This window comes from Sorghum bicolor, chromosome 8, assembly GCF_000003195.3.
Source record: "Sorghum bicolor cultivar BTx623 chromosome 8, Sorghum_bicolor_NCBIv3, whole genome shotgun sequence".
Classification (NCBI taxonomy): Eukaryota; Viridiplantae; Streptophyta; class Magnoliopsida; order Poales; family Poaceae; genus Sorghum; species Sorghum bicolor.
In genome coordinates this window covers 57,601,659-57,672,847 of record NC_012877.2, presented here as the reverse complement: position 1 = coordinate 57,672,847, position 71,189 = coordinate 57,601,659, and the positions used below count along the sequence as shown (strand labels likewise).

Sequence of the window (71,189 nt, the reverse complement as noted above, 5' to 3'; positions counted from 1 at the left end):
TTTGTTGTCAAATCATTTTCCGTGGTCCATTTAGCGGTTTCATTAGGTACATGAGGCCTGTCGACTGTCGTGCGTGCATGGGGGATGGGGCTACTGTCAGGAATTGCTTTCCTCACCTTTTTTGCTGTAGCACTGGTACTTTATTCAGGCAAAAATAAATGGCCCCTTCTTTTCTTAAACGAAACTGATTTATTAGTGGCTGAAAACTTGTCTCATTTTTCATTTCACTTTTACCTTGTTTATTCACCATACATGATTTTTTTTCACTTTCGCATTCTTACTTTCCTCATTTTTTTGTACTAATTCAGGGGTGATGCTAATGTTGAATTCACTCTTTGTAAACTGTTGTTCAGGTTTGTTACAACTGAGCTGGCAACGGATATTGTTATCACTGTAGGGGATGTCAAGTTCTATCTTCACAAGGTACAGGCTTAATCTTCCATAGTTCCATTTGAACATGTTTACAGTCTCTGTCCTAGAACAGCAAAACTAAGATTAAATTCTTCAGTCTGTAATTTATTTTCTTGCAATCTGTTGGAAGAAATAATTTACACATAGGTGTTCTTGACACATGCTTCATTAGAATCATTGATGGTTGATCCAAATACCGATGTTTCGCTGTGATAGAAACTGAACTTGTGACTGATCAGAGATTCTTGTTTCAAAATTCAAAACACACACAGTTCCCACTTCTGTCCAAGAGCTCCCGCCTGCAAACACTGGTGGCGTCAACAAGCGAGGAGAGCAACGACGAAGTGGACATCTCCGACATCCCCGGCGGGCCAGCGGCGTTCGAGATCTGCGCCAAGTTCTGCTACGGCATGGTGGTCACCCTCAACGCCTACAACGTGCTGGCCGCGCGGTGCGCGGCGGAGTACCTGGAGATGTTCGAGACGGTGGACAAGGGGAACCTCATCTACAAGATCGACGTGTTCCTGTCGGCGAGCATCTTCCGGACCTGGAAGGACTCCATCATCGTGCTGCAGTCCACCAAGTCACTTCACCAATGGACAGAGAACCTCAAGGTGGTCAACCACTGCGTCGACGCCATCGCCACCAGGGCGTCCATGGACCCGTCGGAGGTCGACTGGTCCTACACCTACAACCGGAGGAAGCTCCCGTCGGAGAACGGCGGTGGCGGCGGCGACGCGCACACCTGGAACGGCGTCAGGAAGCAGCAGGCGGTGCCGAGAGACTGGTGGGTGGAGGATCTCTGTGACCTGGAGGTGTGCCTGTACAGGAAGGTCATCTTGGCGATCAAGGCCAAGGGGAGGACGAGCAGCGACGTTGTCGGCGAGGCGCTGCGAGCCTACGCGTGCCGCCGGCTGCTCGCGTCCCTGGACCATGCCGTCAGCAACGGGCTCGACTGCACCAAGCACCGCGCAGCTCTTGACGTCGTCGCCGACCTGCTGCCGGCGGAGAAGGGGTCGGTGTCCTGTGGTCTCCTTCTGAAGCTCCTCAGAGCTTCGTGCCTGCTGGAGTCCGGCGAGGCCTACCGCGGCGAGCTGATCAGGAGGATCGGCGCGCAGCTGGACAGAGCTTCGGTCTCGGACCTTCTGATGCCTGCTGAATCCGGCGACGACGCCATGTACAATGTTGACATGGTGGCTGCGATTCTGGAGGAGTTCTTGCTGCAGCACAAAATTGATGGGAGTGATCAGGCGAAGATGCAGGAAGATGATGACACCATGGATGTAGCTGCTGACGACGTGATCAGTTCGTCGAAGCTGGCGGCTGTCGCAAAGCTGGTCGATGGATATCTCTTTGAGATCGCCAAGGACCCGTGCCTTCCTCTGAACAAGTTCATCGCCCTCGCTGAATCGATGCCTCCCATGTCTCGGCCGGTGCACGACGCGCTCTACCGCGCCATTGACGTTTACCTCAAGGTATGTGCAAATGCTGACGAATCTGACGACCATGGCGTCGACAAAAAGCTGACGAATCTCTGCTGTGCACACGCATGCATACAGGAGCACCCGGGCATGTCGAAGGGCGAGAAGAAGCGGCTGTGCGCGCTGATGGACTGCAGGAAGCTGACGGCGGACGCGAGCGCGCACGCCGTGCAGAACGAGCGGCTGCCCCTGCGCGTGGTGGTGCAGGTGCTCTTCTTCGAGCAGGTCCGGCAGTCGGCGGCGGCGGCGGCCTGCTCTGCCGCTGGCCCCGCGCGCTCGCTCGTCCTGCCCAGGGACGACGGCGCGTCGTACGGCGGAAGCTCGAGGTCGGCGACCACGACGGCGACGGAGGACGAGCAGTGGGGAGGCGGCGCCGCCGTGGGCGGCGCGCCTACGACGTCGGCATCCGGCGGTGACGCCAGCTCGCTCCGGTCGGTGAGCCAGCTGTCGGCCAACAAGAGCGGCGGGAGGAGTGGCAGCGGCGATCGGAAGAAGGCCAAGGGCGGTGCGGTGGCGCCGGCGCCGGCGAGGAGGGTGCTGGGAAAGCTGTGGTCCGGCAAGGCGAGCAGCGTGGAGAACAGCGGGTCGGACGACACGTCGGAGAGCCCCGCTGGCTCCCTCAACCTCGAGGAGACCAAGTCAACGCCGTCACGGATCACGAGGCATTCTGTGTCATAGTGGTGACGACTGTATATGATTTCTTTTTTGTTTGTTTTGTTGTTGTGATGGTTTCTTACAACCTTTGGATTGGATTTGCCGTATAGAAATGTTTTAGTGTAAGGCCTTGTTTAGTTTCTAAAAAAATTTGCAAAATTTTTCAGATTTTCCGTCACATCAAATCTTTAGACAAATGCATGGAGTATTAAATATAGATGAAAATAAAAACTAATTGCACAGTTTGGTCGAAATTGACGAGACAAATCTTTTGAGCCTCGTTAGTTCATGATTGGACAATATTTGTCAAATACAAACAAAAGTGGTACTATTTTTATTTTGTAAAATTTTTTAGAACTAAACAAGGCCTAATATATATTGTTCATTATATATAATCATAAAAAGGGGGTGTAATTTTCATAATTAGAGATACTAGCGAACATGTTTCTATGGGACGTTCAATCTGTTACATGGTACTCGTGCTAATGATAATGAGCTAGCTGTTTTTATTGAATTTAATTGGTTTGAACCAACCTTAATAAATTAAATAAATTCCACAATCCAATAAATGTTAGTGCAATCTCATATAGGAAATTAATATGAGATTGACTTAATTTAAATATGTGATTATTGTGTACGCATGTTTTGAGTTTAAGAAATACGGAAAACGAGATAGGTTTGTATAGCACTGCAACACAAACAAGACAGGGTACCTTGATTGAGTGTTGTGGCGCTAACAAAAGTTTGGCACCTTTGATTGAGCGATGGAAGTGAGGGACATATATATATATGGATAGAGGAGAGAGTGACCAACGAAAAAAAAAAGAAAAAGAATTTTTCACTTGCTCCACAGTTTTCCCAACGATGTGAGTAGCATATTTGATAGCTTCAACAGTGTCACAAGAGCTGGATCATAAAATATTTTATTCAATAAAAAGGAGAGAATTAATGATAAATTAGTTCTTTGTGGAGAGCTAAGCTTTATACTTTTCTATATAAAAAATGTTCAGTTACTTTATTTCTATTTCTTTAAAAATCCATCTGAGTTAGCAAGTCAAATCTATTATTCAGGGCAGTAAGGCACCATGCACCCTGAAGGCATGTACTGGCGCTGCGTTCCAAAATATATGCACACCTTACTTTCTGTGAAGTAAACTTGAGTAAAATTTAGGAAAAAATATATTAATATTTATGATATACCCTAATTATTATTAGATTGAACATAGAATATACTTTTATAATAATAAATTTATTTAAAGATATAAATATTGATACTTTTTTATTCATATTTATTTTTTTAAAAAAAAAGTTTAACTCCTCAATAAGTGAAATTTGAGGCAGAGGAGTAAGAATTTATGAAATACACTTAGCTCCTATAAGTATAGCCATCGACAACCACTAAAGAATCAGAAGATTGCAATGGTGCTAGCTACGTAGCTAATTTATGTGGAGGTGAAAGACAAAAGCAAATATTATTTTATATATTTTTATTTTTTCTATATACTATTGGATCTATATGTTCCTATCTTAGATTCTTAAATTATATAAAATAAATTAACTATTTGCTCATCGCTAATGACTATTTTTTGTCTACCTACATCAGAATATAGGTAGCTATGAGACGTCCTTAGGCCAGTCTCAGTGGAGGTTTCACCAGGATGTCATGCACATTTATTAGAGCGTCATGTCAACAAAATTACACTTTTTGCATGAAACGAAGAGGAGAGAGAAGGAAGTAGTTTCACCATGGTGAAACTCTACGGGCGTTGTTTTCCACGCGGTGAAATGGGATGAAATCCCCACTGAGGGCTAAATCGTTTCACCATCTTGCATGTGATCCAATCATTTTGTAGTAATTAAATGCTTTGCCCAGCCTAGGAAACGTCAAGATGAAACTCATGCATTGTGGAGGTTGTTTCATTATTCGTTTTATTGATGCCTTGTCAACGGATTTGTTTTGGAAACAGTGCATTGAAACAGCCCACTAAGACCGAGGACTGTGGGGGTATAAACCCCTATACCCTTACGTCTAGACTTGGGCCATGAGACTTGGCCCATTACGAGACAGGCTCAGAGCTTGATCCGACAGCTTGGAGTTTCGCGCAAGGGAACAAGCCATGAAGATCAAGCAGGATTCTAGTCGGTTAGAATAGGAATTGATATCGAACTATCTATGGCAATTGTAACCGACTAGGATTAGTTTCCAGATCTGTAACCTTGCCCTCCGGACTATATAAGGAGGGGCAAGGGACCCCCCTAGGACACCATTATTCTCTCAACACAAATCAATACAACCAGACGCAGGACGTAGGTATTACGCCAACTCGGCGGCCGAACCTGGATAAAAAGCTTGTCCGTGTCTTGCGTCACCATCAAGTTCGCAGTTTGCGCACCGTCTACCGATAAACTACTACCGTGGGTATACCCCAAGGTAGACTGCCGACCAGCTTTCGTCGACAGTGGCGCGCCAGGTAGGGCGTGTGCGTACAACTTCTCCGACGAACAAGATGGTCATAGTTCCAGCTTCCGCGGCCGTACCTGAAGGCCTCACGTTCACCGTCGGCCAGATCACGTGGACGACGCGCGGCGGTGGTCTCACGACCACGGTTTCAGAAGAAACCCAGATCCAATCTGGGATGACGTCGCCTCCGACCACTCGGATGACGGCACCGAGCGCCCGACCACCACTCCCACGCTACAAGGGGAAGGAGGTCGACTGCTCGGACCTTCTCCAAGCACTTGATCGCGCTGATTCCAAGCTACTCGAAGCTTCCCAACTAGTAGATGGGATCTCGCGGCAGCCTGATCAAGCCGCTCTAACGGATTTTTTCAAATCCCACCGGCCAACTCGTGTCGTTACACACGAACGGCTGAGAACGTCTATGACAATAACCTCAATTCCCTCAGGACGATTCGTCAAGCGTGAGGCTAACCCGGAGGAGGATTACCCATGCGGTCTGAACAACTCGGCCTCCCTCTACTCACGGCACGTCCAATCCCTTTTCAACAAGGCGGGTTGGCTGCCAAAACGGAACGGTCAACCAGCTCGTCATTACGTCAACATGGTGACGATCCGAGAGCTACGGGACGGCCAGGCCTCCAGCACAAACTCGAGCACTGGTTCCGTCCCCACCGAGGTCATAAACTCCGACGACGAGGACTACGACCTGGATTTGCCTTCACATCCTCCGGGCTTCTCTCGTTTCCCGGTCTTCCCACCACGGCGAGGAGACATCGTTTTCAACGTCAGTGCCGATGAGCCGGTCGTCGATGGAGAAACAGACGAGCAGAGGCAGCTCCGCGAGCAACGTAACGCCGATCGCGCCCGACGACGCGCGGACGAGGAACGTCAAATCTCGCTGCATAATCTCAGCGACGCTTTCGACATGGTCGGGGATCAGCCAGTTTACAAAATGCCAAGCGCCAACGTGGCTGTGGCCATGGCCAATTTAGATCGGCTCCCTGACACTCCTGATTGCCAGGGCATCCGAACCAGCGTTCGAGCACATCTGATCGCCGCAATGAGACAGACAGCCACTCTGCTCAAAAGAGTCCAAGCCGTCTCCTATACGGAGGCCACCTCCGACCAGACTCACCGCAGCCGGACCTCACCGCACCGTTCCACCGACGGTCATCGAAAAAATTCACGGCGTGACGACGGCGGTCGGGATGCTGGCGGTCGCCGCGAGCAGAACCATGGGCGTGGTCAGGAAGTAAACCAGCACAGGGATCTTCGATACAACATCCCTCCCAAAGACGCCCGAGACCGCATCAACAGGCGCGCCACGGAGAGAGCAGTCCACGAAAACCTGCATCGTATCGAATATGATGCAACTCACGGCCCCCCGGGCCTGAGGCAGTTCTCCTCACATCTCCGCCAGGTCGTGTGGCCCCGCAATTTCAAGCTCGAGAAACTCAAAAAGTACGACGGCAAGGAAAATCCGGAAAACTGGATCACTCTTTACGAGATCGCCGTCCGATCAGCAGCAGGAGACGAGCACGTCATGGCCAACTACTTCCCAGTAGTCCTCGACCAGGCTGGTCACCAGTGGCTTCTTGGCCTGCCCGAGGACTCCTTCGACTCTTGGGAAGAGCTGCGCCAGGCCTTCATCGACAATTTTATCGCCACATGCGAGCAGCCTGGAAACAAATACGACCTCGAAAGGATAAGGGACAGGAAAAACCAGCCTCTGCGCGATTACATCCGGCGATTCTCAGAAATGCGCCTTAAGATCCCGAAGATTTCCCACGACGAGGCCATATCTGCTTTCATCAAGGGGCTGCGCTTCCATGAAGAACTTAGGAACAAGCTGTTGCGTAAAAGGACAACAACGATGGCCGAGCTCCTCGCCACGGCTAAAAATTACGCCGACGCCGACGACGCAGAAAAACTCATTCGGGACGATGCGAGAGGTCCTGACCAGCCTCCCCGGCGAGATGATAGTCGCGGTCGTTTCGACAACAGGAACCACCGACGTCCCGACAACCGTGACCACAGGGAGGGTTGGGATAGGCGGCGCGACAACCGCGATGATTTCAGAGGAAAGCGCCCCCGTGACCATGACCACGAAGTAAATACGGTCAAACGCCCCAACGGACGGCGGGACTACCAAGAAGACTACAACAAAACGTTGAAGGGACCGTGCCAACTACATCCAAAGTCCAGCCATACCATGGAAGAGTGCCGCGTCCTCAAAAACATTTACACACGATGGGCCGCCCAAGACGACTCTGCCAAGAAGAATGGGAAGCAAGACGGACGCGACCACGAAGACGAGGACGAGGACCAAGATAGGGACCCACGACACCAGTATGTCAGTCCCACCGACGTGGTCCACTCCATCTTCGGGGGCAAGGTCTCCATCGAATCTAAGCGAGAAAGAAAGCTCCTAAAAAGAGCCTGCCTCAACATAGACAGCTCGGATGACCTGATCGCAGACCCAAAATTCCCCCCGTGGTCACACAGAGAGATCTCCTTCAGCAGGAAGGATCAGTGGGCCGCTATCCCAGAGCCAGGTCGTTTCCCTCTAATCTTGGACCCCTGCATCAATAGCATCAGATTCGAGCGGGTACTCGTGGACGGAGGAAGCTCCATTGACATCCTTTTCCGTAACAGCCTGCCCGCTCTCAAGCTATCTCCGGCACAGCTAAAACCCTACGACGCTCAGTTCTGGGGAGTCCTGCCCGGCCAGAGTTCACTGCCCCTCGGACAGATAACGTTGCCTGTCCAATTCGGCACATCCGACCACTTCCGAACAGAGTTCGTCAACTTTGTGGTCGCTGACTTTGATGGGACTTACCATGCTATACTGGGCCGACCGTCGCTAACAAAGTTCATGGCAGTCCCACATTACTCATACCTGGTCCTTAAAATGCCCACGGAGAAAGGCGTCCTAACCGTCAGGGGCAATGTCTACACTGCATACACTTGCGAGGAGGAGAGCTTCAAGATCACCGAAGCAATCGATCTCTCAATCCACATGGCAGAGACAGTAACCCAGGCTGCACAGCTACCTCCCGACCAGCTTCGACTACCCGAGCAGGAGACCGCCAGGAAGAACTCAAAGTCCAAGGAGCATAAGGAAGTATAGCTGGTTGAAGGCAGTCCCGAGAAGACGGCCCTCATCGAGGCCAACCTAGACCCTAAATAGGAAGACGCGCTCGTCAGGTTTATAAGGGACAACGTAAGCGTTTTCGCATGGAAACCTGCTGACATGCCCGGCGTCCCACGAAACCTGATCGAGCACTCCTTAAATGTCTCGAAGACCGCAAGACCCATCAAGCAAAAGTTGCGACGGTTCGCTCGTGACAAAAAGGAGGCTATTAGGACAGAAATAACACGGCTTCTAGCAGCTGGATTCATAAAAGAAGTGTACCATCCCGATTGGCTTGCCAATCCGGTTCTTGTACGCAAAAAGAATAATGAATGGAGAATGTGCGTTGATTACACTGATCTCAATAAACACTGTCCTAAAGATCCTTTTGGTCTCCCTCGCATCGACGAGGTGGTCGACTCAACGGCCGGATGCGAACTCCTTTCTTTTCTAGATTGCTACTCTGGTTATCACCAGATCTCGCTAAAGGAAGATGATCAGATCAAAACATCTTTCATCACCCCTTTCGGCGCATATTGCTATACGACCATGTCCTTCGGACTCAAAAACGCCGGGGCAACCTACCAAAGGGCCATCTAGCAATGCCTCCATGACGAGATTCGTGACGACCTCGTCGAGGCTTATGTAGACGACGTCGTCGTCAAAACAAGGGACGCCAGCACCCTAATCGACAACTTAGACCGAACCTTCAAAGCACTAAACAAGTATAAGTGGAAACTCAATCCCAAAAAGTGCATCTTTGGGGTCCCCTCCGGTCTACTACTCGGCAACGTCGTCAGTCGGGACGGCATACGGCCGAACCCTTCAAAAGTAAAAGCAGTACTTGACATGCGACCACCTAAGAATGTCAAGGATATTCAGAAGCTCACCAAATGTATGGCCGCTCTCAGCCGCTTCATCTCAAGACTAGGAGAAAAAGGCCTCCCCTTCTTCAAACTCCTGAAGGCGTCAGAAAAATTCTCCTGGACAGAAGAGGCTGACGTTGCGTTCACCCAGCTTAAGACCTTTCTCACTTCACCGCCTGTCCTTACAGCGCCTCAGCCCAATGAAGACCTACTACTTTACATTGCTGCAACTGACAGGGTTGTTTCGACGGCAATAGTGGTCGAGCGAGACGAGCCAGGCCACGTCTACAAGGTCCAGAGACCCGTTTACTTCATAAGCGAAGTCCTAAACGAGTCTAAGGCCAGATATCCGCAAATACAGAAGCTCATATACGCCATCCTAATAACATCAAGAAAGCTAAAGCACTATTTCGACGGCCATCGAGTCTTGGTAACCACCAGTTTTCCTCTTGGGGATATCCTGCGCAATAAAGACGCCAACGACAGAATTGTAAAATGGGCAATGGAATTATGCCCATTCTCCTTGGAGTTCCAGAGCCGCACCACAGTCAAGTCTCAGGCCCTGGTCGATTTCATCGCAGAATGGACGGATCTCAACGAGCCTCCTGTTCCCGACGTCTCCGACCACTGGTCGATGTTCTTCGACGGGTCCTTAAACATCAACGGCGCCGGTGCTGGGGTACTTTTCGTGTCGCCCAACAAGGACAAACTGCGTTACGTCCTTAGGATCCTTTTTTCGGCATCAAACAACGTCGCCGAGTACGAAGCATGCCTTCACGGCACACGATTAGCCGTTGAGTTGGGAGTCAAACGCCTTTATGTCTATGGCGACTCCGCTTTAGTTATCAACCAGCTCAACAAGGAATGGGACGCAACCCACGAGAAGATGGATCTCTACTGCAAAGAAATTCGCAAATGGGAAACCAACTTCTATGGCATAGAGTACATCCACGTGGTCCGGGATAAGAACCAGGCAGCAGATGCGTTGTCAAAATTAGGGTCATCTCGGGCCCAGATCCCGCGAGGTGTTTTCGTCCAGGACATCCATGAGCCAAGTGTGGGCAAAGATCCGCCCGAAAAGCAACCTATTGAGGCAATGCTCATAGACGACGTTACTCCGACAACCAGTAACCGCGATTGGCGCACCCCATTCATCCGGTATATATCGGACGGGACAGGCTTTCAAGATAAAACAGAGAACGAGCGCCTCATTTGACGATCAAAGAATTACATACTGGTGGAAGGCAAACTTATGCGAAAAAATGCAAGTTCTGAAGTGGTGCTCAAATGCATATCCCAAGATGATGGCATCAAGCTCCTAGACGACATACATGCTGGATCCTGCGGCAATCATGCTGCCTCGAGAACGCTGGTCGGGAAAGCCTTCCGAGCAGGTTTTTATTGGCCAACCGCGGTCAACGACGCAGAAAAACTAGTCCGGCACTGTGAGGGATGTCAGTTCTTCGCTAAACGGACCCACGTGCCTGCTCATGAGATTCAAACTATACCGTCGTCCTGGCCTTTCGCTTGCTGGGGGCTCGACATGATCGGGCCATTTAAACCGGCCCCTGGTAACTTCAAGTTCATCTTCATATTAATCGACAAGTTTTCAAAGTGGATTGAATACATGCCACTGGTCAAGGCAACCTCCGAGAAGGCCGTGGAGTTCCTCAATCAAATCATACACAGATTCGGGATCCCAAACAGTATAATGCTCGGTGGTCGGTTCAATGATTATCGACAATTAATGCGGCGGAGTTTTCGTACAAATTGATGCTTTCCTTTTCTCAAACCGCACAAAGGGCGGCTGTACAGTTGCCAGGCGCAACTTTTCATGCTGCCATCTGACATCCCGTCAGGAGGTCTCGTCACGTCAACCTTTATGTGGTAAAATTTTTCAAGACAAGCAGACAGAACATGGTAGAGTGTCAACAATCCAAGGACTGAACCGACCATCGAGCACTTGATGCTCGGGGACTGGTCGTCTAGTCTATCAACTCGGAACTTCAAGGAACGCACCGACCACCGAGCACTTGATGCTCGGGGACTGGTCGTTAAATTTGTTGGGACTGCACCGACCACCGAGCGCTTGATGCTCGGGGACTGGTCGCCTAGTCTATTAGTTCGGGAATCAGCGGGCTGTATCGATCTCCGAGCATTGTACGCTCGGGGACTAGTCGCGCCCTGCAAGGAAACACATATGTTGAGCACAGGAGCGCTACATATACCTGCTGAACAATGCACAGACCACCTACCTTGACTTCATCCACGAGACGCTTGGCCGCGCGCTCTACCCTGTCGGCCTCCTCCGTCTCCGCGAGCTCTTCGTGCCCGATGAAGTGGTCCCCGCGTTGGCGCCACACGTACACATGCTGGCGGCCATCACGGGGGCGACCTTCTATCTCCTCCACCTCGTCGTCGGAGGCCGCCTGGGTTTCGTCGTTCGCCGCACCGCCACCAGTCGTGGTCGCAGGCATCACCGGCCCCTGGACCAGGCCCGGGGAGCCTGCGGACGAAGAGGCCCCCGCCCGGGGTGGCGTTGGGACTCCCCTCTCTTCGGCAGGGGGAGGGGTCGGGGCTCTGTCTTCCCCTTCTGTGACGCTACTCGGAGGAGCGGTCCTTGCTGCCTCCCCATCCCTCAGCGGAGTGCTCGCCGCGACACTCGCCGGGGCAGACTCTTCCTCGGCGCCTGTAGCAGCAGCCATCGCCGCAGGCTGATGTGTGGTCTGCGGCGTGGCGTCCTCAGCGGCACAAGCAGGCTCGGCCACCCTCTGGTCGGCGGCGTGGTCGGGGTTGACGTCCGACGCCACGCTAAAGAACAAAGCAGCATTTTCAAAAAAAAACAAAAACAATCGCCAAAGTACGTAAGTTGAACACTCACAGGTCTGATCGACGATGGGCCACGGTGAACCTCCTCCTAGCCCTGCCGGTCGGCACCTGCGCCCCCGTTTCCATAACATGCGGCGCAGGAGGGTCGCTGGCCACCCGATCAGTAGTGGTCGGTGCACTATCCGGGCGGCTACGAGGCCTTCGGACCAGCGACGGTGCGGCCTCCTCCTCCTCCTCGTCGTCGTCGTCGGTGATCCGGACGAGCCGACGGCGCTTTGACGCTTGGCTGCTCTCTGCCGGCAGCGTCGGCGCAGGCGAAGGATCTGCTGCTAACGGCCTTTTCCCCGCCACTCTCTCCTCGGTGGTCGGGGCCGGACGGGCTTGCTCCTCTTCACTGCTGGTGTACCGATCACACCGAGCAGCGTCCTCCACCGGCGGATCCTCCCCTGCGGGATTCTCCATCCCAGGCGCCAGTGACACATACACTGTGCACCGGTCAACATCTCCGATCTGCAAAAGTAACAAAGACAAGTCAGCAGCTGACAATAATAACTGCTAAGGAGAAATAACTGGTAAGATACCTTAGGTGTTGGTCGCCCCAACTTGAAGGCTTGCACCCGATCACTGCCACGGACGAAGCCCCCGTCCGCGAAGTTGAACAGCTCGTTCAACAGCTGCTGCACCTCTGCCTTCTCCAAGACCTCAGACCGCATCCTGGTCGGGTCCAGGCTCTCGACATACTCGTATGCCGAATGCACCCTCTTCTGGCAGGGCATCACCCGACGACATACAAAGTTGCCGACCACGCCTAGCCCGTCCAATCGCGACCAGTCGATCAGCTTCATCAGGTCCGCCACTTGGCCGTCGAACTCTGGGCGGTTGGTCCAGCTTATCCTCTTCTCGGGTATGTACCCCACGTCGCAGAACGTGGAGCTGCCCGGTTCTTCCCTGATGTAGAACCACTTCTTGTACCATTCGTTTAGGGAAGTGTTCCATGGGCAGTGCAGATAACGGTTCTTCATCCCGTCGCGAAGGTTGAGGTATACTCCACCTGCAACCTTGGAGCCTCCAACCGCTCCCTTTTTTCTTAAACAAAAAAGATAGCGAAAGAGATCGAAGTGCGGCTCTATGCCAACATAGGACTCGCACAGATGGATAAAAGTGGAAATGAGAAGAATTGAGTTCGGGTGCAGATTGCAAATCCCGATCTCATAATACAAAAGAAGACCTTGAAGAAAAGGATGAACAGGCACCCCAAAACCCCTCTTAAGGAAATCCTCGAACACTACGATCTCACCGGCGCGGGGGTCGGGGTAGCTCTCCCCCTCAGGCGCTCTCCAGCCGCCGAGCTCCGGGCTGTGCAGCAGTCCCATATCGACGAGGTCACCGAGGGACTTTGCGGTGCTGCGGGATTTCTTCCATTCCTTGGCCATCAGCTCGGCCCTCTTCTTGGAGTCGCTCTTCGCCATTGGAGATGCGGGAGCGATTTCAAGCTAGGAGGGTGCAGGTGGTTGAAGAAGGCGAGAGCGGAAAGCTTGAAGGCAATGGCAGGGTAAGCAATGCGGGGTTAATGTTAGGATTTTATAAATCGCAACTCCACCCCTCCCACTTCCCGCATTCTGGGGAAGTGGGTGGGCCATACGGCGGACGCGGCGCTTCGGTTTTCAATGATTATCGACAATTAATGCGGCGTAGTTTTCGTACAAATTGATGGTTTCCTTTTCTCAAACCACGCAAAGGGCGGCTGTACAGTTGCCAGGCGCAACTTTTCATGCTGTCATCTGACATCCCGTCAGGAGGTCTCGTCACGTCAACCTTTATGTGGTAAAATTTTTCAAGACAAGCAGACAGAACATGGTAGAGTGTCAACAATCCAAGGACTGAACCGACCACCGAGCACTTGATGCTCGGGGACTGGTCGTCCAGTCTATCAACTCGGAACTTCAAGGAATGCACCGACCACCGAGCACTTGATGCTCGGGGACTGGTCGTTAAATTTATTGGGACTGCACCGACCACCGAGCGCTTGATGCTCGGGGACTGGTCGCCTAGTCTATTAGTTCGGGAATCAGCGGGCTGTATCGATCTCCGAGCATTGTACGCTCGGGGATTGGTCGACCAGCTCACCAATTTGAGAGTTTGGGGACTGCACCGACCACCGAGCACTATACGCTCGGGGACTGGTCGACCAGCCCACCAATTTGAGAATTCAGGGACTGTACCGACCACCGAGCGTTATAAGCTCGGGGACTGGTCGATTTGTCTATTCAATTGCAGATGAGCATGATATGATTGGGGACTGGTAAATTCAATTTTTTAGACCTTGCTACAAGGCTCATACTTCGCCTTCCAGCAAGCTCGGGGACTACATCGGTACGATGCATCTGGCGATGCATCTCAGTTTTAGAATTTCTATGATTTTCTTTTTAGACCCTGGCACCACGTACCTACTTCACCTACTACCAGGCTCGGAGACTAAGTGGGCACACTTCACCTTGCGGTGAATATGCTTGCTTTTTTAAAGACTATACTTTTCAGAAAAGTAAAGTGGGCACACTTCACGAGGAAGGAAATATTTTTTCTCAAGAGCACCATGCATTCTTCGAACAATTGGCTTCTTCGATGTCAATGTTGATCAAATATGTTTAGATTTGGTCAAAATACCGTCGCAACTGTCTGGGTGAATTTCATGCTGATTGAAGATGTCAAAAGTTCATTGGTCGAAGAAGCTCAAGATGGCGTGTTACTTCACAATACATGGTGCTCGGGGACTAGCTGTGGGGGTATAAACCCCTATACCCTTACGGCTAGACTTGGGCCAGGAGACTTGGCCCATTACGAGACAAGCTCAAAGCTTGATCCGACAGCTTGGAGTTTCGCGCAAGGGAACAAGCCGTGAAGATCAAGCAGGATTCTAGTCGGTTAGAATAGGAATTGATATCGAACTATCTATGGCAATTGTAACCGACTAGGATTAGTTTCCAGATCTGTAACCTTGCCCTCCGGACTATATAAGGAGGGGCAAGGGACCCCCCTAGGACACCATTATTCTCTCAACACAAATCAATACAACCAGACGCAGGACGTAGGTATTACGTCAACTCGGCGGCCGAACCTGGATAAAAAGCTTGTCCGTGTCTTGCGTCACCATCAAGTTCGCAGTTTGCGCACCGTCTACCGATAAACTACTACCGTGGGTATACCCCAAGGTAGACTGCCGACCAACTTTCGTCGACAAGGACAAGACTAGTGAACTATGTTTTATTTTTGTTTTAGGCCCTGTTTAGTTTCTCATCTAAAATTTTTTCATCCATCCTATTGAATCTTTGGACACATGCATAGAACATTAAATATATATAAAGTTTGGTTGAAAATCGTGAGACGTATCTTTTAAGCCTAGTTAGTCCATGATTAGCCATAAGTGCTACAGTAACCCACATGTGCTAATGACAGATTAATATAGTTAATAGATTTGTCTTGTAGTTTCTTAGATCAGCTATGTCATTTGTTTTTTTATTAGTTTCTAAAAACCCTCCCGACATCTTTTCGACACATCCGATGTGACATCTAAAAATTTTTTATCTCTAATCTAAACAGGGCCTTAGAGATGCCTGGCTATGGTCAATATATATGTGACAGGTTTAACTACAAGATAAAGTCAAACAGGAATCTAATGCTATGAATTTGAAACAACCTTGTTTTCCGTTTGGTGGGACCTGTTTGGTTTGACTTGCTCATCGTGCCACACAAATGCAGCACGCTATAAAAATTGATGTTGTTTGCTAGTTGACGGACATGTAGCATGTCAGACTTGTTTATGCGTCTTGTATATAGTACTAAAACAGTGCGGAATATTGGATATGTATTTGTGATATGTGAAATAATAGTATTTGTCTCTCGTTGTGCACGTACCACAATGCACATCCGATGGTCTAGGTCACAAGAACGGACAAGGACATGTGTCCCAAGGACAAAAAAAAAGAATACTTTTGGACCAAAGTATATATATGTTCATCCTAGGCCTCGTTTAGTTTCAAAATTTTTTGAAAAATCGACATTGTAGCATTTTCATTTGTATTTGATAAATATTGTCCAACCATGGACTAACTAGACTCAAAAAGTTCGTCTCGTCAATTCCGACCAAACTGTGCAATTAATTTTTATTTTCGTCTATATTTAATACTCAATGCATGTGTCTAAAGATTCGATGTGACAGGAAATATGAAAAAAATATGCAAATTTTTTTTTGGAACTAAACAAGGCCCTAATATGGCGAAACTTGAGTTATGATATAGCACAATGTGGAAAAGAACACCAAACACCTTGGTTTCTCAAGTTTGTCTATAATAAGAAATGTAATATCCTTCACTATGGTTTTACGATGCTGTTGTAGCTGACAATTCCTTCACTATGGTTTTATGACGCTTTTGTGGGACCACTATTCTGTATTGGTGAGAGCGGTGAGGAGAGAAGATTGTTGCTATTGCCATGGCCTTGACGCCTTGTAGACCGTGGTAAGTGCTGAATTGTTAGCTGACACTTACGTATACCCCTGTATTCTTTGTTGCCAGCGCCGCCTCTACCCCCACCCCTCACATCACTGTCAATTCTTAAAAATTGACACTACTGTAGAACCAAGAGTGATATGGAAAAGCCAAAAAAAAACATTGAAAAACAGGATTTTTTTTAAAAAAACTTGGAGAGCCCCCACTTGTCAGCCGCACCATTGTAAGTCAGAGTCAGGCCTTGTTTAGTTCCAAAAAATTTTGCAAAACAGGTACTGTAGCACTTTCGTTTGTTTGTGACAAATATTGTCCAATCATGGATTAACTAGGCTCAAAAGATTCATCTCATCAATTCCGACCAAACTATGCAATTAGTTTTTATTTTTATCTATATTTAATACTCCATGCATGCGTCTAAAGATTCGATGTGACGGGGAATCTGAAAAATTTTGCAAAATTTTTTGGGAAGTAAACAAGGCCTCACTTAATATGTTTCGTGCGAAAAACGCATGCATCGTGGCCACCAGCGCACGAATCCCTGACTTCATGCGCGTCTTTGGCCCCTTAACCACGCCACCTGCAAGTTACTTGTATCCAAATCAGATTTTTACTCTAGCCATTTTATATTCGTCCGATTTTAAAATAAGTATTTGAGACCCTAAACGAATTTAAATAAAAAAGTTATCAATTTTAAAGTTTTATAACTTTTTGACTTCCACAACTTTCATTTTGGTAGTTTCTCCATCTAAGGTCGGTTGCAAAATTTGAATTTTAAATTTGAGAAATTCAAATATAGTTTTCCATAATAAGATGATTTCAAATGAAAAAAATTATCCACTACAAAGTTTCATAACTTTTTAAGATCGACAATTTTTTATTTTTGCTTTTTATCCATGTGAGGTCTTTACAAATTCAAATTTAAATTTTTTAAAAATTTAAACATAGTTTTCCTTGACAAGATGATTTTAAATCGAAAAGTTATCAACTATAAAGTTTCATAACTTTCCGAGATCTATATTTTTTATTTTGGTTATTTGGTCATTTATTCATCCGACGTAGTGGTTATAACATTGTTCACAAATGTTGCTAATAATGTTACTACCACTTTATTGGATAAAGAAATAACCAAAATAAAAATTGTAGATCTTAAGTTCTACGACTTCTATATTCATAACTTTTTAGCTAAAATCATTTAGTGTTCCAAAATGATGTTTGAAATTATTATTTTTTGAAATTGAAAATTCAAATAGATAAAATACAGTCATATAAAAAAATAGATAAAACAATAGTTATAATAACACAGTAAATTGATAGAGCATGATTTTTTAGAAATTTTTAGGAAAAATCATCAAATTTAAAGTTAGTATGAGAGATAAAGACTAGTTACAAGTTTTAACAGAGATTAAAAAAGAAATCAGAGTTCTTCAATAATTTAAAATTTTAGTTTTAACCAGTATATTGAAGTAGTATATGATTTCGAAGAGAAAAGTTATCAACTAGGAAGTTGCATAACTTTTCGAGATCTACAACTTTTGCTTTGGGCATTTTTCCATTCGAGATCATTTGAAAAATTCAAATTTTAAATTTTAGAAATCAAACGTAATTTTTGTTAGGCAGTTGATTTCAAATAAATATATTTGGACATCTAAAAGATCTTAAATTAAAACAGTTTAAACTACAAAGTTGTAGATCTCATCGAGTACTACAACTTTGGCATAAAGTTTATCTTCATCAGACATCATATGAGAAACTTATGATGTTTTCTTATAGTATATCACTATCAGTTCAAGTCACAAATGATAATATCAGTGTTGGTTCTTGGCTAAAACCTGCATTGATTCTTGACTAAAACCGACAGTGATATGAACTGACAGTGAAGACCCAAATATGTGTCGGTTGATCCTATCACTACCGGTTTTAGCCCAAAAACAATAGTGATAGGCTATCATTGTTGGTTTTTTAAAAGTCGAAGTGATTGTCATATCTATAGTAGTGCACCACTCGCGGCCGCAAGCTCCCATCGCCTCACCATGGCACCCACCTCGTGTCACTGCTCCCTCGACCACGCTCTCCCCTAATCACAGGGCAACCAGTGATCACTCCGCCATGACGCCCCCACCATCAATCCCGCCTAACCGACGGTGTCTCCCACCGCCCCAGCGGACGACATCCCTTCTCCTCCCGAAACCCTAACCCCACCCCGGTCAAGTCTTCTCCTTCCTCTCTAGCGGGGTGGCGTATGGGTCGCGCGAGCGCGTGAGCGCATAACGCATGGCGTGTTTGAGTTTGTGAACGCCGTTATCCCTAAAATAAATCCCAAAAAATGCTGCTTGATGTTCCTCTGCATCATTGTCCTGTCCTTACCGAAGCTGTGGCAGTATTTTGTGACGATAATAACAGGTGAGTCAACCTGAAGTCAACCGTCTTGTGCGTGGCCACCCATTGCTTACCCACAAGATAATGGAGATGAGAGGATCACCATGCATGCACAGCCACTATATAAGATCTCCATGGGCACAAGAATAAGCTAGCTCAGATCAAAACAACACAATGGCGGCAACAACATTGGTGTTACTCGTGCTCTTGTGCCTCAGCGCTGCCCTAACCTGCAGCGGCGGCGGCGGCGGTGGCGGCACCAGCAACACAGGGATCCGCATGAAGCTCACCCATGTCGACGCCAAGGGGAACTACACCGCACCGGAGCGCGTGCGCCGTGCCATCGCCCTCAGCCGCCAGATTAACCTGGCCTCCACGCGTGCCGAAGGCGGCGGCGTGAGTGCGCCGGTGCACTGGGCGACCCGGCAGTACATCGCGGAGTACATGGTCGGCGACCCGCCGCAGCGCGCGGAGGCCCTCATCGACACCGGCAGCAGCCTCATCTGGACGCAGTGCACCGCGTGCCTCCGCAAGGTCTGCGTGCGGCAGGACCTGCCCTACTTCAACGCGTCCAGCTCCGGCAGCTTCGCGCCCGTGCCGTGCCAGGACAAGGCGTGCGCGGGCAACTACCTGCACTTCTGCGCCCTGGACGGCACCTGCACGTTCCGGGTCACCTACGGCGCCGGCGGCATCATCGGGTTCCTCGGCACCGACGCCTTCACCTTCCAGTCCGGCGGTGCCACGCTCGCCTTCGGGTGCGTGAGCTTCACGCGGTTCGCGGCGCCGGACGTGCTCCACGGCGCGTCGGGCCTCATAGGGCTCGGCCGCGGGCGCCTGTCGCTGGCATCCCAGACGGGCGCCAAGAGGTTCTCCTACTGCCTCACGCCCTACTTCCACAACAACGGCGCGTCGAGCCACCTGTTCGTCGGCGCCGCGGCGAGCCTGAGCGGCGGCGGCGGGGCCGTGATGTCCATGGCGTTCGTGGAGAGCCCCAAGGACTACCCCTACAGCACGTTCTACTACCTCCCGCTGGTGGGGATCACCGTGGGCGAGACCAAGCTGGCCATCCCGAGCACGGCGTTCGATCTCCAGGAAGTCGAGGAGGGGTTCTGGGAGGGCGGCGTCATCATCGACTCCGGCAGCCCCTTCACGTCGCTGGTCGAGGACGCGTACGAGCCGCTGATGGGGGAGCTTGCCCGGCAGCTGAACGGAAGCCTCGTGCCGCCGCCGGGGGAGGACGACGGTGGCATGGCGCTGTGCGTGGCACGCGGCGACCTGGACAGGGTGGTGCCGACGCTGGTGCTCCACTTCAGCGGCGGCGCGGACATGGCCCTGCCGCCCGAGAACTACTGGGCCCCGCTGGAGAAGTCGACGGCCTGCATGGCGATCGTCAGAGGGTACCTGCAGAGCATCATCGGCAACTTCCAGCAGCAGAACATGCACATCCTCTTTGACGTCGGCGGGGGACGGCTCTCCTTCCAGAACGCCGATTGCAGCACTATCTGATTACCAACTTTTATGGAGATGATGATTGATATGCACATACATAATTATTATTACTTACCTAGTACTAATTATGTCTATACAGTAAAAGCTATTGTATCTAAAACAACAAAACATAAAGTTTGAAACGGAAGGAGTACTTAATATATGTGAATGAACCAAGTTGTTGTCTTTTGGCCAATGTAAAAACAACTTAGCGTGGAAGTGGTGCACTAGGGCCTTGTTTAGTTCCAATTTTTTTCTTTGTAAAATAGATACTGTAGCATTTTCGTTTGTATTTGATAAATATTGTTCAATCATGGATTAACTAGGCTCAAAAAATTCATCTCGCAAGCAATTAGTTATTTTTTAATCTATATTTAATGTTCCATGCATGTGCCGCAAGATTCGGATGTGACGTGGAATCTGAAAAAATTTGCAAAACTTTTTAGGAACTAAACAAGACCTAGAGGGGTGATATGCACTTATAAAACCTTTAGACCCCCTACAGCGCCGCACATTCCTTTTTATGTGTTCGAGAGAAAAAAAAAATGCAGATGCAAATCCAGAATTTAAGATATATATTGAGTTAAGAACAATAATATATTGCTGTAGAGTTATAAACAATAGACAGTCCTGAATAGCTAAATGTTTTCAAACTAAACTAAATGACTTTAGTCGACCATGGTGTTACATGGAGGAAATTATATATTCTTTTGAATCAAAAGGAGTACATATCACTCTCTCATAAATTATTGTTTCTTTCTTAACAAAAATAATTTCAATCATTACTTTTCTGCATTTTGATTCCGATTGTAAGTTCCATGCAAATCTATGCTTGTGTGTTTTCATATTCCTGTGCTCTGAGAATCTTGATCCAATAGCCAGCGATAGATCTAGAAAAATAAAATGCTAGAAAGAATTCTTCTTCATTTTCCATGTGTCATGGTCAAATTCATCTTAACAAGAACTTTTTCTAGCATTTGAGATGTGCTAGAACTGTTGTGCTAGAAAAATTGATCACAAGAGATGATGTGTGTTTGAATAATCTGTTCTAGCACAACTGTTCTATATATTGAAATTGCATTTGAGAGATCTCCTATACCCAATTATAGGGCAAAAGGTATACGAAATCTGGCGAAGTTGCTTTAATGCAATTTCAGCAAACTACAGATTAGTATAGAGGATTTTTTTTAATCTAGTATATAGAGGAAATTTCTCCAAAAGAAACCTCAAAGTTCCAAGTGCTTTTTTACAGAGGTTTTTTTTTTCCAAGTCAATTCTTCGGCCCATGGGCCAAGCTCGCCAGACATAAAAAAAAAAGGACCCTCCTCGAGCCCAACTAGACTCGCAGTCGGCAGTCGCGTCCATGGCGATCTTGGCAGGCCTCGTCGCCGTCCTCTCCGCCCTCCTCGCCGCCGTCCTCCGGCGCCTCCTAATCCCGCGCCGCCGCCCCGCGGACGCCGCCGGGTTCTTCCACCCGTACACCAACGACGGAGGCGGCGGCGAGCGCGTGCTCTGGTGCGCGGTGCGCGCCGTGCAGGAGCTCCGCCCGGACCTCCCCTGCGCCGTCTACACCGGCGATGCCGACGCCGCGCCCGACGCCCTCGCCGCGCGCGCGCTCGACCGGTTCGGTGTCCGTCTCCTCCGCCCGCCGCAGGTACGGCGCCGCCTGATCGGTCGGGGTTTCATCCTTTGTAAATAAAAAGAGAGAGAGAAAAAAAAAATGGATCTCGGTGGTTCGAGCTGCTTGAAGTCCTGCAGAGTTGCTTCGATTCAGTTGAAGTGACTGATGTTAGTGCAGCTGATTAGTCGTGCCCTGTTGATTTCAGTTGAGCATTGCGCCGCTTTGGAAATCCTGTTCATATTAGGACCTGCTTACTTATACTGACTCTCAATTCTGAATAACACTATTTCGACTGCCTTGTCTAAATTTTTCTTGCATTATATTGCTGCATGGAATCTGCTGTCTAGCGATGGTAGAACATGCGATGCGAACTTTTTGCCTAGTTCCCTGTCTTCCTTGGAAGCTGTTGTTAGCTGTGTTAGGAGTTATGTTCATGTAATGCAATTACACTATTCTTGCTTCCTACTTGAACCTTTGGGGCTCTATATCATTTGCTTGGCTGATTTATAACTGGTTGTTGTTATTGCTGGTCTAAATACATTGTATGGTACAAAATTAGACATTGGTAGCTGGCAGTTTCAGAGATGCGCATGGAAAATATGTGATTACCTCCCTAGTCTGAATCCATTGCAGATAAAGTTGGAATCCTAGTGAAAGGAAACAACAATAATGCCAAATATAGTCTGAAAAGGCTAAATTGAGTGAAGTGCCTCTACTGTATATAGGGATTTAAATCTATGTCATTATAGTATAAATGAAATGTGGCTTTAGTAACTCACTGAGCGAGGGAAATGTGTGTTACCTTCCGTACTACAGCATTTCCCTATCGTGTTTACAAAATTAACTAAAGAAATTCTTTTAGCAGCTGTGACATACCAGCACTACTAATGGTTTGTTTGGACTGCATTTTCAGGTTGTTCACTTGAATAAGAGAAAGTGGATCGAAGCAAGCACCTATCCCCACTTCACAATGATTGGGCAAAGTCTTGGCTCCGTTTATCTTGCATGGGAGGCCCTTACTAATTTTACCCCCATGTTTTACTTTGATACAAGTGGCTATGCTTTTACATATCCACTGGCTCGGCTATTTGGTTGCAAAGTCATCTGCTACACCCATTACCCTACAATCAGTTCTGATATGGTTGAACGTGTTAAGCACCGCAGTTCTATGTACAATAACAACTCCCGTATCGCAGGAAGGTATGCACTGCACATAGTGATTAGCTTCAACTCCTTTTTATTGGTGCACCAATATATGTGATACAGAAAAAACATGATGCATTACTGTATCTGAGAAACCAAAGCACGAAACATGATAAAATCACCAATAATGAGCTAGCTAACTATGCATGTTTATCCTGAGTGTTGTCTGAATTTATCCTAAGCTCTTTATTAGCACATATTTCTTCCTTAAGATGTCACATATAGATTAATAGGATCAAGTAATGCTCAACTAGTAATTATTTTGCCCACTCATTGGCTTGACATCTGGTTTGGCAATCCAGATGTGATTTGTTGTTTCCATAGCTATGGATGAGGTCCTAATTATCTTTGTTTCTGTATATGTCATCAATTATGATATCTTTCTGTTCTTATGTAATAATAATGACCATGGAAACTAATTGGGCACTCATTCTACTGTAGCATTTGGCTGTCCCGATGCAAAATCCTCTACTATACCATATTCAGTTGGTTATATGGTCTGGTGGGTTCATGTGCACATCTTGTAATGGTTAATTCGTCATGGACAAGATCCCATATTTTAAACATTTGGAAGATCCCAGAGCATACTAAGAGGGTGTACCCTCCATGTGATACTTCTTCTCTTCAGGCATGTCTATAGACTGCAACCATCTGTGTTGCAAAACTTTTCTTATGAATCATAATCAATCAATTATGTGCTCATTATCTGAACACATTTTGTAAGCAAATTAACTAATTATTCTTCCTGATAACCTATTATGTTATTAAATTAAATAAAGATGATTTTCTTAGTTTTCATCTGAAACATTTGGTTTATAACGCAGGTGCTTCCCCTGGAAAGACCAACAACACCTCCTATTTTTATTTCAGTTGCACAGTTCCGCCCAGAAAAGGTATGTCATGTCAAGATTCAAATATAAAAGCTTAACTTACAGTCACCCACTTCAGAGTAACATTTATCTATCTTGCTCTTCCACCAGGCCCATGGTCTTCAGCTGGAGGCATTTGCACTTGCTCTTCAAAGGCTTGATCCTGATTTTCCTAAGCCAAAGCTTCAATTTGTTGGTAGTTGCCGGAATAAAGAGGATCTGGACAGACTACAAAAACTTAAGGACAGATCCACTGAACTGCAAATAGATGAGCTTGTGGAGTTCCACAGGGATATTTCTTACAGGTACTGTATTCTGCATAGTACTTAAAAAAAATTCTCACCATGCATGTTCTTCTGTTGGTTAACTGGTAGGATCATTTGGTTAACAGCGACCTGGTACGACTTCTTGGGGGTGCCATTTCTGGGCTCCATTCGATGACAGATGAACATTTTGGAATAAGTGTTGTTGAGTATATGGCAGCTGGTGCTATTCCAATTGGTAAGTAATTGCCTGAGTTTCATATTCCTTCAATTGTTTGGATTAAATACTAAGGTAATGTGTAAATTTAAAGCTTTGTGCGAAATGCCACTGAAGGTGAGATTGGACATACATATTTTCGATTTTCTGATGGCACCAATTAAAAAGACTGGTGCATAAGTCATTTCTTTGATACATACTTTAATCTTGGAAACATAACACTTAGTGCTTTCCACATCTTTTGCAGCACATAAATCAGCAGGCCCAATGATGGACATTGTGCTAGATGAGGATGGGCATCAAACGGGATTTCTAGCCTCCGAGAAGGAAGAATACACTGAAGCAATTATCAAGGTCTTGAGGATGCGAGAGTCAGAGAGGCAAGAAATGGCAGCTGTGGCTAGGAAACGTGCACAAAGATTTTCAGATCAGAGATTCCATGAAGATTTCACTGAGGCTGTTCGCCATATTTTGTCAGCAAGGGAAGCCTGAGTCCTGACAAGCTGCCGTTTCCTCCTAACAATCTGAATTGTCTAACAAGTTTCACATGATACACGGAAAGACTGCAAGGTGCATTGAATTGGCATGGTTTTGTTTTGAGCTGCTCCCTTTTCCTAGACTGTCTGTGTATGTGCATCGTGTAACACTACTGTACAGAAATAGACCACAGAAAATTATATGTCAACAGCGCTTGGTGCTATATCACTAAATTTGATCAGCGATGTAGAATTCAGAATGGTGATCATGGTGCACGGTTTTGAATCTTTCTTGCGGTTGTTCTTTCAAATTTCAAGTTCATCTTCGTGAAATCGAATGCTTCTACCTGAACTTTGTGCTGAGCAAAAGCTTCTGTTTGAATTTGTGCCACTGATTGAGTGGACCCAAGTGCACCCGTGCATGGATTTTTATTGACTCGATTTGTCTTCCACTCTTTACTTTCCATGATGGAGATGCAAACATTTGATGAATTAAAATTTACTAATTCGTTTGATAAAACAAATGGGTGAGCACGTTATCACCAGGCCTTTTTGATCTTAGTGATCTGCCACTGCCATGCATGTAACAAAGTACAAACGAATACCACACACAATCTCTAAGCTGTTCGATCAACCATGTCATTCAGCAGATGGGAGCCAAGTCCAGGGAGCTCCACAGCAGCACGTCGCCGTCACCGTCGCTCGCCTCAGACGACGACGAGCTTGTCGCCTCCGGGGCGCCGCCGCCGCCGCCGGGTGAACACTCCTCACGAGACGGCTTCACATCCTCTGCTGTTTCCGTTGATGGTTCTTGCTCGCGCTGAACTGTCTGTCGCTGCTTCTTCCGGCACGCCTCCCTCAGCCCGGAGAGCTGATCACGCACGGCGTGGCCACCACCGGCGGCGGCGCCGAGGCGCATCCTGAGGCACTCCGAGACGCCGCTGAGCGCGTAGAGCGACGCCGAGATCTTCCTCTCGTAGTCCATCCTGCTCATCATCAGCTCGTGAACGGCCGTGGCCGGCTCGCCGCCGCCGGCCTCCACCGCGCCGCCGAGCTCTGCCGCCACCACCTCGAACGGCGAGCAGAGCCCGCCGCCCTCGCACCCCGCGGCCGGCGACGCGGCCTGCTGGTCCATGAACTGGAAGTCCAGCTCCTCCTCCTCCTCCTCTTCTTCTTCTTCCTCCTCGTCATCTATTTCTTGCGAGCTGTTCTCGTCGCTGCCGCAGTCGTAGCTCAAGAAGTCATCGACTTGGAAGGCGCACTCCTCGCCGCCGCCGCTGTACGGTTCGGCGCACAACGGCCCCTGCAGCAGCGCGGTGGCCTCCTGCTGCCTCGCCGGGGCGGCGTTGAGGACCTGCTGCTGGTCGTTGTTGCGGGCCCTGAGCCGCAGGAGCAGGAGGTTGGTGACCTTGGACGGAAGAGCCGGCGCCTGCGTTGGAGACACCGACGCCGCCGCCGGCGTCGGCGTCGGCGTCGGCGGAGGCGGCGCGGGATGCGCGGCGGCGGCTACTGCGACGGAGGAAGCCGGCGAGGGGCGCGGCCAGAAGTTGGTGCGCGTGTTGGCGCCGCGGAGGAGGCACGCGGCCTCGTCGTAGGCGCGAGCGGCCTCCTCCGCCGTGTCGAAGGTGCCGAGCCACACGCGGATCTTCTGGATGGTGTCCTTGATCTCCGCCACCCACCGCCCCGACGGCCGCTGCCGCACGCCCACGAACCGCTTCCTTCCCCGCTGCTGCTGCTGCTGCTGCGCCGCCGCCGCAGCAGCAGCCACCGCGGCGGCCATGCCACCACCGCCCGATGATGCCCATGCACACGCGTCTGTTGAAGCCAGCAGTGGTGGCGGCGAGTGGAGCACGTCGTCGTTGCCGTCGACATCCACGGCGGAGTCGTCGGAGGCCTTGCGTTTCCTCGCCATGGACATGGATGTCGTCCGATCGAGCTCACTCAGCTTGGTGGAGGGAGCGACGGAGATGATGAAGAAGCGCACTACTACAATATATATATAAGGGAGGAGAGGAGGGAGTGGAGTGGAGACAAGTGAAGAGGAGGTAAAGTTTTTTTTTTTTAATTTTGTAGATTGCATTAGCGTTCATGGCAGCTCATTTGCGCATTAATTATTTTTGTTTTGTGTATGTGTGTGTAAGCTATGTTGTTTTGTTGCTCTTTGTCTTTGTTGTTGATGATGGATTAGCATTGGGCAGCTTTGGTGCACAACATTTGGATTATGGAGGGAGAGACAAGGAGATCTAGTGAGAGGGATTGGATATTTTCATTTTTTTAATTTGTTGGTGCTCTTATTAATGATATCACTTTACTATATAGAAGTTATATTGCTAAGCTTAAGGAGGAGGGTTTGGTTGTGTTGGCCTAGTCATTGACGGATGGATATGACATGCACGAGACGGTAATGTTTGTTGTAGTAAAAGAGAATCATACCAATTCTATTATTATTGAGCAACATAACATATGTGATCACATAATTGAGGTCGGAAATTGTGATATTCATGTTGATGATAAAGAATTAAGGAATAAGGATAATCTATGTTCATGACATTTGGATCATTATTTTATAATATTTTACTGCTTTCTCTGTCCACAAAAGACTACATATATTGATATATATATAGGAGTTGTGTCGGTCAAACTAGTTTAAGTTTGAAACTATTAACATTTGTGTCTCCAATAAAATTTAGTATGAAAATATATTTTATAATTAATCTAATCGTATTTATTTTGTATTATGAATGCTAGTAGTTTTTTATATAACTTTAACAAAGTTTAAATAGTTTGACTCCTTGAAAAGTAAGAATTGCATTCTTTTATGGACGGAGGTAGTACTAGATACCATCTAATCAAAAAAATTCAATTAGAATGACCTATACGCTGAAGATTAAAAGTTTGCATGTGTCTTTGACCACTAATTTTTATTTAGAACATATTCTTAAATCCTTCATATTTATACAATTTTGAAAACATTACGAATATTTTGAAAATATTACACATGGATACAAGCTTATGTTTTGTCAAACAGTTTGAACTTAAGTATTTTGACATGGTGGATTTTCTACTATGTTAAGTTAAACCAGCTTAAGATTTAACAAAGTTTGTTGAAAAGAACAAGAATATTTATGACATCAGAGAGGCAAATAATGAAAATACACTCAGTAATGTATCTGGAGCTTATTTGGTATTGTAATATTTATGTTTTTTTAATAAACTTAGTCAAACTTAAACCCGTTTGACTTATTAAGACAACTAAAAATCCACTATGTTATTCGGGACAGAGGGAGTATGTTATATTACCTACACTACTGGAAAAATGGAATATCTGTGTTGGTGACGAGCTTTAAGGCTCACAAAACATATATGTTATGCTAGAAGATGACCGAGGAGAAGTCCACAAGTAACCACCCAGCCTGTTCTTGACAGGAATCATGTTATGGTCTTAATCAGATCTGAGGTGACATTTTTCAACGTACTAATTTGACGTTATTATTATTTTTAATTGCAGTACCAAGACGTCGGACAAAGAACCAGCTGAAAAGGTACTGAAAGGTACCCCTTCAGCTTATATATGCTTTTGCCTTTGACTTAGTCCTTGACATCCATATATCACCTTTTGGTGATTAGCTCATGTCTTACGTGCTAATGACAACTTTTAGGTACATGTAAATATGATCTATATTATAATTCCTGAATTGCGGGCTTGAAATGATCAAACACAACACGAAGTAGCTAGTATATTAGTTTAATTTGTTTGTAATAAAGCGATCTCCGATCGCCCAGATTAACTACTGTGGTGTGAACCCAAATGTGCGATGGTAACTAGTGCTCGAGGACATGAATTGCGACGAAACTAACAACGTCTAGGGTTGAAAACCATGAGCTCTGTTGCTTTCTTAATCCCGGGATTAAACCGGCGCTAATTAACTGTTGTTAGCTGTAACTGGTTTCATTCTCCTCCGTTTGTGTTTGTCATGCTTGATGATGACGGCGTACCCAATGCTCCTTTACACGTCCTGATGCTTTCAACTAAAGATTTTCTACTTATTAGTCTTTCTATTCTGTGGAAAGATATTGCAAATTGCAAACTGAAGTATCTCTTTGTGGCATATACCTCAATGTCTCTGTCACACGTACGCCTTGGGTTTGTGTATCTCAGCCATTTTGTGCATCTTGTTGTTGGCCTCACCCCTTATTTGAGTTAGACTAATTGCATATCAGCTGATAGAGTTTTTATCTATTATTAGCATAGTAATACTGAACTATACATCTATTACACTACTAAAAAAGTGGTACACCAAGAGACCTATGGCCACATACTGCTGCCTCTACAAAAAAAAAAAAGCCAACCACCTCTAGAAAATTATATTATCACAGTAGAAAAACTGATTGCACAAGGATCTACTAATTATTTGGAAAGAGAAGGTCTAGTTACAAAATTTTTTTCAGATTAAATTAAGGTGCCGTTTGAATCCCACGGGATTTTTTAAGAATCCGAATAAAAAGAATCACAACAATTTTATTGGATTTTGGGATTCTAATAATCTAAGTATGTGTTAAAATCCCTTTAGAATCTTAGACCGTTTAGATGGCATACTAGAATTCTGAAGGATCTTCTTTATCCGGATTCTCATAATCCCATGGGATTCAAACGCTCCCTAAATCACAAGCTATATATCCAAACTTTGTCTGAAGATAATCCCATCCTTTTTTCCAAACCACTTTGCCTAGCTTGCAACAAACCACATGGTGGTGTCACAAACCACTTTGCCTAGCTTGCTCAGTTAAAACGAATCTAAACAATGAAAAGCTTCACAATTTAAAAGGTTTACCTCACTTTCTAACTGCCCCACCTTTTTGGGTCATGGTCAAGTCTTCCCCGTGATTATAAGGTGTGAAAAGGTCAAGCTTGTATAACACTGCAGACTGATCTAAGGCCCCTGGATCTTGGCCAAGAATATATACAACGGAGAAAATGACTTGCAGCACCCAACATTCCCTTTAGGTATACGTCACATTGCCTTTTCATGCTTTTGTGACCAGGACCAAGAATGCGTCAGCAAATGCCTGCAACTTTTAACGAGTAAATGACAGCGACTTAGACCAAAGCAAGTAGTGATGAATTAACAGAGTATTAAAATTAAATGACATGATGGTCCATAGTTTACACAATTTGGCAGAAAAAAACATCATCACAGTATCACGATGCATTAGGATTTCTCGGTTCTACACTCTTCCCCTGGGAGAAAAAAAAAGGTTAAGATGTTAGGATCACTTGACAAGGAAGACAAATGGCACGAGTGTTGATATGGGACACATCTTACGTGAACATGGGTTTCCAATCTCCACTTGCAAGTAACATGAAATTAAAGCCAAATGGCGCATGAATGTAGCCAAGGATGAATAACACCACAATACCAACTTACCAAGTAACACGTCTCATTAAGATAGATTAACAGAACAATACCTTTGTATTAGCTCCAATTGGCAACCACTGTGTACATGGATCATGGAGCATACCTTTGAAAATGCTTTTGGCTCTCTAGCAGTCTTTACGTATCTCGTACTTTTCTACAGTTGATAGATCTCTAGTTTCCTTCTTGATGAATAAAACGTAATTTTAATATATTATCACCTGCTGTCACTCTCAGAGGATCGAGCTCTGCAAGCAAATCTTTGATGGATCACATTTAAAACCAGGTAAACAATACCGGTGGAAGACACTTTCAGAGTCAGTGTAACTGGCGCGTCAAATGGTATCAGCAGATATAAAACCAGGTAACAACACAACACAACAGGCTTCCACGTGATGATCGATTCCACACCATTTGAGATTTCGGAAAACAAAACTCTTTGACGTCGACAGCTATATGCTAGTGGCCCAAAATAATGGCAAGTAGAACACAAAGAAAACAAATAAATAGAGTAAACCAATTGCTCGTCATCACAGATGCTCCAAATGGCAAACAAGCTCATAGGATGCATAATGTGAAACCAAAGCAATGTTCACATGCATAGCAGTTAACTCCAGTTAAAAACGAAGGTAAATTAAAAATTTGAAGGTACAACCCATGAACCCAGAACACATGAAATTTACATTGCCAACACATCATGAAATGAGCAACGCATTATATACATCTCTGAGTAAGTGCACAACATATATCATTTACAAATATGTACAACAAATTCCCCCACCAGAAGGGTAAACATTGCACAACAGACAACAATAAAAACTATGTCTGTCACAAGTTCTACTTTTACAATGTAACATACAATTACACCTGTACTACTAGCATACCTAATCACCAAAAACCAAACCAAAATTCACACAACGGAGTCAGCTTCCATCTACAACTTATCTGGAGCTAGACAGAGGCCAAGAGCGGTGTAGTGCGTTCATCAGAGTTAGAAGCACGTTGGATAGGTTTCAGAGCTGGGTCACGGTAAGCTGTTACAAGATTACTGAAGAACTCTGCCATATCTGGTTTGCTCTGTTCTTCTCTATCTTTCTTTATCAAAGACTGCATATACAAAAAGCAAAAAATGAGGACATTTGCAACCAATAGGGACACAAGGACATTGTGAGAGATTGAGAGAATAGACATCAGTGTTAGTAACCCTCTATAAACGAACAGAAAATGGTACCTCAGTAGAGTATGCTTCAAAGATAGGTAAAAATCTGTTCCGGCAGAATTCATTGAACAGAAGGGTCAGCAGTGGAAGAGGAAGCAGCAAACTTGATGCAAGGGGAAGTTTCTTTAACCCAAATACTCCAATAGCAATTATATGCAGAACCACCAGGGAAAATATTGTTGTGTTGTGCACAACAGGCCAAAATTTTCCTCCAGTATCATACTTCGGCACATACACATTGATAAGCTGCATTTGTACCATTTGAAGTTACAGATTCTACATCATACAAAGTCAAATATGTGCAGAATGCAAAAATCTAGTCAAAGTAGCTGGCAAAACAAAGCTACACTGTTTCTAAAACAAATATACTGTTCTACTAGAACTGCTCGATCAACTACAAAGTGAAAAAGCATTTCCAACTTTGAATTGAAGAATACTGTATTTATCTGGTAAGAGAATATTCCACTGCTAGAGACCTAGAAAGCATGTGTTGCATTGGAGTTTTTAATAGGGGCGTGAACTGGTGACCGTAAGGGTCTCTAACTCTATCACCCCCTCTTTAGTTCAACAAGTGTAGTAGTTTCTCGATGTGAGCACTCATTAATGGACAAGCTAGTAATTATATGCCTTTACACCCATATTATCAGGATTTCATGAGTATTTTGTTTTATAATTAGTCCACTAATCATATATTAATTCAGAAGAATCAAATTCGGTATTCCTGGGCAAACTCAAGCAATTTCCAGTTCTTTTACAGAAGTATGAAGAGCTTTTTTTTTAGAACTGTGCCTTCCAAAATCTGAACACAGTTAGATATCATATATTCATATCACCGATCTTTCAAACTTCATGCAGATTGCGTGATAATATGTTTATAATTTACGAAAAGTTATGAAGAAACTGAGAAAATAAACTGCATTGTTCCCACCTGATTACGGAATATGAAGTAGCCAAGGCAGAAGTAGACCAATACAAATGGGAGGATAAGGGGTGCTACAATAAAATATGCAAGTCCAAGAAGCCCAAACAAGAGAATTCGTGGAATTTCACTATAATAAGGCATTGATGGAGCTTTGGAGTCATCCCGCTTGCAACACTTTGCACACTTTCCCCACAGGTGACGGAAAAGAGCAGCAATTTGAGTGAGTTCAGATGTTATGCTTGTCCACGATGTCACCACATATGCAATAAAGAAAGACGCCTACACAGGAAACACAAAGGCCACAACAGTTTAGCAATGCACAGTTCATATAGAGACCAATACCATACTCACAAACTAATAATAATTTTATTCAAGTATACTTCACATTTAAGGACTCACAATACAATTTCTACAGAGATACCATTTACACAGACTATGTTTAATCTTACATGCTGGCTCCTAAGTTCATCTTATAGGAAACACAGATCTATATCAATGAAAGTGTATCATGTCCAGATGAAAGGAAATGCCAATGCCATATAAGACATAAAAGGGAGAACATAAGTTCCAGAAGTAATTTGTGATAATTTTCTTAAATAAAAACAACAACAAAGCCTTTCAGTGCCAAGTAAGTTGGGGTAGGCTACAGTAGAAACCCAACATCTACCCGTGCTATATGGACTAAGTGTGTGATATATTGTGGTTCATTAAACAAAACAAGAAAAGCATTATCTACCTGTGCTGGTACAACAACTGCAAGTTTTGAAGGTAATTCCTTTGGATTAAGGAAAATCTCGAGTTGACTTAAGACTGAACCGACTGTACCAGTGAGAACATTGGCAAAGAACACAGTCCATATTGTAAACCGAAGCATCTTATTGCAAGCACTTCGCTCAATCCCACTAACAGAAACAAATCCTTGCATAGTCGAAAATAGCTTCATTATTGAGGGCACATAAGACGAAAGAAAATGAAGAATAACACTGGGAAGATATCCTGTAACCAGTTGACTCACAACTGCTCTGCAAGGACAAAACAAAATAATATTCATAGTGAGGCTACATATAGTGCACTAGAGCATTATAAATAACAAGAGACAGAATCTATGAAGGAACTGACATTTCCAGTATGTTCCTCAGAAAAGGCAACCACTGCTCTAGTTGTTCCAAATAGGTGAGTCCTTGAACAAATGCCACAACTATGAGAAAGACAAGTATCAGGAGAATTGAAGCTACAAATACTACAAACTTGGCAATCCATCTTTCCATGAAAGACGTAGAAAAGAAAGGCCAATAAACATCATCAGGATCAGGAGCTTGCTCAGTTTGCCACTCAGTTGGATTGTCTGACTGTCTAATGTAAACTGCATCTGCAGCACCATATCGAGATCTGAATGAAACAAAGGCAGCACGACTTTCCTGAAGAGAGATGAAATAATAACTAGTGATCAGAGAATAGAACAATTGTGCATGAATACCAGAGCCTCAGAAACAAAGATCAATTCAGGATAACAATAAGCACATCTAGTCGATTTTCACAATGCCAAATGAATGCTGAATCTGCACCTGTCTCCTAGTAGCATCTGACTGTTCCATTCTAACACTCTCTTCAAGGTCTTCCAACCTTTTCTGGTATTTTCCAACAAGATCATCTCTGCCAAATATTCCAAGAAATTTTCTTGGGGGGTCTCCAGTTGACCGTCGTACATATTTTAAGTTGGTAAGCTTTGTAAAAATACTCTCAGCATCATTCTGGACAGAAATGCAACCATCTTTGAAGTAAGTGAAACCAGATAGTAAATTCAGAAAATAGTAATGAACAAATTGTGAAGCAGACCTCAATGTACGAATGGAATGATTTAGAGTCTACCATGTAGAAAAGCAAACAAGTAGCAATCACATTTACAGAAGAATCCAGGATGAAGTTGTATTCCGTGAAATGAATGGAAAATTGAAGCAAAAATGATACACGAAACAAAGACAATGACTATAAACAAAATAAATTATGGAATGAACTATCTTCCCCCCACCGTCTTGGCATTCCTTAGACCAATGTGTATTTATATTACATATTTTTGAAAGACTGGATATAGAGAACACTTCTCCTACCTAACACAATTTTCGATAATACCATTTTTAGGGGAAAATACTGATATGGTACTTTAAAACAAAATCAGTACATGCATGCGTCGTCCAACATACTTGTCATAAGGGTGCTATGCACAGCAATATTGTTCTAAAAGCCCATGACAACTTTTGTCTTACTTATTTGAACCCTTTGTTTTTTGTCTATATGACGTTCTGACCAAAAAAAAGGTGTTCTTCCAGTACAAGTGTACAACCAGAAACATCAGGTATTCCTGAACAGAGAAAGGACTTAAATTGAACATGAAAAACGTCATAATGAAAACAATAGCATTTTGAACTATACTCTATACTCTATTGCAGTTGTTATATACAACAAAAGAAAATGATTGGTGAATGAATTCAGAAGTTAGAGACTGATCAAAACTGAAACAAAGTGAAAGTCTAGTACACTTGACAATAGTTTTTTACCTCATACAATAAATAGGAACAATCAGTAGAAAATGGACAAGGCGTCAATCAACAGACATTCCCCATATAGGTATTGAGAACCATGAGCGAAGTAAAAGATAGCAGACATATATTCAATAATCATAACGAAGCAATACAAAGTAGCAAAACGAATTAAACCCTACCAGAAGACGGCGAAGTTTGCCAGTTTGATGAACAACCGTGTGTGACAAGTACGTGGATGCATGATACTCTTTGAAAAACTTATCAACAGCATCACCCACTGAAACACCATCAGATAATGGAATTGCTCGAACAAGAACTGTGAAATGCTGAGGTAATGGCTTTGAGATCATAAAATACTCTAGCCTCTTGCCAGAGATATATTTGTACTCCTGCAAAATGACGACATGGGAAATGTTTACAAAGACATAAGAAACCAGTAAAGTATTAAAAATAATTTGACAGAAAAAATAGTTGATCAGGTTCAAATCCAAGACCCAATGAGTATGCATTTAATTAAAAGAGGACAATGAGCTGAGATGAACTCTAACAATACTCCAACATATACCCTACTGGCAAAAGGATGCCAAAAATGTCTAGCAAATACAGAAAGTAGGTGATCGAAGAAGCAAAAGAGTTGAATTACTCACATGATACAGTAGGTAGCATGTAATTCCAGTTATGATATACACAGCTGAAAAGTGGAGCCACAATCTGCCAACCACATTACCACAGGTAATCAGTTTATTTTATAGTCCTTGGCTTAAGGGCAAAACATAATTTGTAATACATATGTACATTTATACTTAGTCAAACAAATTTACCAAGATGGAGCATTAAACACTAAGCAGATGCTATGGACTGAACGGAATAATAGCATGCCACCAGATATCTCCAACAACTTTTTTTTTTTGGAATCGAATGTACATTCTTTGCCTATTCAAACCAACATATGGCTACATTGTCTCCATATATCTCATTAAACTAGCAATGTAACATAATTTATCATCAGATGAGACTCGATTATCAGCACTATACAACCAGTGGGGGGGGGGGGGGGGGGAAATAAACTTGTTATCAAATTGCTAACATTGTTTTTTCATTGAGGGGGGGTTAAAATCTGTCCTCAATCTGAATTCTGAACCAGCAATTAGTCTTTGCTAACCGCAAGCCTACACTTTAATTATACATTTATACTAGCCATTCAGCATGATGCAATTCATCCGATAGTTTAAATCGGATCATTCTTGTTAGCACCAGAGAAGCAGTACTCGTGCAAAAGTGAATGAAGTTGAGCAACCTAATAATAATCTTATAATTGAGCGCTCAACACTAGCATGAGGCAGCATTCCACCAAGCTAAAACACCACAGCATCTGAAGAAACATTCCAAGTCCTAACTCCTAGCATCAATCGGAGCACAAAAAACAAGCTCAGATACAGGTGTGAATGCCAGCTTAGCTAATAAATATTGGGTTGAAACAGTAACCAACGGGACAAAACCCCCCTCTTAAAACCCGCCAAATCTGCATCGGATTAAGCAAGAGGAATTCGGAGGCCCTCACTTGCTGGAGCCGTCCTGGACGTTGGAGACGCTGAATAGATCGATGGACTTGTTGGGCAGGTCGGTGAAGTCGATCTCCTGCAGCTGGTGATCGAGGAAGTTCACCGGCAGGAGCACCCCGACCCCGAGCACCGCGGCCGCCGCGAACACCCTGATGCTGCACCACCCGAAGTAGCACACACACGCGCAACTCCAATGAGCAAGGAAAGGAACCGTACCGGAGGGGGGGGTGGGGGGGAGGGGGGGGGAGAGAAGAAGAGCAGGCCTGGTTGGGGAGGCGGGGAGGGGAGGGGGCCGACCGACCTGAAGACGAAGATGCGGACGAAGACGACGCCGTCGAGCCCCGCGGCGGCGTGGACGTCGTCCTCGGAGCGTCGCCACGCCGCGGCGAGCCAGGGCTCGAGCGGCGCGTAGGGGCGGCGCGGGGCGTACACGTCGACGTACGGCGGCCTGCGGCGGAGCAGCGAGTAGGCCGCGGCGAGGAGCACGGTGAGGGCCAGGTTGAGCCCCACCGACGTGGCGAGCGCCGACAGGATCATCCCGGGCGGGCGGGCGCGGCGACGGCGGCAGACGAAACGGCTCCTCGAAAGCACTCTCCCCCGGCGAGCTGGGGCCCGCTGGTCAGCGGTGGAAGAGGCAAAGCGGGGGGTATCCCGCGGCGCACGGTTCGTGATTTTGGTGTGGAGTGAGAGAAGAAAGACAAGAGAACGAGACCGCGATCGCAAAGGTTGTTTGGACTTGTGGTTCGTAGGGCGTGGGCCCCGTACGTCAGTGAAGCACGTGGCAGGCGGGGCTGTGAGCCCAGCCTGTGACGTGGTGGTCGGCACGCGGGGTTTCTTTTTATCGCGAAGCGCTTACGTGTGCGGGTGTGGAACCCGTTTTATGTGACGTGTATAACGGCTATTCTTTCTCGTGTGCGTCTTGGCCTTGTTTAAATTAAAAAAATTTGAACTTTAATACTGTAACATTTTTATTTTTATTTAATAAAAATTATCCAATCATAGAATAATTAGAATTAAAAAATTCATCTGATGATTTACAAACAAACTGTGTAAGTTTTTATTTTTATCTATATTTAATACTTCATTTATACATGTGTCACGAGATTCGATGTAACTGAGAATTTTTAAAAAAAAAAATAGTTTTTAAGATGAACTCAACAAGGCCATGGTCAGACTTGGTATAGTGGCAAAATGTTTAAGGTAGTGGCGGCGCTGGCATCGGACGCCACGCCGGGCTGGTCGGCGAATTTTTTTAAAAATCCTTTATATTAAAAAAAATACTATAGTTTGCTAGAAAATATTCTTATGCATAATTTATAATATGAGAATTACTTAGGATCTGAAAATCTTTTGACTTCACTACCATTTCAATCGTTTTCTTCTAAATTTATGGCTACAGTAATTTGAGAACGAGAAAACAACAAATTATGGCTACAGTAATTTGAGAACGAGAAAACAACAAATTATGGCTACAGTAATTTGAAAGCGATAAAAACAAGGATCGATAATTAGCTACGGACTTATACCATTGAAAATGCATATATAGTTAAAAAAATAGATGTAAAGCCACTATTTCCAACAAGAGGGGGGGGGGCATTTGCACATCTTAACAACTACTCTCTAAAAATCATTTCAAGAATTTTGGAAAGTCAAAGTATAATTATAGAAAAAATACAAAAACTTATGACATTAAATGTATATACTATGAAAATATAATTAATGAAGAATCTAGTGATACTTGGTTGATATCATAATGTTATTATCTTATCCTATAAATTTGGTCAAACTTGATATGTTTTGACTCTCAAAGATTCTTGGCATGACTTATAATTTGAGATGGAGGAAGTACCTAGCTTCGATCTAGACTTATAAGGTTATATAAGAGCATCTCCAAAAGTCTTTGTAAATCTCACTCTCTAAATCATCATTTAGAGAACTATTTCCATAAAAGTCACTTTCTATATTTCTTCACTCTCTAACAACTTTTCTATTTCTCGTGCGCACTCTAGAGAGCCATTCTTGTCTTCTATTTTTGGCTAGTAAAAAATCCGAAATAAAAATTGCTATATTTGTATAACCATTTAGACAAACTGTTGGAGTGTATTTTTTCATCAAAATCTCTATTTCTAATATTTAGATAGGATTTAGAGAGTCTTTTGGAGTTGCTCCTACTCTTATTCCTAAAATAAGTACAAAGCAATATATCGACAACTATAATATTAATAAATTAGCCTCTTTGAGTGAGAATACAAGTTTGGTAACTTCATTTGGACCCGAAACCTGAATCAAAACTTTTTTTTTAACAAAGAAAAGTTAAAGACAACATCGTTTATCGTGCTGTTGCGCTTCCAATCAATTAGAGAAACTCATGTTAAACTGTACTCTTATTATAAATTATTATTGTGTAGAGAGGTGGATCTAGGCCTAATGACTATCTTTTGTTTAGATCTTTGGAATTAAATTCATTCTAATAATTATAATTTAGGCATAGATTAATTAAGCTAATATAACTATATATGAAATATATTTGTAGGGATAGAGGGACATACTTGGACATATTTATATGTTGCATATCTATTGTAGGGAAGTGAGTTGAGAGTACTATAAGATGAAAAATTGAATTATAGCAAAATGATCTATATAATTCATTTCCATCTCTCACCCTATAAAATTTAAGATGGACTTATTTATGAGCTTAAAAAAATTATGGAATATCAAATTCTAAACCAAATAGCCTAATACATTGTATACATTTTAATTCCTCCAAAATAAAAGGATCTAAATAGCAGACATTTTGGGGCAAAAAAAATAGGCCCAGTAACTAAACAAGGGCTCGAAGCCTCGACTAGTCGACTCACTAGTTCTCGCTTTGACGGTTGACGCTCGGCACGGCTCAGGTCACAGCTGCACAGGCACAGAGGACAGCGACCGCATCCCTCAGGTTCTCTAATCCAATTTTCAGATCCAAAGTCCTTACATTTATAGTTCAAATATGAAAACTTGTATCTATTTAATTAGATTGAAAATTAAAAGTACATTCTTTAATATAATTTTTACATATGGTTCACAATGAAGAGAACCAAAACTTTACAACCTTTTTTTTTTCCTTGTGTTGATATCACACAACTAGATATTTTTTTCTTTATCTTACCTGTATTTTTCAATGTGTGGTATTAGTGAGTTGTAAGAAAAAATATCCTGGAGAAAGAGAAAACGATGGACAACGAAGGAGAAAGAAAGAGGGAAATATGCCATGGGCCTTTTTTTATTCATATTCCTGCTTTTGGAAAAGCTGCAAAAATAATTAAGCATACAATTAGAGTTTATTTATAAATAGGAAGTTGATCACTACTAGGTGGCTGGCAAAAATTTAACCACAATTCTTAACACAACAAGCGTGTCATATCAAGCCAACTAACAAACAAAGGGAAGCTTTATTACAGAACATTTGGAAGACCGAGCTAAGCAGAATTATCTGCAATGTAATGCCATTTTCCCAACCATTATTCTCTAAACATACATATCATTAACAGTTCCAGCAAAATAGACCTTTCAAATAGCAGACCAACAGAATGGCGTCACTAAACTGAAAGCTACTACCTCTCTAGTTGTGTGAAGTTCAGGTACCACCATTCACGTGACATTTCAGAGGCACCAATGTTACTGTAACAGAAAGAGTTTGTGCCAATGTTCTGTAACAGGAGGGTTTGCACCGAGGTCAACAATCTAATCTGTGTACTTCATGTCAGACACCCTGAAGCCAGGCATCTCAAACGAAGTGGCGAACTTCTCGACCTCCGCCCTCAGGTTCTCTATGTCCTTGTTTCCCACCAAGCCCTTTTTGAAGTCCCTGAGAAGCTTGCCATGCTCCTCCTGGATGCTCAAGCAGATGGTCACGGCTTGGTGAAGGTACTCAGCAATCTGCACAAAGTCCTTCTCAACCAAACCCCTTGAGGTCATAGCAGGTGTACCTGGGAATAGTTTTCAGAAACGATGTAAAGTCGTTGGTTTGCTGTTGGAACATCAATAGATCAGTGCAAAGTCCAGGGATTAGCAGAAAAAAACTGCCCTACACTAAATTATCATGATCCTGACTTGGAAAATATACTCTCTAAACAGTAGTAACCCCAAATCTACTTTACAAAAAGCCATTCATGATTACTTCAGCGTGTTCAATTTCTATCTTTCTGGACAGCTCAAGTAAAGAACAGCCTAATCTTCTGGTTGTCAAACATGAATGAAGTTCTTACCCTTGAAGACAACATGACAAGCATGAAGATACTGACAACCAGCGAAATCAGTACAATTCACAGTGGTGCATTTGTCCTAGTGATCACATGATGCTTGAGCAGCAACAAACTAGTAACAAACCTTAAACTTTCTCTGGGTGAAAAGAGAATGTGGGCCCTCCAAATGCATGGTTAGTTTTGACCGCTACTATTATTGCCCTTCATGGTTAAATAGAACAAAACTACTGATAGTTTTACTTCAAGTCATGACAAGTTTTAGAGGTTTTTATTAAGATTTAAAGTGTCGTGTGCTTAAACTGGAAGATTAATCAGTCCAATAGAAAAAAGTTAGGAATTAAATTATTGTATGTAGACCAAGAGAATCTAAAATCACTCATTTTAGACTTAAAAGAGGTCCATAATAACAGGAATCATCACTGAAGGGAAGCAGATGCAGATACCCTACAAGATTTTATATAACATATACAACACTATTTTATTTGTTGGCTCATCTCACACCGTGCTGTACTCCAGTATACCACAGTATATGACACGTAAAACAAGATTAAATTAATTGACCCATAACCTCTTTCCTTCTCATTGACCCCTAACAGTAACAGAGTAAAAAAACATGAGATAAAAAAAAGAGCAACAGAATCCTATTCATGCATTATACATCAGTACATCACGATGAATCTGTTGCTAAGAAAGAGATACTAACCGATGCGAACACCGCCAGGTGTCATTGCACTGCTGTCACCAAAGACAGCATTTTTGTTCAGTGTAATGTTGCATAGGTCACATAGCATCTCAACTTTATTACCTGCAATGTCGATAAACCAACTTTATAGCAAGTTTGTACAGCCTGCTAAGGGAAAGTGAAAACATGCCATTGAATCCTGTTATGCTCTTTTTCGCCAAAAAGAAGAAGAACCCTGCTATGCATACCAGTCAAGCCAAGAGGACGGAGATCCCAGAGAACAAGGTGGTTCTCTGTTCCATCAGTAACCAACTTGTAGCCCTTGCTCATCAAATGGTTACCAAGGGCAACTGTGTTTGCCTTGACCTGCTGGATATAGGCCTTGAATCCAGGTGACATGGCCTGTTTCAAGGCTACAGCTAGAGCAGCAATCTGGTGATTGTGAGGGCCCCCCTGGAGTGATGGGAATACAGCAAAGTTGATCTTGTCCTCATAGTCATACAGAGCACCCTCAGGCTGGCCCTTTTTCGGAGGCTTTGGGCCCTTCCTGTAGAAAATCATACCAGACCTTGGTCCTCTAAGACTCTTGTGGGTCGTAGTGGTAACCACATCGGAGTACTCAAAAGGATTCAAAGCCTCCTACAGAAGAGTGAAGGAATTAACATGGATGCTAAAGTAAAAGAAGATACAGAATATGGGAGTTCTGTGGGAACTATAAAGTTAACTTGAAAATTTTAAATTTCTGCATCCATAACTACCCTGGTCCAATAATAGCATCATGTCATCACTTTGTTTGGATTACATGCATTTGGTGCTCCATTTGTATGTTCATTAACTAATGATACAATACAATTACACTCTACAAAATACTCTACATCAATGTCTGTGAGAGGTTTTGAGATAATTGGACTTCAGAATAGTCAAAAATTTGACAAACATGGTCACGCCAACTCAACCCAAACCAACCCAAACAGTTCTGCTTTCTTTCATGGAGGTATGCTTGTTCCATAGGGAAAACTGTCATTTTCCCCCTTCTGCTCCAACGAAACCTTTTTATGTGTGTGCGAACTCTATCTGGCTAAATGAGTGACACCAGCTGATCTGCTGATGGCACGCAATCAGGATGATCCCTTCCCTCTCACTTACCATGAGACTTGCCTTACACAAAAGACTTCTGTATCAATTACACAAGGTAGTTGCAATTTACAATAGAAAGCAAACGTTTATATATTCATAAACAATCGGCAACTGAAACCCATATAACTGAAATGCGCACGAGGAACAGGACAATTTGTTACCTGCGCAGCGACAAGACCACTGATATGAGCCATGTCACAGAGCAACATGGCCCCGCACTTGTCTGCGATGGCCCTGAGCCTTGCATAATCCCACTCCCGAGGGTACGCACTACCACCACAGATGATAAGCTTTGGGCGGAAATCCATGGCCTTCTCCTCCAGCTTGTCGTAGTCGACATACCCAGTGTCGGAGCTGACCTTATACGGCAGGCTCTGGAAGTAGATGGAGGTCGCCGAAATCTTCTTGCCGCCCGCCGTGTAGTACCCGTGGGTGAGGTGTCCCCCGGAGGGCAGGTCGAGCCCCATGATCCTGTCGTGCGGCTGGAGCAGCCCCGTGTACGCCGCGAAGTTGGCGGGGGACCCCGAGTAAGGCTGCACGTTGACGCCCCACCGTTCCGGGTCCAGGCGGAACGCGGCGAGCGCGCGCGCCCGGCAGAGCTCCTCCACCTCGTCGATGACCTCGTTCCCGCCGTAGTAGCGCGCACCCGGCATGCCCTCCGAGTACTTGTTTGTGAGCGGGGAACCCAGCGCCTCCATGACGGCGAGCGAGGTGAAATTCTCCGACGCGATGAGCTCGATGCCCGAACGCTGCCGCCGCTTCTCGCGCTCGATTAGGTCGTACACCTCCGGGTCCACCTCGCTCAGCGGCCTCAGCCCCCAGTCCTCCACGGCGTCCATAGCGTCGGCCGCGGCCGCGGGGGCGGCGGTGGTGGATACCGCGGCGGCGGGGGCGGGGGCGGAGGAGAGGAGCGCGGGCCGGGGGGCGGCGCGGAGGAGCGGGGCGTGGAGAAGGGAGCAAGAGGGCCTAGCGTAGGCATGCTTGATGAGAGCCGCCCTGGAGAAGGTGGTGGCGGAGGTTGCGGCGGCGGCGGCGGGGCTGGTGAGGTGGTGCGTTGAGGCCATTGCGGAAACTGCACGCGCGCGAGGTGTTCGGTGGATTGCCTTGCCGCCACGGATGGCGGCGGCGGCGCTACGGAGCAGAGGAGGTGAAGGTGACGGCTGTGGGGTAATGGGCTGGGCTGGGCTGGGCTGGGCCGCGGCCAGGAGGGGGCGAGCCGCTTTTTAAGGGCTGCTGTCGTGGACACTCGGGCGCCGCTAGCTTTTCAGACCCGTTGATTCCGCGGGCAAAAAAGAATGAGGAACTTGTGCGATTATTATCATGACGATTTGCGGCTTAAAAATGTATTCAATTAACCAAATCATCATTTTAAAATCAATGTTACTATTGTCAAACGTGCTAGTAATACCTAATTGTGTGTGAGAGAGAGAAATCGTGTGTTTATATAGAAGTTTTTTTTTATAATATATAGGAGTTGAAAAAGGTAGCGTGTCTCGCCGACGTAGAGGAAACCGAGAAACCCTGCTTTTTCTTATCTCGATGGAACCTATTCCTCTCCTTTCTTTTTCTCCCTTGTGGGCTTCCAGGTGAGCATTTTGCCACTTGACTGAAGGTGCGGGTCCTGGTTTTTGTTTAGTTCCTAAAAAAATTTACAAAATTTTTCAGATTTCTCATCACATCGAATCTGCAGCATATGCATGAAGTATTAAATATAGATAAAAAACTAACTAATTGTACAGTTTACATATAATTTGCAAGACGAATCTTTGAGCCTAGTTAGTCCATGATTGGACAATATTTATCAAATACAAACAAAAATGTTACAATGTTTATTTTACAAAAAAAATCCATTCAATGAATCGCCACAAGTCCCCTAGATTTGAGCAACTATATATCTTGCCTGGCCTGTCTTTAGCCTTTTACTAACCAGGACTCTATTTTACTTGTGCATAGATTAATTGTTAGAGCAACACCAAGAGATTATCAAAATCCTTCCGACTTGTTAGGAATAAATATTTTTTATGGAAAAACATCCCTCAACAACTTCTTTAATTAGTTATGTAGATATTTTTTTTTTGAGAATCAACGGGGGGGGAGGCGATCCCCACCTGTAAAATAATTTTATTTTAGCCCAAAACGGCTCGTAGGTTTTGATGATTACAGTGCACAGGCCACCACCAACAACATTAAGCCTGGGCATTCGGGTTACCCGATTTTTTCGGGTTGGGTAATTCGGGTAATAAAAATTGTTACCCGATATTAGTTCCGAAAAAACACTACCCGCAATTTCGGGTACCCGCTAATTCGGGTTCGGGTATTCCCGATTTACCCGAATTTTCAAAAAACAACACACTATACAAAATTTCAATAGCAATTTATATAATTTCAGTAGCAATTTGTATAGAATTTCAATAGCATTTTGTAGAGAATAATATGTTACTATCACTTGTTCAAACAAAGAGAATTATGTTTTAATAAATTGATAAGTTCTAATATTTAACTATCAACACATGATAAATACAAAGATATAGACAAATATTCGGGTAATTCGGGTACCGGGGGATATTACCCGAATTACCCAAACTAATTTCGGGTAATCAAAATCGCTATCCGAATTTAGGATCAGGTACCTCGGGTTCGGATCCGGGTAATTCGGGTACGGGTAATGGGTATCGGGTAATTTGCCCAGGCCTAAACAACATGATGTTGTTGATGCACATACATACATATATATACCCACACACAGCACAACAACATCTAGAGTTCATGGCCCCTATTCCGAATTTCTCGCTAGCCAAATATAGATAGCGAGAATGACTCTCTAGATGTGCACAAGATATAGAAAAATTGTTGGAGATTCAAAAGATATAGAAAATAATTTTTATGTAAATGATTCTCCAAATGATAATTTAAAGAGTGAGTTTTTAGAAAGATTCATAGAGATGCTCTTAGTGTGAAGTTTATTAGCCTACTACTACCGATATACCTACTTAGATTATTTGGTCTAAAGTTTAGTGGCTGAAGTTGATGACTAAAACTTTAGACCACTTTAACTCACTTGTGTGGTCTAAAATTTATATAATATAGTCTAAACTTCATAAAACACTTTAGACTTTCTTTTTCAAGCATCAAGGGTTAAAATAGTATAAAGTTATTTCTTCGTTTTATTATATTTGTTCGATTATGGTTCTAGTGCATTTATACATACTCTAGATCGAGGTGGCGTGCAGCCAAAAGGAAATCAGAGATTGGGTTGGGTTCAACAAGTTGCTGCTCTTGCGTGCTATAACATAGTTGTTATATTCCCCCTCCAACACCTACTACATTCATGACTAATAGTGTCGTGCCATGCCATATTAGGCTTGAGCTGCCCATTTGGCCATCTATATTCTCATCTGCTCGCTCAGCCATCTCCACCACACTCCCATCTCCGGCTTCTTTATCAACCACCCTTTGATTCCTAGTTTGCTAGCTCAGCCTCCCCTCTAATCTATGCATCTCCATATGCACTTTGCATCTTCACTATCCACCTCCTCAATTTAGCTACTCTGCGCGGCGCCGCCGCCTCTCTATGGTCTCTCTCCCTCACCCTGCCCCACAGGTGTGACCATGGCGAGGAGGGAATTCGTGATTGAATTTTTGGCAATTTGATATATATTTGTTGTATTTAATTGATTTGTGCTGATAGAAGATCTAAACTTGTGATTTTTGTCCTTTTTTCCCAAGATGTGATATTGGGCTAGCATGGACCATTAGGGACATCAAGGCTTATCCATCCGGCACGACACGGTAAATTCCATTTAGTATCATGCCTAGGCTTTAGATTGAGACCATGAGCACCATGACCACAGACCCGGGCCTAAATGAGTAATACTTAAATGGCCCTATGCGTAAATGGGCCTTTGTCATGCTCGACCAGTGCTGTCCATTTCAAAACACACGCATGTTTAAAAAAAATCTATACAACACACATTTTCATAAGAAAGCAACAGTTAAATCCAACGTGGGGAAGATATCAGTAACTAGTGGCATTACATGCATGAAACAGTTTTGTGGAGTTACATGGAACACAGAAGCAGCCTTATTGTGGTCCAGCACACGGTACGTACAACCAGCAAACTGATGGCATGGCCGTATGGCACGACTCATCATATACAAATACAATAGCTTCGGGGAGTTCACACGACGTCGTAAAACACCGGCGGGTACTCAGGCTCCAAAGTGACGAACAGGTTGACTCTGCTCTCCTTGTCTTTACCATGCGGCCGACAACCGTAAGAGTGTACAACTTACAATAGCTTCATGAGCTATTGTGAGTTATTTTTATGCCAAACACTTATTTCTAAAACCGTTTCATAGGTGAAGCTGATTTTTTTCTCCTCTCATAAAGATATTAGTTGGGATGAAGCTTCCTCATTTCTCTCTTTTATTTATGCATGAAGTAGTTGGTGAGGCTATTTTACCAAACACTTTTTCCAAACAACTCAGCTTCATCTAGAAGTTTGCTCATGAAACTATTTTCTAAAAAAACAACTTTAGTATTGAAGTTGAATTGTGCTAAACAAGGCCTAAGACCATGCCGCTGAAGGCGTTCAACACCGGCGGCATCACGAGCTTGGGCATATGCCCCAGCCGAAGTCATCATACAACGGCATCCCCAGCCAACTAACCATAACCACCCTCGATTTCGTTGGCGCCGCCGCTACCCCCATGGCCAACTTCACCTTTGGGCGCCTCCTAGTGGTGGATCTAGGATTTCAATCATGAGATACCGACTTAAAGTGGCGCAATTCACTAATGATACAATATGATAACCTAAGTGATACAATTTCCTAAGAGCAACTCCAAGAGACTCTCTTTATATCCTTCCTAGAATTAATTTATTGAGTAATTTAGAGATGATTTGTTCCAAAAAATTGTTTGGTTATTATCACACAAAAACAAGATTCAAACTTCACAAATTAAAACTATAATAATGGTTTGTAAGGAAAAAGAGTCAACTTTCCAAAAAAAATCTGATATAATTTGTTGTAATATTTATCTTATACTTATGTTATGTGGATATGTTCATTCTGGTTTCTAGAAGAAAGAGCTATAGTATAAGACTGCAGGTTATTATCCCTCTCGGCTGAGTAATTGAGCTCAAGAGATTGCTAATTGATTAAGTGTTCTAGATAATCATACAATATATATAGGAATATGTGTACTTATAGTGTTTCTACAAAAAAATTTACATTGGGGGTATAACTATACCCCCATGCATCTGTACTACATCCGGCACTGGCACCTCCGCCGCCTCATGGCAGTCCATCACGGCGCGTGCGTATGCGTCGTTTACGCTATTCACCGCGTACCTAACCATCCCCACCACGAACCCGAGGGAGCCGTCAACGACGACGTCCTTGACCTGGGCCATGGTGATCACTTGCAGCATGGTGTTGCCGAAGCTGTGCAGGAGCGGCGGGCGCAACCACCGGTGCACATTCACCGGTGAGAAGACGGGCCAAAAAAATGGATATCTGAACTGAAAAAGAAAATCAGAAAATATAAGTGACCGAAAAGGACTCGGCTATGAAACCGCTTCTTTCTAAGAGCAACTCCAGCTCAGCATGCAAATTGTGTTTTTACTTTTCCATTTGCATGCTGGCCTGTAAAAAATAAAGACCTAAAATCCATTACAACTCTAGCCCAACACCCTATTCTTCTGTTGAGATTCGTTCATTCCGAGTGACCGTTTTTGTCCTTTGGTTACTTCCTCGCGATTGGGCCTTTTTGTTTGTGTATTAGGCCTATTTCAGTTTTGCTTTTCGTATGATACTCGGCTGACTTCGGTCATAAGTGCGATCATTATTTACGGGAGTGACTACACATCTTTCGGTTGATTTTGTTTCAGTCCATCAACAATCAGATTGTAGTCCAATCATTACATGACACATTTTTTTTTAGATAAAGAATATAAAATCCGGCTTCATCTATCCAATGATAGAATCAGGCCAATTATTACAATGTCTAGCAAAAGGGCAAAGTTTGCTGTACCCACGTACAGCCACACACACGGCTACTAGAACAAAAAGTTATTTTTCTAAACAAAACCAACATGTCTTTGCGAGAGCCATCCGTTGGAACCGAAGAAATCTAAAGCTGACGTCTCCAGATGCTTAGCTGCAGAAACTAGTTGATCCTTAAGATCATCATGTCGTTGCAGACTTGCCCATTGACGTAGCCAGTGGGTCCCTCTGAAAAGTACCTGCAAAAGAGATTTTTGTTTGCGTTTATCAAAAACTTTTTCATTCCTTGTTAGCCAAATTGCCCATAATAAAGCAGAAGCTGCTGTTAATAACAATGTATTATACTTTTTGTTGCCCACCTTGGACCAATTTTGAAAGAGATCATCTATAGTTGTAGGTGGTAAAATTCCAAAAAGTAAATGAATCGAGCGCCACAAAAACTTGGCATAAAAGCACTCAAAGAATAGGTGTTGAATTGACTCTGTTAAGTGACAGAAACAACATAACTTGTCTCCATGCCAATTCCTACGAGCTAGGTTGTCTTTCGTAAGAGTGACACCCCTCTTCAAATACCACAAAAATATTTTTATTTTCATCGGTAGCTTTGTTTGCCAAATATCTTGTGACACTTTGACCCCATTGTTAATTAAAGCAGCATACATAAATCTTACTGTGAACGTTCCAGAAGCCATTAAACCCCAAATAAAAGCATCTCGTTCCTCAACTAAGTTAACTTGTTGCAAAGAAGCGACAATACGCTGCCAATTGGCTAGGTTTGTACCCACTAAATTCCTTCGAAAAGTGACATTTAGTATGGGAGAACTCATAACCGACGCAATAGAGTCTTGCTTCCTTCTTACAATATTAAACAAAGAAGGAAACTTGTCTTTAAGTGGTCTATTACCCAGCCAAGTGTCAAACCAAAATCTAGTCTGAGAACCATCTTTGACCTTAAAATGTCCCAACCCTAAAAAGATATCCTTGACATTCATAAGACTTTTCCAGAAGTGTGAGTCACCAGGCTTTTTCTCACAACTACCTAAGGTTTTATTTTTAATATATTTATTTCTTAGTAATTCTTGCCACATACCATCCTCGTTTAGTAATTTGAACAACCATTTGCTAAGCAAACACTGATTCTGAATTTGCAAATTCTGAATCCCCAATCCACCTTGGTCCCTAGGTTGGCACATAATTTCCCACTTAACTAACCTATACTTCTTTTTATGCTGATCATTTTGCCAATAAAAACGGGACCTAAAATAATCCAGTTTTTCCAAAACTCCACGTGGCAATTCAAAGAAAGACATCATAAACATAGGTAGGCTGGAAAGTACTGAATTTATTAGTACTAACCGGCCACCAGATGTTAACATCTTTCCTTTCCAGCCACTTAACCTTTTCTCAATCCGTTCCTCAATGGCCTTCCAGTCTCTGTTAAAGAGCTTCCTAAAATGCATAGGAATACCTAGGTAACGAAAAGGGTATTTGCCCACCACACATCCAAAAAGTTGCGAATAAAACTCTTCGTGATCTTTAGCTTGGCCAAAGCAAAAAATTTCGCTTTTGTGAAAATTTATTTTTAAGCCTGATAGTTGCTCGAAAGTGCATAGCAATAGCTTCATATTGACAGCTTTCTCAACATCATGACTCATAAAGATCACCGTGTCATCCGCATACTGGAGGGTGGACAAACCATCTTGGATGAGATGAGGTATAACCCCTTCGACCTGTCCTACATCCTTTGCTCTGGCAATTAATATGGCCAACATGTCCACCACTATATTAAAAAGTATTGGAGACATGGGGTCACCTTGCCTTAAGCCTTTTTTTGTCTGGAAGTAAGGCCCTAATTGGTCATTGACTTTAATCTTAACATTACCGCCTTGTGTGGAATGCTTTATCCATTCACACCACTGTTGTGAAAAGCCTTTCATTCTTAATGTCAGTTGTAAAAAACTCCAATTGACTTTATCATAAGCTTTCTCGAAGTCTATTTTGAAAATCACCCCATTTTGTTTTTTGTATGAAGTTCATGAATAGTTTCATGTAAAATAACAGCTCCCTCCATAATATTTCTACCTGGTAAGAATGCTGACTGAGTCGGCCTTATCAGTCTCTGGGCGATGGAGGACAACCTATTTGTTGCCACTTTAGTAAAGATCTTAAAAGAGACGTTCAACAAACAGATCGGTCTATATTGTTGAATCATTCTTGCTTCAGACTTTTTAGGCAACAATATTATCGTTCCAAAATTTAGACGATTTAGAGGAAATGTTCCCTGATAAAAATCTGTGAACATAGCCATCAAATCATCTTTAACCAGACCCCAGAAAACTTGATAAAATTCCGGAGGAAAACCATCTGGGCCAGGAGCCTTGTTGTGTTCCATTTGGAAAATCGCCACTCTAACTTCCTCTTCAGTGAAAGGCGCAGTTAAAAACTCATTCTCCAAGTCCGACACTTGAGGTATGTCCTCTATCTGTGATTCATCTAATGAAATTAGTGTAACCTCAGATGGACCAAATAGGTTTTTATAATAACTGGTAATATGCTGCTTAAGTTGAGCATCACCAGTTATAATATTATCTCCATCCTCGAGTTGAAAAATACGAGTTTTCCTGTGCCTACCATTGGCTAACAAGTGATAGTACTTTGTATTGGCATCACCTTCTAAAAGGTGTTTCACCTTAGCCCTCTGGTACCACTTGAGTTCCTCTTCTCTTAAGAGCTCCGCCAGCCGTTCATTTAACACATGCTTTAAATCCCTCTCAAATTCACTTAACAAAGTAAACTCTGCCTTTTTATCTAGTTCCTCTAATTTATTTAAGAGAGCAGTTTTTTCTTTCTTATAGTGCCCACTCACATGCTTTGCCCAGCCTCTAAGATGCTGTCTCAATCTTCTGATTTTCGCTTGCCACCTCTCTATGGGTGATCCTAAAACTATAGTGCTTTGCCAGACCTGTGACACCATTTCACAAAATCCATCTCTCAACAACCATCCTAATTCAAACTTGAATTGAGGTTGGTAAGTTGGCGATGGGTCATTTGTAGAAAAAAGCAAAGGTGTATGGTCCGAAATTTCTCTATTGAGGGCATGCACCGAGGTGTGAGTAAACTGTGTCTCAAACTCTGTACAAACTAATACCCTATCTAATTTCTCAAAAGTCTGATTTGGCATGTTATTAGCCCAAGTAAATTTTCTTCCTGACAGCTCTATTTCTCTTAGGTTGAGACTGTCGATTACTGCATTGAACATAAAAGGCCATCTGTCACAATAATTATCGTTATTTTTCTCAATGGGGTTACGAATAATATTAAAGTCACCGCCTATAACGATAGGTAAGGTGTCCTTTGAACATACTCGCACCAATTCAGACAAGAAGTTAGCTTTATTTTCGGTTTGTGCAGGGCCATAAACAGATATTAAATTAAATTTAAAATCAAGCTCTTTGTGCCTTAGCTTGAAACGAATAAAGAACTCACCCTCTTCAATCTCCCCTATGTCGAATATCAACAAGTGGATGCCTAATATCATACCACCAGACCTCCCACGTGGTGCAGAGCAGTGCCATAAAAATTCTCTACCAGCAATGAAATCTAGGCTCTTTTCCTTTGTTAGATCCGATAAAAATCTATACTTCTTACTATCCGCAAAACCATTACAGTTCCAAAAAATCCCTTTCATTTTATACTTGAATTAATTTTTTTATTTTTATTTTATTTCGTCGTCGGCTATTTGTTTTCTGTGATACAGAGGATTGTAAAATCAAAGGATCACATCCCCCATCACATAGCCCTTCTGAAATATCAGTACAAATAAAATTTAAAGCTTCAAGATCTAAAATATCCTCAGTTGAACAACCTGTTGAATCATCTTCTGCTAACACACAGTTCTCATCTCTTAGTCCAGCAACTTCTAACATTCTTTTATGTTCTAAGTCTTTAAGCCGTTTTAAAGAACTTAACACATCCTGATCATTACTACCTAACACGACCCCTAAAGAACTTGACGAACATAAAATAGAAGAGTCATCACGAGAGACAAAAGACAAGGTTTGTTGCGTGTTACCTTTTCCTATTGATGAATCCAAATTTTTCTTTGCCTTCAGCTTTGCCGCCTTCTCTGTGGAATCCATGTCCACAGTAGCAGCGTTCCTCTTGCTGGATCTCTCTGGAGAAGACGTCTCACTGCTGAATTTTTTTATGATTGTCCCAGAGTCATTCTGTGGAGGCAACAATGTAGTTGTCCAAGTCCCATCATCTATTGAGCACCCTCCGATATGTGTCAGCACCGGCTTAGGTTTTTTCAAAGAATTAGCAGAAGGGTCCCCGCTTCCCTGCAGCTGAGACACTCCCTGAGGAGCGCCATGCTGGGTTGCTGAAGGTGGAACCGCACCGCTTCCATTCCCAGGCACATGGGATTCTAGGGATTTACCATCCACGTCCATATTTTCAGTAGAGGTGCCTCCATTAGGCTTTTCTCCTTTGTTTGGGTCTTCAGATTTAGGATCATCCTCATTGATAGAATCCATATCAACTAGATGTGGTTCACCAGTGAGAGATTCCTCAATTGCAAACTGTAGCTCATAAATAAAATCCCCAATAACCACGTAGCATTCACCTTTGGATTTTCAGCTGGTATGAAATAAAAACCAAGACCCTCCACTGCATATCCACAAGGAGCAGCTGTTGCATTTGTTTTTTTATTATACGGGCATAACTTAGTTTTATGATCTCCATAGCATAGCTCACAGCAAAGCACAATATTACATTCATGGATGGTGTGACCCTTAGTGCGACACCTCCAGCAATATGGTTTGCCTTTACCTTTCTGTGCCCCTTTGGCAGATGACTCTGGGACAACCAAATTCATACCTTGTTGAGCAGCAGCAGACGGGGCGGATTCCACCATTGTTGCGTCTATGGCATTGGCATCTCCATGTGCTGCACGAACTGTCGTACCGCCCTGTTCCACACTCCCGTCCGTCTGAGATGTGGGCATGTGCGGGCCGGCTGGAGCAACTTCACCACCAGGCCTTCCCTGGCCAGTGGCCCCACCTTGCTGGATGTGGCCATCCCCCATCTGAGCCTTCGGACCCAGGGGTGCGGCCTGCTGCGCGGCCGGATGCATTATCTCCCCCTGGTGAGGGAAGCCATGCCCGGTCATCTGGTGCCGCAAGTCGCCCCCTTGTTGAGGTTGCCCACCTGCGAAACCATGCTGGTAGCCACCATACGGGGATTGAGGAAATCCTTCCGCAGCACCAAAACCCCCATGGAGCTGTTGAGGGGCCGAAAGAGCAAGGTTAGGGTTGGCAACCGAATGCCATCTCCCCCTCCCCCTGCGTCTGTCGTTGCCGCGATCTGCCCCGTAAGGTCTTGAACCACCATAGTAATGTGCACCGCTATTCCGTGCACCGTGGTTGCTATAACCATTATAGCCCCCACGACCACGATGAGGGACGAAGCCGCGACCAGCACCGCGACCTCCACGTCCTGGATTGAAACCCGGCTGGAATCCAGGATCATAGTTTACCTCACGGCCTCTCCCGCCACGCCCGAAGGCACCGTTGCCCGGAGCAGCCATCCGTCTCCCGGTTCTCACGACCTCCGCAAAAGAAGGACGAGACGGCGGCTTCTTGGGTGATGGCGTGGGAAGGGTTTCCTGAAACCAGATTAGAATCTGGTAGATAAAAGGGAAACAATCACACCCAGATTTTATACAGAGACATATAAAACAATAAAAGGTGATTGAAATTCCAACAATGAACACCCAGATCGTCTTATCAAATAGGCGACCTCCTGCTCACGTGCAGCAACAAATCCCATAGAAATCTCACATGAAAAAGATGACCAACAGAATGCATTGTTGAATATCATCGTGCTACAAAAATAAACCGACACACATGAACTTTACTTTTTTTATTTAGAGGGTTTATATAACATATTGTTGTGACTATGAAAAATCAGATGAGTATTAATGTGAAATAGGTACATAGATAGGATACATGTAGAAGTTGATACATTAAACTGGAAGCAAGTGTTACCACAACATACATGAATAAACCCTGGAAACACATGAACTATTCTACATAACTACATTGTGCATCATCGTGCTCCACAAAAAAATTTGCTCACATGGATGATAAAATTTCATTAGGCACCAAATCTTACATGAAGAGGCGAGGATCAAGGCCCTACACAAAACAAAAAAAATACTTAAATTAAAAATAGATAACACAAGAGAAAAATCAATTAAGGATAAACAGAGCAAACAGGACACCGCTAGTTCTCTTTTAAGCCAAGACAATGCTAGTTAATATTCGCTCACAGAGGCTATTTACTAAAGACTTGTCAACTAAATTTGTTGAGCTCAAAAATAATGAATTCACAAGCTTCACTCTTATATTTGCTATATAAGAAAAGTTGAATACCCGATCAACATTGACATCCCACATCTCCAAAAGCATAAAAAAAAAATCCACAATCGCAACTGCAGAAGGAGAAAGATAAATTCAAAAATATCGCCGAAACAAATCTGAGTATATGCCCGATTAGAATCAAATGAATTGGACACCAAGTGCCGAGGAGCAATCCAATACAAAAATCAAGGAATCACAATCGTAAGCACTATCTGAAGCAATTGGGTTTTAAAAGTGCTCCAATGAAGAGCTAATGATGACTTCAAATAGTGCTTCGCTGTTGCAGAAAATGACGCATCAAAAACCGAAAACGGAATGGCTATTGTTGCTGTCCAGAAGATTCGCTCCTTGATGAGATGCTACAAATTAACTAACAGAGGAGATACTAGTGCAGCAACCAGTACAAAATGAAACACCCAAAATAAATTCAGATTAAATAAGGGTATTTCTATTTATCATTCGGTTGTTATTTTCCCGTCCACTCCTACCCCGCCCCGTCTGCTCCTACCCTGCCCGCCCACCGTGCGGCCTGCTCCGACGCCCCGCCCATCGCGCCGACTGCTCCGAAGCACCTCACGCGTGCCGCGCCGCCACCTACTCCGGCGCCCGCCCCACGCGCCGCCGGTCGCCCAGGCTACGTGCAAGCGCTGCTGGAGAACGGCGCCGCCGGCCCCGCGAAGGCGGGGAGGACGAGGAGGAGGAGGAGAGGTGTTGCGGTTACCTGCGGCTGCACTGTCTGGCGGCCCTCGTCTCCGCGCTCGCGGTTACTAGCTCCGGCGATGGAGATGAGGAACGACGTTGCTCCTCCTCCGACCTCTGGCGTCCCGATCTGCATGAGTCGGGTGGTGCTGGTGCGGTGGTGATGCTGGTGCGGTGGTAGTGCGAGAAGAGGCACAACGGTGGAGGAGTGCCGGCCGTGGCGGCGGGAGGGCCGCGGCGACGGACGCGGCGGCGAGGAAAAAGGCGCCTGGGGCGGGGTTTGGAGAGGATAGGGTCCTCTTGTTGCTGGGGACCCAAAACTAAAATTTGGGAGTGCTTCTAAAATGGGAGCCTAAATAGAAGCCCCATTAGAGTGGATTTTTTTGCTCAAGTCCCTAGATTTAGAATAGGGACTAGTAGGGGCTTGGGTCGGAGTTGCTCTAAGACACAGTTCAAAAATAAAGAAAAAAATTCTACTCGATGTGGTTTAATATTAGAATAAATTACTACTCTTATCTGGTTTAAAAATCTTATATATTTGGATTATTAGGATTAGTAGGTATCTATGTTACCTTAAGAAAAAATGGATATAAAGAAAAAAAAGTTGACTGACAAGGACTCGGCTCTGAAACCGGAAAAAAAAGTACAACCTACCAGGAGCCCGTATTCCTGACGCACGGTTACACAAAAAAACAAAAAAAATCTACTCGATGTGGTTTAATATTAGAATTGATTACTACTTTTATCTTTTTTTATTTGGTTTAAAATTCTTATATATTTGGATTATTATGATTAGTATGTATCTAGGTTACCTTAAGAATACGTTTTGGAATTGGACTTTGTATCGCGCTAGACAAGATGTATTGTAAGTCGTAGGAGCATGGGTTATATATGGCTATGCGTTCTAACCCTTATTTTGAAGTTCAATTGTGATTTTATCCTCATGTTGTCACCATTATGATTTTACCCTTGCTTTGTGAAAAACAAAACTTCAGTTACCCCTACTTTTAACTCTTGTTAGTTTTTTATGCAATAAAGAAATAAAAAACAAAATAAACTTCACAAGAAGACCAAAATACAATAATACCCCTTCCCCATTCTCTCCTCTACCAATTCATTTCTCTCCTTCTATGACCGAAATCCTCCGTCTCTCACGTACTCCCATACTCCTGTTCTACGACCGAAACCCTAGCATAGTGTCGGGCTTCGGCGACGAGGGAGGCTGGGCAGCTCCTAGTGCCGTGCGGCCAAGGCTCCAACCAACCACCCCCTCCGTCCTTCGCCGCTAGGATTCCACGGTGTCGCGGCGCTTCGTGCAGCGCGGGTGGCCATCATGGGATGCCATCGTGGGTGGCCGTCGTGGATCCAGCGCGCAGCTCAGCTGGTGTCACGAGCGCAGGCGCATAGGGCCAGCGCGGGATGACCGACTGCACAGGCAGGCAAGCGAGCGACCATGGAGCTGGAGGCTGGCAGGTCCAGAGCCAAGGAATTGGTGTGGAGGTATAATTTTTTGACCTCTGAGTGTGTATTGGCCAATTGTGGGACGAATTAACCTTGGGCTTTAGGCAATTGCGCTAATTTGGTTTCAATTGCTCTGATTTGTAGGCAAAACACATGAATTTTAATCTATTTGTTAGGGTTCTGTCATTTTTCAGTTTGCCTGATGGGGCACCAAAATGATGGCAACAGGGTCGAGCCTTGCCTACTCAAGTTGTTGACATGCATAGCTTCAACCTGCTGCAACTAATCAATTTAATAGCTGAACACGGAGTTCAAAACAATACATAACTTTGTGGCATGAATTGGAGGAATTTTTAGTGGAACTTCTACTGAGATTAAAACTGTTGAGCAGTTGCTTGAGTGGTTTGAACTCAATAAAGACAAGGGAAAGGTGTACATTAATGCCTAAATTAGTGATTTCAAGGGTCCTTTGTAGTTTTTACCAACAAAAAGTAGGTGCCACCCTTCTATGAGGAATAGAGTGCCCACCAATGAGACAAACAATGTTGAACTTGGTCATTAGTACAAATGCGGGCAAAGGAATTGAGAAGGTTGTAGATGATGTGTATCCAGGAGTGAAACATAGAGAATGCATGAGGCACTTAATGGAGGAACATGAAGAAGAATGGGTATAGTGATGAGCTTTATGGTAAGAATATGTGGGCAGTTGCCAAGTGTTTCACACATGAGAAGTTCAAGTACTTCATGCAAAACATAGAGGAGAAGGATCCTAGTGCACTATCCTAATTGGATGACAACCATCCATATATGTGGAGTAGAAGCCTATTTGGAGAAGAATGCAAGATAAATTACATCAACAACAACCTCTCTGGAAGCTTTAACAGTTGGGTGTCCCAAACCAATGATTTTCAAATTATGGATATGATGACACGATAAGACAAATGATCATTGAGAATGTTCCGAGAGCCAAGACTGCTAGAAAAATGTCAGGTACAATCATTCCAACTGTGATCAATGCTCTAAATGCTAAAGCCAAGAGCATCAAGGACCATGAGGTATTGATATGTGGGGCTGGAAATGCTGAAGTAACTGTGAATAGATTCAGGTACGCAGTCAACTTAGGCCAAAGAACATGTACTTATAGGGCTTGGCAAGTAACTGGAAAGCCCCGCACCCATGCTTTAGCTTTTGTTTCTAAGATTAGTAGAGAGGTACGAATGGATGACTTTGTGCATGAATACTTCTCTATGATCACTTCATACACATGTTCTTTCAATCCAGTGACATCCAAGGATAATTAGCCACATGTTGATTTGGGCTATAAAATTAAGAAGCTTAAACTAAGAAGGAAACCATGAAGACCAAGAAATTCTAGGATCAAGTCCTTTGATGAGACCACCACTAGTAAGAAAAAGAAAACCATGTTCTAAATGTGGTGAACTAGGCCATGTAGACAAGTATTGCCAAGGAGGCCCAACTGCTAGTCAAAAGACGAACCACTCATCTTCTCAAAATGAATCATCTTCACAAGAATCATTGTGAGTCATGCTCATTTATATATATTTTTGTTTCTTTACTCTTGATTATTTAGTCAACTTGTTTACTAAACCATTTTTCTCCGTTCATGTGAAGTGCATGTAGAAGTGGAAAGGGAATGTGTAGAGGAAGAGCAAGTGCAAATGCAAGAACTAGAACTGAAGGAGCAAAAGGGGCTAGAACAAAAGGAAGAGGAAGAGGAAGATGAGGGAGGTTGGTTGCATTGTTAGGAATAGTGTGATGTATGACAATGAACATATAATATCTTACTATTAGCTACTGCTTTGTTGGACTTGTATGCTGGATGATGGTTGGTGCTGCATGGATACTTTTGCTACACTTTCTTTTGATGTGATATTATCTATCTATATTTGCATGTTGTGTAAAATTATATGTAACGAGTTATCCAATGTTGCTGCCAATTTTTTAAAAAAAACCAAGGGTAAAATCACAATATACTCAGAAATGTAGGGGCATTTTTGCAAGGACAAAGTTGTCCTTACCGAGCCCATTTAACACCGTTACCCATGGAGTAGGGGTCAACCGAAGCTTCATTTTCACAAAGCAATGATAAAATCACAATGTTGACAAAAACGAGGATAAAATCATAATTGGACTTCAGAATAAGGTAAGAATGCAATAGCCCCTTAAAACATCGTAGTACAGTAAGAACAAGCAAAATCTACTTCGTGGCTTGATGGAACCAGACGCAATAAGAGAGCTGTTGACAGTCCTTAAGTATCAAATTTAATTATCAAATAAATAAAGAAAAGGATCCAAATGAAATCAACATCTAGACTTAGGGTTTTATCTGACAGAATTCCATGAGTTTTGGTGTTTGTCTATTTCTGCAGGGGGTTATCATGAAATACGGAAGAAAGGCCCACACGTCGGGATTACATAAAGATATTAACGTGCTGCGCAATTATCTTACATCTAGAAGACTCCAGAAGCCGCGAGACCGAAGCGGAGGCGAAACGGGGCCAGAGGCAGGGCGCCCGCCCTGTTCCCCTAGGCGCCCGCCCACCACCTGAGTCCAATCAGGACTCTGCTTCGTAGGAGATCTCCACTGACCCAAAGGATGAATCTAAACCATACAATCTATGTCGGTTTGATCCAACGGCCTATATTCACTTGAAGGGACTATAAAACCAGACCCCCTGGCCCCTGGAGGAGAGAGCCTCTCAACCCTAATTCATTATTCTTCAAGGGAGAAGAAGCCTCTGATCAAGATTAGAGCCACCACATCAATTAGATATCTAGATTAGCATAGCTACATAGGATTAGAACTAGAAGGAGTCAATCTTCGATTGGTTTCCGGATCTGTCAAGAGGATTCTTGGTAATTCTCTAATTGTGCTTCTAATTGCTTTCTAATTATCTTTGTTCTTCAATATTATGAATATGACTTTGTTCTACTTCAATATATTGCTTATGACTTTGCTCTACTTGCTTATATTCAAGATTATATTGTTCTTAGTTTATCATAGTTATGTACTTGACTTAGTTAGATTGGATCTATATACATGCTTAGGATCGTATAGCGTTTATCCATCGGATCCATGGGTAAATGATAGATATTGTGTAGGCGTGGTGCTTATACCGTATTTATCTGCGATTGTACCCAATATGCCAGATCGTGGGGTAGTTCGTGATAGTGACAGCTTCATTGATTCTTATATAGTCCCCCTCTCGTGTATTGGGCTGGCAGAGCAACATTATTACAGGGGAGTGATTGCTATGTTTCTCATTTACCTTGCTAATATCACTATGCATGGGCGTAGTCTTGTCTCGCAATGATTGCTAAGTATGCTTGCACTAACTATGATATGCTAGACTATATAGTTGAGAATAACTTAGGGAATATTCTTGTAGTTCGTTCTAATACCATGCTAATGACTTTCTAGAGTATCTAATTGAGGTGCTTATCATATTTATATGTGGCTGATCAGACTAATTATCTTTGTCACTATTATTATTTCATATATCCTTTATGTGACACTTATCCCTGTATGAAGAGTTAGATATAATGTTCTCAATTATACATGCAATGATAGATGCTCAATCTCATATTCTATTCTGTAATCAATATTGATGATTGTTAATCCCTTCCCAGTGGTAAAAATATAAATAACGATACCTGGAATACTTCCCGGTTAAAATGCTACATCGGTATTAATCTGTGCGCTTGCAGATCTCATTCATTATTTATTTAGAAGAGCAATTGCATATTTCAATACCGCGTCTCTCATGTCATGCTGGGGATGACAGCTTGGCTTAAGTGGTGTGAGGGATAGGTTTGGCATTTTTGGCACCGTTACTAGATTTAGAGAACTTAGTCTACTTTTGGTAATGATGTTAAGAATACCCAACAAGCATTTTTGGCGCCGTTGCCGGGGAAGGTTGATTACTAATCAGGAATGGAATAAAAGATTTTGAGTTATCATTCGCATCACTAATATGATTGAGCTTATCTATTCTCTCATACAGTTTTACCCCGATATTTTTCTATTTTATCTTATGCAGGGGAATGTATGAATAGAAGATATCTTCCAAGAAATTTTGTTGACAATCCCGAAGCATTATTCAAGAAGACGAGAGCTAAGCTCAAGAAGAGATCATCAACACTTCAGCAAGAAGCTTCATCCAATCAAGAAGATCACCGGAACTTGTCTTCAAAGTTCGAGGCCATGGCGAACAAATCAATCCGCGAGTTCTCAGCTCCCACTACGGACAACATCCGCACTGGACCTGCTGCAGAGATCGATGGCAACTTTGAGCTCAAGCCTGGACTTATCAACATGGTGCAATCCAACCAGTTCTGTGGGAAGGCACACGAAGATGCTAGTGCTCATCTACAACACTTCTTGGAGATTTGCAATACATTCACCATATCAGGAGTTTCCAAAGATGCTATACTACTTCGCCTCTTCCCATTTTCACTGTTAGGAAGAGCGAAGCAGTGGTTCTACGCTACAAAGGAGAAGAATACTACGTGGGCACTCTGCTCAACAAACTTCCTGGCAAAGTTCTTTCCCATGGGCAAGACCAATGCTCTCCGTGGGAAGATTACAAGTTTTCAGCAACAAAATGATGAATCTGTTCCAGAAGCATGGGAGCGCTTCCAAGACTACATCCTAGAATGTCCCCATCATGGAATGGAGAGTTGGCTATTGATGCAGACGTTTTATCATGGGCTCGGCAACAGTGCGCGAGAGACCATGGATGCTGCAGCTGGAGGAGTATTCTTATCACTCACCATACCACAAGCCACAGCTCTTGTGGAGAAGATGGCGTCCAATCAAGGCTGGAATGAAGAAAGGACCCAGACACGCAAGAAAGGTGGAGGTATTCATCAGCTCAAAGAGGTAGACATGTTGTCTGCAAAGCTAGACCTGCTCATGAAGAAGCTCGACGATAGAGCTGGAGATAAGAAAGAAGTTATGCACATGTACGACTCTCACATGACTTGTGAGGAGTGTGGAGACACTGGACACTCAGGCAATCACTGCCCTGAGATGCTTGAGGATGTGAACTACATCAACAACAACTACTACTACTACTACAACCGTCCTCAACAAAATCAAAGTTGGAATCAACAGAGGCCTAACTACTCAGGTAATTATCAAGGTAACAATTCTTACAACAATAATAATAATTTTTCACCTTTGAGAGAGTTAGTGTCTAATCAAGGAAAGCTAATGGATAATCTATCTAAGAAATTGGCATCTAATGATAAAATGCTAGAAAATATAAATAATAGAATGGATAATTTCTCTACTGCCATCAAGAATCAAATTAGCTTTAATAAAATGATTGAATCTCAGTTAAATCAAATAGCTGCTACTGTTCCTACTACTAACCCCCAGGGGCGTCCCGGGTAAATATGGGGCCCAGTTCAAAACAATAAGTGGAGGCCTAGTGTCTATTGTTAAAATATAAAAAAATTAAATATCAACATATTACAAAGACAATGTATAAAAGATTAACTAAAAAAATAGGGATTATACCAGGCAATGATCTCCGTTTGGCGTCCTAATCTGGGTCCAGCCGTCTATAATTGCTATTAGGTCTCGACTCTTGAGCGACGAACAACACCAAGGGTGAGGAATAAGTCGGACGAAACCACGAACTCACGAAAGGTTACAAACTTATGTGAAGAAAAATTACCAACCATAGACTTTTCTAACTCACAATCATGGACTCAATGTGTTTTCTCACAAAGGAAGTAACAAGCTTTTACTAATTATTATATATATACTTAGAACACTTAGTAAATTTTGGGGCCCATAAATTTTGGAGGCCCAGTTCGGTCGCACAGCCCGCACGGGCTCAGGGACGCCCCTGCTAACCCCGGTATACCATCACAACCGGAAGGATTAGAATCTGCAAATCTTGTAGACATGTTTGATGCAGGTAATTGGAGTAACCCCGTCACTGAAGTTACTACTGACCTTCTGCCGGTCAAGAGAGATGATCCAGGACGCCCCGTCATCCCGATCTCCATCGGCATGGTGGACGTTCCAGAAGCACTCTGCGATTTTGGCTCCAGTGTCAACATTATACCTAGGGTACTCTATGAAAAATTCTTTACATATCCTTTATTAGAGACAACCATGTGTTTGCAGTTTGCAGATCAGACGATAAGTTTTCAAAAGGAATATTGAAGAACCTTTGTGTTCGAGTTGGTACCTTATATGCCCCAGCAGACTTCGTAGTGGTAGAGACCGGTAATGATGAGAGGGCACCCATCATCCTAGGGAGGCCATTCTTGAACACCACGGGAGCTGTCATCTACGCTAGTGCTGCCAAGATCAGTTTTTACATCAAAGGGAGGAAGGAAATATTTTTCTTCAAGAACAAGACTACACAAATTCCAGATCAATCCAGACGTGAGTCAAGAAAGAGGACCAACAGGAGGAACAGGAACAAGCAAGTGTGGACCGAGTCAGCGAAGATGGTCACTGTAGTTCATGGAGGCCAAGATCACCAACTTAAGTCACCGCTTTTGACCAAGAAGGACGACCTAGGAATGTCAAGCATCTATTGCTCCATAAATGGATACAGCTTCTACAAGACGTTTTGCGACACCGGATCGGGCGTCAACATAATGGCCGCAGTTACCTATCGGCTCTTGTTCGGAACCATGCCCCTAAGACCAACATACATTCAGCTCCAGATGGCAGATCAGACATTTCGAGAAGTTAAAGGAATAGTAACTGATGTCCCAGTCAAAATAGACGATCACTTTGTCTACACAGACTTTCAAGTTATTGACATGGGAGAAGACGAATACGATCCACCCATCATCCTTGGAAGACCGTTCCTCAGCACCGTTAAAGCAATTATCTACATTGGAACCGGAGAAGTCCATATGCACTTCCCCTCAGAGAAGGTACGCCGTTATTTTACTGACCCTAACTATATCGTTGAAGAATCTAAGCAGGTCAGAAAGAGACGCAACCGCAACCAGAGGAGGCAAATCATCAAAAACGGATGGGCAGACTACGAAGGAGAAGTTGTACGGTCAGAAGACGTAGAGTTTAAACAGAATATCCAGAGGAGACCGTAGCACCAAGTCAGGTATGGAAAATGAAGATAACTATACAAGAAGAAGAGGCGCTGCCGGAAGTACCGACTACGCCACCCAACGAACCTCAGGACAATTGAGTAAATGGAGAGTCCCGTTCGGAGGACTTAAAAACACCGAACGCCTTGCCAAGAGGTAAACTTGGTAGTTATCCTTTCCCTTTAATTATTTTAAAATAGTTTATTTAGATAATCATATTCATACTATCCTAAAAAGAAAATAAAAATGTGAAAAATAGTAAGCCCCATGTGAGTAGACGAGTGGCATAAAACCCATAAGTACATTCACTGTGGTGGCATAAAAATAAAATAAATATTTTTCTGCTTTATAAAACGAAAATATAAAAATAGAGAAGGAGTCTCAACATGATAAGGGCTAGATATTTATGCTAACACTTAATCAGTTCCACAAGCTTTGTTGTCTATTTGAGCTCCACAGAATTTAAGAATCAAGAAGACTAGCAGACGGAGGACATTCTAATCGTTGTCAGAATGCTGCTGACTTTCAAATACACCTCTGCCACCTGCTAGCTACATAAAGAGAAATTACGTCAAAATTCAGCTTGGGGGAGAGCACCCCCATTTATCCCGATAAGTATTTCTATCTATCTATCTTTATACTTATATTATATTAAAATATAGATATACATAACTATGAAAAACCAAATAAAGATTTTGTGCTTATATATATATATATATATCTTTTGCTTAGTGTGTTTAATAAATAAATAAAGTGGCTATGCTAATCTGTATCTAAATAAAACTCTAGCATGGATATGATGAATAGTTGCTCTGCCTAATTTGCACATTTTAAGTTCTCTCAAGTTTAGATATAACTGTTATAATTTAAATCTTGCTCTAGACCTAAACTTGTGGGATGAAAACTTGATCTAAAGTCTAAGTTGTTAACGGATACGAGATGGGAAGATTGAGCTGCTGTTTATCTGTTTCTAGAGATGCTAGAATTCTGGAGAATTTTATCTTTGAAAACCTTTAAAATATTGCATGATGAGTTCCTGTATGATGAGAGTTTAAATTCCTACCACAGCCATATATACATGCTTGCTAGATTTTGAGCCACACATTTATTTACTACTTATGAGCATTGAGTGTGGTCAAGCTGTGTAGACCCTTAGGAGCTTGTCATGTGGTTAAATCAAGATTCACTTACACGTTCACTCATATATGCTACTTCTACTCCGGAAGTACCATCCACATATATCCATCCATTTCCATCTCCAGAATCACTTAAAAATATTCTACTCCTAATCCGGGAGAGAATAGCCAAAAATATTTTTATTTTTTCCTTATGAAATAAATGCTCAAGTTATCTTGTTACTACCACTTGCTATGTTATCTCAAGAGATGAGTGCTCTAAAAAAATATATACGAGAAAATAAAAAGGGGCAAGTGCCCGGAACCTCGAAAGAAAAGAAAAAGTGAGACGAGAGGTAAAAATGGACAAGTGTCCGACAGTAGAATTAGGGGTACAAGATACCCACCTGAGAGAAAAGAAAAAGAAGAGCATCTCATTCTCCTCATAAAGTTTCAAAAAGCAAGGAAGGTATGTATCCCCTCAAAGAGCAAAAGTAGAATTAGACTTCCACCATTGTTATCACCATCATCACCATACACCATTCATTCGCCACACATGCACATCTTGATTTGGCTTATTGATTTGTTTCTTTGGATCCATGGTTTGACTATGCAATACATGTCTTGTAAGTATGTATACTTTATCTCCCACATATGAGCTCCAGATATTAAAGCCTTATTAGAGTAGGGTGAGAGAGAAGGCAATGTTACTATGTTTTATACCACAAATACTACATATTTTTGAGAGAAGGCATATACCATCACTGCCTTGGTAAGGATCTAGAAATACCACAAAAGAGAGACCTGAGAGAATCATACAAGGAATCTCTGAGTTTTATTTGAAAATCTGCAAAAACACCAGAGCTATAGCTGATCAAGAATAAGAGACATGGCACTTGACTAGACTGTTCTATCTTTTAACCACTCAAGACAGAAGTGACGATTACAAGTCCCATGGTGAAGGTAAAGTAAGTAAGTTTTAAGTCTTGACAGTTTACTCTAACTCAGAGATGAGATCTTATTTAAAAAGCATGTGTACCGTCAATTTTTAAAAATACTGCAACAACTTATGATCCATAGCTGAGTCTATCCTTGCTCAGGGACGAGCAAGAGGTAAGCTTGGGGGAGTTTGTTGACGGTCCTTAAGTATCAAATTTAATTATCAAATAAATAAAGAAAAGGATCCAAATGAAATCAACATCTAGACTTAGGGTTTTATCTGACAGAATTCCACGAGTTTTGGTGTTTGTCTATTTCTGCAGGGGGTTATCAGGAAATACGGAAGAAAGGCCCACACGTCAGGATTACATAAAGATATTAACGTGCTGCGCAATTATCTTACATCTAGAAGACTCCAGAAGCCGCGAGACCGAAGCGGAGGCGAAACGGGGCCAGAGGCAGGGCGCCCGCCCTGTTCCCCTAGGCGCCCGCCCACCTCCTGAGTCCAATCAGGACTCTGCTTCGTGGGAGATCTCCACCGACCTAAAGGATGAATCTAAACCATACAATCTATGTCGGTTTGATCCAACGGCCCATATTCACTTGAAGTGACTATAAAACCAGACCCCCTAGTCCCTGGAGGGGAGAGCCTCTCAACCTAATTCATTATTCTTCAAGGGAGAAGAAGCCTCTGATCAAGATTAGAGCCACCACATCAATTAGATATCTAGATTAGCATAGCTACATAGGATTAGAACTAGAAGGAGTCAATCTTCGATTGGTTTCCGGATCTGTCAAGAGGATTCTTGGTAATTCTCTAATTGTGCTTCTAATTGCTTTCTAATTATCTTTGTTCTTCAATATTATGAATATGACTTTGTTCTACTTCAATATATTGCTTATGACTTTGCTCTACTTGCTTATATTCAAGATTATATTGTTCTTAGTTTATCATAGTTATGTACTTGGCTTAGTTAGATTGGATCTATATACATGCTTAGGATCGTATAGCGTTTATCCATCGGATCCATGGGTAAATGATAGATATTGTGTAGGCGTGGTGCTTATACCGTATTTATCTGCGATTGTACCCAATATGCCAGATCGTGGGGTAGTTCGTGATAGTGACAGCTTCATTGATTCTTATATAGTCCCCCTCTCGTGTATTGGGCTGGCAGAGCAACATTATTACAGGGGAGTGATTGCTATGTTTCTCATTTACCTTGCTAATATCACTATGCATGGGCGTAGTCTTGTCTCGCAATGATTGCTAAGTATGCTTGCACTAACTATGATATGCTAGACTATATAGTTGAGAATAACTTAGGGAATATTCTTGTAGTTCGTTCTAATACCATGCTAATGACTTTCTAGAGTATCTAATTGAGGTGCTTATCATATTTATATGTGGCTGATCAGACTAATTATCTTTGTCACTATTATTATTTCATATATCCTTTATGTGACACTTATCCCTGTATGAAGAGTTAGATATAATGTTCTCAATTATACATGCAATGATAGATGCTCAATCTCATATTCTATTCTGTAATGAATATTGATGATTGTTAATCCCTTCCCAGTGGTAAAAATATAAATAACGATACCTGGAATACTTCCCGGTTAAAATGCTACATCGGTATTAATCTGTGCGCTTGCAGATCTCATTCATTATTTATTTAGAAGAGCAATTGCATATTTCAATACCGCGTCTCTCATGTCATGCTGGGGATGACAACTTGGCTTAAGTGGTGTAAGGGATAGGTTTGACATTTTTGGCAACGTTACTAGATTTAGAAATCTTAGTCTACTTTTGGTAATGATGTTAAGAATACCCAACAAGAGCAAAACGTGGGAAGCTAGTTTGCCCGCCCAAGCTCAGGGCCCTCAATATTAGTACGGCTTCTAGATGAGCTTCGCTTATGGTTTCTAGGCTGCCAAACACTCATATACAAAAACAGCCTATAAAGCAAAAACCAAACAAAAAGCGATGAAGCTAAAGCCACAAAAATGTGGCCTTTTCTAGCTTCACCAGTTTTGGAGAAGTCAAACCCTACCAAAGAGGGCCCAAGGCTCAACTGAGAATCCAAAATGCACGATAAAGCAGCTCGCAACAGCTTAGCATTTCTGAATGTAACATACATATATCTTTCAGTACACGAAAGGTAAGCAACAAGTAGACAACATAATGGTATCATTCTAAACTTGTACTTAAAATTTAGCCCTGGAGTTGCATCAATGATCCCTTCATCTAAGGATTCAGTGAGATTAGTGTTGACACACTTAATAGACAAGGCCATAAGGCTCTGGGATGCATATGTTATGAGAAATGCTGCCTTCAACGACAGATTCATTATCCATGCACCCAACTGAAACCATGCTTCTCCCTGTGTCCAGCAAACTAGATGGCAGCATGTTCAGGAGCCTGAAATGGGAACAAAAAAACAGGTACAAAAACAATCAACTGCTAATCTTTTTCAATAATAATAAGCAAATTGAGAAATCATTAGTCCACGTACTTGTCTAAAGCTTCAACTGCAACATGGATTTTCTCTCTCACAGCTTTAGCCCTTGTTGATGGGACATTGCGACAACGTTGAGAAAGCAGGTTCTCAATATCTTTTGAAGCTCTGAGGAACAAAAAAAAATTCACAGGTCATAAGTAGATTATGACAAAGTACATTTCGAAATATAAAGATGACTGATATTTACCGCTCAAATGTGCTCACAGCTTCAAAGGCAGCTTTTCCTAGACCATTTTTGGTAGCAAATTGTGTAACCTACATTAGTTGCACCAAACTGAAATCAGGCACATGATTTGAAGAAATAGACACAAGGGCAGGCACACAAAACTTATATATGCGCAGATGACAAACAAAAGAGAAAAAAAGAGCTAGACAACTATTAACCAGAATGTAACATACTTGGTGAATATGAACATTCATAAATGATGCTACACCAGTGCGAATTAGTGTCTTGACCTCATCAAAAGATGGCCTCTCATGTGTAAAATATTTCTCTGCAATGAAATACCAGTTAGTTTCTCATGTAAAGGATGTACCACAAAAAGAGAATGAACTTATCAATACCAAGTTGCCTGAGCTTTTGTTGAATCAACAGATTTAATGTAACAAAGGGCACGAAAGGAATCAAGTCTTCCCTGATAATAAAAGCAGCAACCAGTTATGCATCAAGCAAATTCATTAAAAGTCTCACAATCAATTATTCTGCAACACCATATTACTTACTTGATATCATCCTTACATCCATTGGTGGTGCATGCACCTGCAGCAACTCCCACATGGCAAACAAGTTACACAACTAACAAATGTTGAAAAACATGAATTGTATCTGTGCAGTACACAGTAGCTGCAATGGTGATCCATGCAGCAGTGAAAAAGGTCATTCAGTGGTGTTAACTGGTAAGACAGTGGCTGCTAGGCTGGGCTGGTCAGAGGAAGAGACCACTAGACATGGGTGAAAAAACTCGGTGTTGAGTGCAGCAGCTAAATATGTTGGGTTCCCTCTGCATTAATGTCACTTGTACCAACAGTTAAATATGTAGAGTATGTATATACAGATGCTTGGAACAAATAAAAGCATTTAGCATTTAACCAAATGCCATTGTAATTACTCCCTTCGTTCCAAATTATAAAACGTCGTTTTTTCTACATACATTACTTTTACTAGGTATTTAGACATAGTGTATATCTAAGCGCGTAGCAAAAGTTATGTATCTAGAAAAGCCAAAACATCTTATAATTTGGAATGGAGTACTTACCAAGTGCCAGCAGCATGCAGGTTATACTTATCATGGTACAAGGCACAAACAGAACCTTGAGGGGAAAAAAAAAGAGAACACTGCATGCGTGCTTGTCTTCCCACGCTGCTTTTAGTTGAATTGTGCCCTAATGTGGAGAGGCCTAATTTTAGTGCCGCATTCGTTTACCTACTTTTTTTATAGTCAATTAGTCATTGATACAGAAAATACTAATCCAAACTAAGTTAAATGATGTTGAATTCCTTCTCCTTGAAGAAGAAAAGAGTAACACAATAATGCAAGTTGTTTCAGAACCAAGACATATTACTAGTGTAGAAGCACCTGGCACAAGCAAAAACAAATACATGGGTTTCAATGCAGTAGTAGAAGTGTAGAACTCGTGATTACCTGGAGCACTGCTAAGGTGCTTGGAGAATCCACATTGCAGGAAGATGCAACTGATAAGGGGACTATCACCAGAGAAGGGTGCGATCTTCTGAAGTTTCTTGCTTCTGGTATTGATGGAAAGAACCCAACCATTTGGGTCAGTATGCTTCACCTTGGCCAACATGTAAACGACATCATTGCTGCACATATCGAGTGTGGGAAATGAGCTTACCACACTGTTGATGGCTAGCTTCTTCTTCTTGTAGTCCCAGATCTTCTCATCAGGGGAACATGAGTTGGCGAGCGAAAGGCTAGCCGAATTGAAAGTGCCACATGGCTTCCATCCCCATTTATCTGAATGAATCCTCCTCTTGAACATGGTGGACTCCCATCCAAAGTTTAACTCTTTGATCCTGCCGTCGTTCAACTGCGAGAATCCTATGTGTTTCTCAACCTCAATGAACCTGAACCAGCCATTTCTGCAGCTGACATCCCGAATGCTGTCCAGTGGAGGCATGGTACCAATCTCCGTCTCACCAAAGCGAATGCTGTTGACAGGTGTCAGTGACGGCAGCTGGATGAACTGCACCTCAGGGTCCTGGGCCACCGATCTACACAGCAAGATACCTACTGTGACATCGACCCAGGCCATTGATCTTCCTTCAACACCAAACACCTTGCTGTGTGCAAAACGAAGATACCTAGAACTATCCGTGCC

General features: G+C 43.4%; 7 protein-coding genes across 8 annotated transcripts in view; 3 read left to right on the top strand and 4 right to left on the bottom strand.

Annotated features, from left to right (window-relative positions):
- The window catches only part of LOC8074285 (BTB/POZ domain-containing protein NPY4), a 4,641-nt gene extending 1,936 nt beyond the window's left edge, over positions 1–2,705 (top strand). For both annotated transcript variants that reach the window (XM_021445619.1, XM_021445618.1), the window contains exons 3-5: positions 354–423; positions 684–1,886; positions 1,971–2,705. In XM_021445619.1, the coding sequence (XP_021301294.1) occupies positions 354–423; positions 684–1,886; positions 1,971–2,570 (1,873 nt within the window). In that variant the 3' untranslated portion in view covers positions 2,571–2,705. The remainder of the gene's footprint in view (positions 1–353; positions 424–683; positions 1,887–1,970) is intronic.
- Positions 18,876–20,400, top strand: LOC8074284 (aspartic proteinase nepenthesin-1). Its single transcript, XM_002443397.2, has one exon. It carries the CDS (start codon positions 18,891–18,893, stop codon positions 20,220–20,222), a length of 1,332 nt encoding a protein of 443 aa, XP_002443442.1. The 5' UTR covers positions 18,876–18,890; the 3' UTR covers positions 20,223–20,400.
- LOC8069702 (GDP-Man:Man(3)GlcNAc(2)-PP-Dol alpha-1,2-mannosyltransferase) lies at positions 21,533–25,164 on the top strand. The gene is made up of 7 exons (XM_002443396.2): positions 21,533–21,858; positions 22,739–23,025; positions 23,470–23,656; positions 23,853–23,921; positions 24,009–24,202; positions 24,289–24,398; positions 24,625–25,164. Exons 1-7 carry the CDS (start codon positions 21,568–21,570, stop codon positions 24,867–24,869), a joined length of 1,383 nt encoding a protein of 460 aa, XP_002443441.1. The 5' UTR covers positions 21,533–21,567; the 3' UTR covers positions 24,870–25,164.
- LOC8069701 (dehydration-responsive element-binding protein 2E) lies at positions 25,326–26,870 on the bottom strand. The gene has a single exon (XM_002442364.2). The coding sequence runs from the start codon at positions 26,769–26,771 to the stop codon at positions 25,497–25,499; it is 1,275 nt and encodes a 424-aa protein (XP_002442409.2). The 5' UTR covers positions 26,772–26,870; the 3' UTR covers positions 25,326–25,496.
- On the bottom strand, positions 30,946–37,206 carry LOC8069700 (CSC1-like protein HYP1). The gene is made up of 10 exons (XM_021445703.1): positions 36,812–37,206; positions 36,510–36,665; positions 35,596–35,659; positions 35,128–35,337; positions 33,974–34,159; positions 33,528–33,826; positions 33,145–33,430; positions 32,415–32,687; positions 31,499–31,732; positions 30,946–31,374 (listed from the first exon to the last, which is right to left on the bottom strand). The coding sequence occupies exons 1-10, from the start codon at positions 37,045–37,047 to the stop codon at positions 31,219–31,221; spliced, it is 2,100 nt and encodes a 699-aa protein (XP_021301378.1). The 5' UTR covers positions 37,048–37,206; the 3' UTR covers positions 30,946–31,218.
- On the bottom strand, positions 39,916–43,773 carry LOC8069699 (serine hydroxymethyltransferase 4). The gene is made up of 4 exons (XM_002442362.2): positions 42,738–43,773; positions 41,688–42,078; positions 41,461–41,562; positions 39,916–40,481 (listed from the first exon to the last, which is right to left on the bottom strand). The coding sequence occupies exons 1-4, from the start codon at positions 43,638–43,640 to the stop codon at positions 40,237–40,239; spliced, it is 1,641 nt and encodes a 546-aa protein (XP_002442407.1). The 5' UTR covers positions 43,641–43,773; the 3' UTR covers positions 39,916–40,236.
- The window catches only part of LOC8074283, a 3,372-nt gene continuing 620 nt past the window's right edge, over positions 68,438–71,189 (bottom strand). The window contains exons 2-6 of the mRNA XM_021466114.1: positions 70,493–71,189; positions 69,249–69,343; positions 69,037–69,104; positions 68,844–68,954; positions 68,438–68,749 (exon numbers count right to left, since the gene is read on the bottom strand). The exon at positions 70,493–71,189 is cut by the window's right edge and continues 148 nt beyond it. Coding sequence (XP_021321789.1) covers positions 68,608–68,749; positions 68,844–68,954; positions 69,037–69,104; positions 69,249–69,343; positions 70,493–71,189 — 1,113 coding nt within the window. The 3' untranslated portion in view covers positions 68,438–68,607. The remainder of the gene's footprint in view (positions 68,750–68,843; positions 68,955–69,036; positions 69,105–69,248; positions 69,344–70,492) is intronic.

Excerpts from the sequence above, each read along its gene's own strand:
- LOC8069699 (XM_002442362.2), bottom strand. The coding sequence starts at position 43,640 with ATGGCCTCAACGCACCACCTCACCAGCCCCGCCGCCGCCGCCGCAACC. Across the intron at positions 42,079-42,737 it reads GTGGTCTTGTCGCTGCGCAG|GAGGCTTTGAATCCTTTTGA; the intron begins GTAACAAATTGT and ends ACTCTTCTGTAG. Across the intron at positions 41,563-41,687 it reads CCGTCCTCTTGGCTTGACTG|GTAATAAAGTTGAGATGCTA; the intron begins GTATGCATAGCA and ends TCGACATTGCAG.
- LOC8069700 (XM_021445703.1), bottom strand. The coding sequence starts at position 37,047 with ATGATCCTGTCGGCGCTCGCCACGTCGGTGGGGCTCAACCTGGCCCTC. Across the intron at positions 33,431-33,527 it reads CTGAGGAACATACTGGAAAT|AGCAGTTGTGAGTCAACTGG; the intron begins GTCAGTTCCTTC and ends TTGTCCTTGCAG. Across the intron at positions 31,733-32,414 it reads ACTTCATATTCCGTAATCAG|CTTATCAATGTGTATGTGCC; the intron begins GTGGGAACAATG and ends GTACAAATGCAG.
- LOC8074284 (XM_002443397.2), top strand. The coding sequence starts at position 18,891 with ATGGCGGCAACAACATTGGTGTTACTCGTGCTCTTGTGCCTCAGCGCT.
- LOC8069702 (XM_002443396.2), top strand. The coding sequence starts at position 21,568 with ATGGCGATCTTGGCAGGCCTCGTCGCCGTCCTCTCCGCCCTCCTCGCC. Across the intron at positions 21,859-22,738 it reads GTCTCCTCCGCCCGCCGCAG|GTTGTTCACTTGAATAAGAG; the intron begins GTACGGCGCCGC and ends CTGCATTTTCAG. Across the intron at positions 24,203-24,288 it reads CACAGGGATATTTCTTACAG|CGACCTGGTACGACTTCTTG; the intron begins GTACTGTATTCT and ends TTTGGTTAACAG.
- LOC8069701 (XM_002442364.2), bottom strand. The coding sequence starts at position 26,771 with ATGTCCATGGCGAGGAAACGCAAGGCCTCCGACGACTCCGCCGTGGAT.